This window comes from Podarcis pityusensis (genome assembly GCF_964106645.2).
Source record: "Podarcis pityusensis genome assembly, chromosome: Z".
NCBI classification, from domain to species: Eukaryota; Metazoa; Chordata; class Lepidosauria; order Squamata; family Lacertidae; genus Podarcis; species Podarcis pityusensis.
This window is the reverse complement of record NC_138044.1, coordinates 28,384,637-28,441,053: the sequence shown is the minus strand read 5'-3', so window position 1 is coordinate 28,441,053 and position 56,417 is coordinate 28,384,637. Positions and strand designations below refer to the sequence as shown.

Sequence of the window (56,417 nt, the reverse complement as noted above, 5' to 3'; positions counted from 1 at the left end):
ACACTGTGTCTTCCTGTCTATTGGGGAACATTTTCTCACCATATCTTTGATGTCTATGCTACTAATTGCTTCTGCAGCTTTACTTTGAGAGAAAATGTTGTATTTGTTGTATATAGCAACAATATGTTAAAGGTAAGTAAAAATGTGTAAGTTTTAGACGCCTCAGTAATAGCAGTTGCCAAGACATTATCTCGTTCTCCTCTAGAGAGCTCCATGTTTATTTCAGACATCATGCTATATAGGCACATCACGATGTTTAGCTGGTAATATATAATGATGTTGAAAGCCAAACATCGCCCAGCCTTCCTTGCAACACTCTTCTCTTCTTAACTATGTTTATGTAGGATGCTAATCTCAGTCTGACAATCTGCATACGTTTTCAGTTAGCGGAACCTCATATATGAAAGAATATGTTGCCTGTAGGATCTTCTTTTCTTGAAGGGTACAATACCCCTGAGGCACCTAACACTGTTTCCTGTCCTTTATTCCTGTTCTCATGTATTCATAGGTAAAGGTAAAGGACCCCTGACCATTAGGTCCAGTCGTGACCGACTCTGGGGTTGCGGCGCTCATCTCGCTTTACTGGCCGAGGGAGCTGGCGTACAGCTTCCGGGTCATGTGGCCAGCATGACTAAGCCGCTTCTGGCGAACCAGAGCAGCGCACGGAAACGCCGTTTACCTTCCCACTGGAGCGGTACCTATTTATCTACTTGCACTTTGATGTGCTTTCAAACTGCTAGGTTGGCAGGAGCTGGGATTGAGCAACAGGAGCTCACCTCATCGCAGGGATTCGAACTGCCGACCTTCTGATCAGCAAGTCCTAGGCTCTGTGGTTTAACCCACAGCGCCACCTGCATCATAGTGCTATGCTACTTCAGTCAGCCCAAAAATCCCAACTGCCCCTCTAGTGGTGGAACCCCATAATTGAATAAGTACTTATTTGTACAAAAAGGTACAATTGAATAACTGAGCTTAATTATGTTACTTCAAATTATTATTTCTGATGAATGAGGTTGCCCTTCAGCTGGTGGCTTTTAAGGGTTGTTGTTTTGTTACTGCAGGAGAGTTACCAACTGATCTCACTTTAACCTACTGCTGTCTCTTATGTCGAGGGTGTTTGTAATGCTGCAACAATCTGAGCAAACCTCACATAAATGCAGAGTGGAGTCCCTAAGGCGGTTAGATGGCACCTTGTACGATTCCTTTGGGCAACTCCTGCAGACAAGCTGGTGCCAAATGTATTGCTCTGCTTTCCTTTGCACCACATCAGTGAGGACAAGGGGGGGTGTGTGTCTTGCCCTCTTGGCATCCAAGGACCTCCACACACACTGCCCCGGCTTGTGCCCCAAATAAAGCCCCAGAATAGGGCCCCAGCAAGGTGGAGGGCTGCTTACCTGACTTTGGGAAGATGCTGCAAGGACTCTGGCAGCCCTACTGTCTCCTGTCAAAGCTTGGTAGCGCTTGCACAGTGTTAGTAAGAATGGACGGGCTCTAGGACCCTGCTGGAGCCCTGGCCTTCCTTCCCAGAAGCAGGTGCCTTGCTAAGCCGCAGTGCCAGATTTATTGTACAGTTTCTCTGTACAAATGCCTGAAAAAATAAGAAGATCCACTTGGGGGCACCAAATACTGGTATTGTGCCGGTCGCCATTTTGTCTGGTCCATGCCAATACTGTCTTTGGCACCCCACGTGGATCTTCTTAACATTGCACCTGGGAAGGAGAAAAGGGCTCTAGGACCCTGGAGCCACCTTTCCAGAGCCAGACTCCTTGCTTAGCTGCGTGCTGGATCCAGCAGGTTTTCTGCATAAGGAGTCAAACTAAGGTGGCGCAAAATTGAGAACATCCAATAGGGAGTGCCAAATATTGGACTTGAAAGATTGCTAAAGTCCATCTTTGGGTGGACTCTGCAAGGGCTCTGGGATGGCACCACCTTCCCAAAGCCAGGTAAACCTCATGTGATCCCAGCTTTGGGCAGGTGTGTGTGAAAGGGGAAAATAACATACAAAGAGGACTCTTCAGGGCCTTTGCAAGAGAAGAAAGCCCTTTCCTGCTCTCCTCCCAAAATCCCCCCATGTTGTAGCCCAGGCTTGTCTTTTGAATGGCTGCTGTCCATAGCTGGTGCTCGCTTAGAAACCCCTGCCAGTTATATAAACTTTGGTTATATGCTTCTAATTTAAAAATAAAAATAAACCAGGCCTGTTGCATAAATTTATTTTTCCCCTCTTCCCCCCCCATATGTTTGTGTGTGTGTGCACACACGTGCATGCATGCACGCACACATGTGTGTTTCTGTGTCTTCCTTGTGTCTATTGGGGAACATTCTCCCACTTTCCTTTTGATATCTATGCTACTAATTACTTTGGTGGTTTTAGAGACGATGTGCTGATGTATTAATTATCTGTACCATAAAATAACAGTTGTAACAATATATCTGAAGGTATCTGAAGAAGTGTGCATGCACACAAAAGCTTATACCCAGAACAAACTTAGTTGGTCTCTAAGGTGCTACTGGACAATTTTTTAATTTATTTCAACAGCACCAGACCAACACGGCTACCTACCTGAATCTAGAAATTGTAACAATATATTAAAGGTAAATAAAAATTTGTAAGTTGTAGACACCTAAATAGTAGAAGTCACCAGGAAATTGCCCCATTTGCCTCCCCATAGCTCCATCCTTATTTCAGACATCATGTTATATCAGTATATCTTAATATTTAGAAGGTGATATATCACAAAGACATTGCCCAGCCCTCCTTGTGGCCCTTTTCAGTTCTGAACTATTTTCTGTAGGATGCTCAGTCTGTGGCTCTTCATGCCTTTGCAAGTAGCAGAAATTTAATATAACACATTGCATAGAAGGCCTGCTTTTTTGTATGGTATGTTCACCCTGAGGTACTTAACACTGCTTCCAGTCCGTTATTCCTGTTCTCATTTCTACTTAGAGCTATGCTATTTCGGTAATCCGACTGCACCTCTGGTGGTGGAGCTCCAGAATTGCATGTGTACTTTGCACAAAAATGTGCAATTCAAGCACTGTGCTTAATTGTTGTACGTACTTTTAATGATTATTTCTGATAAATTATGCTGCCCTTCAGCTGGTGGGCTTTAAGGGCTGCTGTTTCATACCCTCCAACATTTCTCCGATGAAAATAGGGTCGTACCAATCCATAAATGATAATTTTACTATTTACACACACACACCCCCACACATCATACTGGGTTGCCCCAGCACTCAGGGCAGCTTCTGACATATATAAAAACATAATAAAACATTTTTAAAAAAACCTTTCCTATACAGGATTGCCTTCAGACGGTTCAGGGATCAAATTACTCCATACCCTCCAACATTTCTTCAAAGAAAATAGGAACACCCTAAGGAAAAGTGGGACATTACGGGATGGCTTTGGGTTGTGTCTTGTACTCCTCCTTCGGGCAGGAGCCCAGGAACTCCACGCACACTGCCCAGGCTTCTGCAGCAAGATGGTGGACTGCTTACCCAATTTTGAGAAGGTTGCATAAGGGTTCTGACAATGTTCCAGAGCCCTCCTGCCAATGCCAAGTAAGAGGCAGCACCGCTTCAGGTGCCTTGTTTAGGCATGCCACATATTGGCTTCTATGATTATTAAAATCTGTCCATTTTATCTGGCTCTGAGAGTGAACGATCTGTGATGCTTGCTACAAGAGTTCTGGCACTTCCTTCCGAAAGCTGGGAAAACCTGATTTGAACCCAGCTTTGGTTGCTTTATTTAATTTCCCACACACCTGCCCTGGAACACTGGCCTCAACTTCCAACCCCCCACCTCTTTCTGAGTGTGTATATTTTTCTGTGTATCCCTCCTGTATATTAGGGAACAGTCTCTCACCTTCTGATAGCTGTATTGCCAATTACTTCTACAGCTTTAATTTTCCAGAAAATGTGCTGATTTAGAAATGATCTGTTCTATAAAATAAGAGTAGTAACAATATGTTAAAGGTAAGTTAAAAAATTGTGCTTAAACCCCTCAGTAGTAGTCGTTGCCAGGACATTATCCTATTTGCGTCTAGATAGCTCAATTTTTTCAGACATCATGTTATATTGGTAAATCACGATGTTTAGCTGGTAACATATCACGATGCTGAAAACTAAACATCGGACTAGACTGATGCCGCAAAATTAAGAAGATCCACCTGGGGGCGCCAAGTAGCGACCTTGAACTGGGCGCCATTTTCTGGAGTCCATTTTCTCGGGTCCACCTGTAATCTGCCATAACATGGTGCCTTTGGGATATTTGGTGCCACCAAGTGGATCTTCTGAATGTTGCGCCACCTCAGCATAGGCGGCGCCAGGGCTCTGGGTAGGCAGTGCTATGGGAGGTGTCAGAGTCCTGGCACCGCCTTCTAAGAGCCCTAGTATCACCCTCCCAAAGCTGGAAGCCTAGCAAATGCTTCCATGGCTTTGGGGAGGAGAGACGGGCTCTAGGACCCAGCCAGAGCCCGGGAGTTGCATTCCCGGAGCCAAGGATCTGGGATCCTGCAATTTTCTTGCAAATGGCTCTAATCTGATGTGAAGTGGTTCAAAATTATGGAGATTCATAATTGAGACGCTCTGTTTAGGCATGCCACATATTGGCTTCTATGATTATTAAAATCTGTCCATTTTATCTGGCTCTGAGAGTGAACAATCTGTGATGCTTGCTACAAGAGTTCTGGCACTGCCTTCCAAAAGCTGGGAAAACCTGATTTGAACCCAGCTTTGGCTGCTTTATTTAATTTCCCTCACACCTGCCCTGGGACACTGGCCTCAACTTCCAACCCCCCACCTCTTTCTGAGTGTGTATATTTTTCTGTGTATCCCTCCTGTATATTAGGGAACAGTCTCTCACCTTCTGATAGCTGTATTGCCAATTACTTCTACAGCTTTAATTTTCCAGAAAATGTGCTGATTTAGAAATGATCTGTTCTATAAAATAAGAGTAGTAACAATATGTTAAAGGTAAGTTAAAAAATTGTGCTTAAACCCCTCAGTAGTAGTTGTTGCCAGGACATTATCCTATTTGCGTCTAGATAGCTCAATTTTTTCAGACATCATGTTATATTGGTAAATCACGATGTTTAGCTGGTAACATATCACGATGCTGAAAACCAAACATCGGACTAGACTGACGCCGCAAAATTAAGAAGATCCACCTGGGGGCGCCAAGTAGCGACCTTGAACTGGGCGCCATTTTCTGGAGTCCATTTTCTCGGGTCCACCTGTAATCTGCCATAACATGGTGCCTTTGGGATATTTGGTGCCACCAAGTGGATCTTCTGAATGTTGCGCCACCTCAGCATAGGCGGCGCCAGGGCTCTGGGTAGGCAGTGCTATGGGAGGTGTCAGAGTCCTGGCACCGCCTTCTAAGAGCCCTAGTATCACCCTCCCAAAGCTGGAAGCCTAGCAAGTGCTTCCATGGCTTTGGGGAGGAGAGACGGGCTCTAGGACCCAGCCAGAGCCCGGGAGTTGCATTCCCGGAGCCAGGCACCTTGTTCTGCTGCAATGCGGATCCGGCACAGAGATCTGAGTTGAGGTGGTGGAAGATTGTGAAGATTCATAATCGAGAAGTTCTATTGAGGCATGCCACATAATTGGCTTGAAATATTATTAAAGCCTGTTCATTTTATCCATCTTTGAGAGGGTGGCACAAGCAATATGGGATGTTAGCAGAGCCCTGGCGTTGCTTTCCCAAAGCTGGGAAAGCCTCATTTGATTGCAGCTTTGATTTCTTCATTTTCTTCCTCACATGTCTGCCCTGGGGCCATGGTCTCACATCCCAAAAGTCCCCCAAGTTGCTGCCCAGCCCTGCCTTTTGAACACCTTCTGCCCTCAGGCAAGTCTTGTTTGGAAGCAGCTGCCAGTTTAATAAAGAAGAATAAACTACTACTACTACTACTACTACTACTACTACTATTATTATTATTCAAATATATGTTCCTCTGTGGTTTTGTCAGCATAGGACACTGGGGGGGGGGGGAAATCTGAGGCCCCACTCAACTGAATGTGTCTGAGTTTCCCATATATGGAAAAAAAATGTTTGGAGGGCTGCTTACCCAACTTTGGGAAGATGGCTAAGGTGGTGCAATATTAAGAAGATGACCTCGGGAGCACCAAATATCAGAACCTCACTGGACACAATTTTGCATTACCAGGGCTCTGCATTACCAGACATTGCCCAGAACTTGTTGCAACCACCTTTGCCTTTGTTTGCGTAGTATGCTCTTTCAGTCTGTCAATCTGCATGCCTTTTCAGTTAACAGAAACTCATATATGATAGAATACATTGGCTGTAGGATCTGCTTTTCTTGATACTCCTGTGGTACTTAATGCTGTTTCTAGTTTGTTATTTCTGTTATGATTCTTACATACTGTTATGCTATTTCAGTAAACCAGATATCCCAACTGGAATTCCAGAATTGAATAAGTGGAATTCCAGAATTGAATAAGTATATAATAGTACACAAAGGTACAACTGAACCACTTTTCTTAATTGTGGTACCTGTAATCATTATTTCTGAGAAATGTTGTTGCCCTTCAGCTTGTGGCATTTAAGGGTTGCTCTTTTGTTAACTCAGGAGAGTCAAACCCTTATCTCACTTTAATCTCAGCGTTGGGGGATATCTTCCAGAGAAGAAACTGCTCAGGAGTAAACTCTACACAAATCCTGAGTGGAGTCCCTAAGGTGGTTGGATAGTGCCTTGTATTCCACTTTCTCAGACAGGGTCTTGTCTTCTGTGCAGCCCAGAACCTTCTCACACATTGCCCAGCCTTCTGCTGCAAAGAGATCACTTCAGTACTGCTATTGCAGCCAAACAAACATTAAAGGGGGGACACTTTATTGTGCACATCATTTTGCTGCAATTATATGTTCATCTGTGGGTAGGATGTTGGGGGGGGAGAATCTGAGGACCCCCACAGCTCTATATGTAGAAGGATCCCATACATGTAAAAAAAATCCATAAATACACAAAACCTCAGAACCTGCACCGGCAAGGTGAGGGGCTGCTTGCCCCACTGTGGAAAGGTGGTGCCAGAGCCCTCCTGCCTCTTGTCAAAGCCCATAAGTCATGGGTAGGCAAACTGAGGCCCGGGGGCCGGATCCAGCCCAATCACATTATAAATCCGGCCTGTGGATGGTCTGGAAATCAGAGTGTTTTTACATGAGTAGAATGTGTTCTTTTATTTAAAATGCATATCTGGGTTATTTGTGGGGCCTGCCTGGTGTTTTTACATGAGTAGAATGTGTGCTTTTATTTAAAATGCATCTCTGGGTTATTTGTGGGGCATAGGAATTCGTTCATTTCTTTTCTTCCAAAATATAGTCCGGCCCCCCACAAGGTCTGAGGGACAATGAACCAGCTCCCTGCTGAAAAAGTTTGCTGACCCCTGTCATAAGTGCTTGTTCTGCTTTGGGAAGGACAGAAGGGTTCTAGGTCTCTGGCTCAGCCTTGGCACTGCCGTCCCAGAAACAGGTGCCTTGCTCAGCCACAGTACCAGATTTACAGTGCATTTAGTTTAGTGCCTTACTAGCAATTTCTCTGCAGCTCATCTGAGGTGGGGCAAAATTAAGAAGATCCTCTTCAGGGCAACAAACATTGTTTTTACACAAGCTGACATTTTACAAAGTCCATTTTCTGTTCCATTTATGATCTGTCATAAAACAGCACCCTGTGCAAGGCCAGTATTTGGCACCCCCCAGTGGAATTTCTTAATGTTGCACCTCCTCAGTGAAGTCATGGATAAAATGAACAGGCTTTAATAATATTTCAAGCCAATTATGTGGCATGCCTCAATAGAACTTCTCGATTATGAATCTTCACAATCTTCCACCACCTCAACTCAGATCTCTGTGCCGGACCCCGCATTGCAGCAGAACAAGGTGCCTGGCTCCGGGAATGCAACTCCCGGGCTCTGGCTGGGTCCTAGAGCCCGTCTCTCCTCCCCAAAGCCATGGAAGCACTTGCTAGGCTTCCAGCTTTGGGAGGGTGATACTAGGGCTCTTAGAAGGCGGTGCCAGGACTCTGACACCTCCCATAGCACTGCCTACCCAGAGCCCTGGCGCCGCCTATGCTGAGGTGGCGCAACATTCAGAAGATCCACTTGGTGGCACCAAATATCCCAAAGGCACCATGTTATGGCAGATTACAGGTGGACCCGAGAAAATGGACTCCAGAAAATGGCGCCCAGTTCAAGGTCGCTACTTGGCGCCCCCAGGTGGATCTTCTTAATTTTGCGGCATCAGTCTAGTCCGATGTTTGGTTTTCAACATTGTGATATGTTACCAGCTAAACATCGTGATTTACCAATATAACATGATGTCTGAAAAAATTGAGCTATCTAGACGCAAATAGGATAATGTCCTGGCAACAACTACTACTGAGGGGTTTAAGCACAATTTTTAAACTTACCTTTAACATATTGTTACTACTCTTATTTTATAGAACAGATCATTTCTAAATCAGCACATTTTCTGGAAAATTAAAGCTGTAGAAGTAATTGGCAATACAGCTATCAGAAGGTGAGAGACTGTTCCCTAATATACAGGAGGGATACACAGAAAAATATACACACTCAGAAAGAGGTGGGGGGTTGGAAGTTGAGGCCAGTGTTCCAGGGCAGGTGTGTGGGAAATTAAATAAAGCAGCCAAAGCTGGGTTCAAATCAGGTTTTCCCAGCTTTTGGAAGGCAGTGCCAGAACTCTTGTAGCAAGCATCACAGATCGTTCACTCTCAGAGCCAGATAAAATGGACAGATTTTAATAATCATAGAAGCCAATATGTGGCATGCCTAAACAGAGCGTCTCAATTATGAATCTCCATAATTTTGAACCACTTCACATCAGATTAGAGCCATTTGCAAGAAAATTGCAGGATCCCAGATCCTTGGCTCCGGGAATGCAACTCCCGGGCTCTGGCTGGGTCCTAGAGCCCGTCTCTCCTCCCCAAAGCCATGGAAGCACTTGCTAGGCTTCCAGCTTTGGGAGGGTGATACTAGGGCTCTTAGAAGGCGGTGCCAGGACTCTGACACCTCCCATAGCACTGCCTACCCAGAGCCCTGGCGCCGCCTATGCTGAGGTGGCGCAACATTCAGAAGATCCACTTGGTGGCACCAAATATCCCAAAGGCACCATGTTATGACAGATTACAGGTGGACCCGAGAAAATGGACTCCAGAAAATGGCGCCCAGTTCAAGGTCGCTACTTGGCGCCCCCAGGTGGATCTTCTTAATTTTGCGGCATCAGTCTAGTCCGATGTTTAGTTTTCAGCATCGTGATATGTTACCAGCTAAACATCGTGATTTACCAATATAACATGATGTCTGAAAAAATTGAGCTATCTAGACGCAAATAGGATAATGTCCTGGCAACAACTACTACTGAGGGGTTTAAGCACAATTTTTAAACTTACCTTTAACATATTGTTACTACTCTTATTTTATAGAACAGATCATTTCTAAATCAGCACATTTTCTGGAAAATTAAAGCTGTAGAAGTAATTGGCAATACAGCTATCAGAAGGTGAGAGACTGTTCCCTAATATACAGGAGGGATACACAGAAAAATATACACACTCAGAAAGAGGTGGGGGGTTGGAATTTGAGGCCAGTGTTCCAGGGCAGGTGTGAGGGAAATTAAATAAAGCAGCCAAAGCTGGGTTCAAATCAGGTTTTCCCAGCTTTTGGAAGGCAGTGCCAGAACTCTTGTAGCAAGCATCACAGATCGTTCACTCTCAGAGCCAGATAAAATGGACAGATTTTAATAATCATAGAAGCCAATATGTGGCATGCCTAAACAGAGCGTCTCAATTATGAATCTCCATAATTTTGAACCACTTCACATCAGATTAGAGCCATTTGCAGGAAAACTGCAGGATCCCAGATCCTTGGCTCCGGGAATGCAACTCCCGGGTTCTGGCTGGGTCCTAGAGCCCGTCTCTCCTCCCCAAAGCCATGGAAGCACTTGCTAGGCTTCCAGCTTTGGGAGGGTGATACTAGGGCTCTTAGAAGGCGGCGCCAGGACTCTGACACCTCCCATAGCACTGCCTACCCAGAGTCCTGGCGCCGCCTATGCTGAGGTGGCGCTACATTCAGAAGATCCACCTGGTGGCACCAAATATCCCAAAGGCACCATGTTATGGCAGATTACAGATGGACCCGAGAAAATGGACTCCAGAAAATGGCGCCCAGTTCAAGGTCGCTACTTGGCGCCCCCAGGTGGATCTTCTTAATTTTGTGCCACCTGAGCTTGGTGCGATGCACGGTTTATCGTAATATGTCACTCGCTAAACATCGTGAAATACCAATATAAGATCAACTGCACGGAAATGAACAGGGTAATGTCCTGGCAACTGCTACTACTGAGGGATCTAAAACTTACAAATTTTTACATACCTTTAATATATTGTTACAAATATTATTTTACCGTACATATAGTTTTTAAATGAGCACATTTCTCCTAAAATTAAAACTGTAGAAGTAATTTGAAGCATAGATGTCATAAGTAAGGTGAGAGAATGTTCCATAATAGATATGAGGTGGACAAAGAAACACATATACAAACACAAGAAGAAGAGAAGGGAAGAAAGAGGCTTAAAGAGCAGAGGAAGGTTTCATTATTATTATTTTTTAACTCAGAAGTAAATTAACACATTTTATTCTTTCAGAGGACTAGCCTTAGCTCTGACAATATCCCAGAGCTGTGGGATATTTATCCCAAAGAAGGATAAAATGGACAGATTTTAATAATCTTTAAAGCCAAAATGTGACACGCCTAAATGGAACTTCTCAATTATGAATCTTCACAAGTTGCACCACTTCAGCTCAGACCCCGCATTGCAGCAAAACAAGGTGCCTGGCTCTGGGAAGGCAGCTCCAGGGGTCTGGCTGGGTCCTAGTGCCCTTCTCTCCTTCCCGCAGCTGGGGAAGCATTTACTAAGCTTCCAGGTTTGGAAGGGCGGCATGAGGGCTCTTCGGATGTCATCTTTGCAGAGGTGCTGCAACATTAAGAAGATCCACTTGGGGGCGCTAAGGATTGGCCTCGCCAAGACGCTATAATATGGCAGATTACAGACAAAATAGTGGCTGGTTCTAGTCCAATATTTGGCCCCCCCAAGTGGATCTTCTTAGTATGGCAGATTACAGACAAAATAGTGGCTGGTTCTAGTCCAATATTTGGCACCCCCAAGTGGATCTTCTTAGTATGGCAGATTACAGAAAAAATGGTGGCTGGTTCTAGTCCAATATTTGGCACCCCCAAGTGGATCTTCTTAGTATGGCAGATTACAGAAAAAATGGTGGCTGGTTCTAGTCCAATATTTGGCACCCCCAAGTGGATCTTCTTAGTATGGCAGATTACAGAAAAAATGGTGGCTGGTTCTAGTCCAATATTTGGCACCCCCAAGTGGATCTTCTTAGTATGGCACCACCTCATCTGAGCACGATGTTTCATTGTGATATGTTACCAGCTAAGCATTGTGATATACCAAGATAACATGATGTTTGAAAAAAGGGAGCTATCTAGAAGGGATCAGGGTAATGTCCTGGCCACTTCTACTACTGAGGGATCTAAGACTAACAAATTTTTACTTACCTTTAACATATGGTTACAAATGTAATTTTACCATACAGATAATTTTTAAGTTAGCACATTTTCCCTAAAATTAAAACTGTTAGAAGATACAGGATGGATAAGGAAACACATAGACATACACACAAAGAGGAGAAGGGAGGAAAGAGGCTTAAAAAGCAGGGGAAGGTTTCAATTTATTTTTTCCTCAGAAGTAAATAATCCCAGTCTATTCTTCCACCAGACTAGCGGCAGCTTCCAAGCGAGCTCCAGCAGAGGCCAATACTATTCAAAAGGCAGGGCTGTGCAGCAACTTGGGGTGCATTTGAGGTGGCAGGGGAAAGCGCATTCTGTTCTTGCAGGCTCCAGGGGTCAGGCAGGGTCCTAGAGCCCGTCGCTCCTTCAAAAAGCCAGGGAAGTATGGCATTGCATTATTATTTGTAATAGCAGGTGTTTTGCTCAGCTGCAGTGCGGATTTAGGGTGTGGAGTGGAAGAGGTGCAACATTAAGAATTTCCACTAGGGGTGCCAAATACTGGCCTCCAAAGGCACCATTTTATGACAGATCATAAATGGAGCAGAAAATGGCGGCTGGCATTAGACCAATGTTTGGCGCTCTGAAGTGGATCTTCTTAATTTTGCAGCACCACAGAGAAATTGCTAGTATCACTCTACATCCACTGTAAATCTGGTACTGTGGCTGAGCAAGGCACCTGCTTCTGGAAAGGAAGTTCCATGTTTCTGGCTGGGTCCTAGAGCCTTTCCATTCTATCCCAAAGCTGCACAAGCACTTACGGGATTTGGCAGGAGACAGAAAGGCTGCCAGAGTCCTTGTGCCACCTTCCCAAAGTGAGGTGAGGTGAGCACCCCTCCCAATTGGTGGGTCCCGTTCTGGGATTTTTTTGGCTGTACACATTTTTTCCTCCTACACATGCACCTGTAGGGAGCCTCAGATATTGCTCCGCAGCTTCCCAGAAGCCTAGTAGGTGCACTTCTGGCTTTGGGATGGAGAGAAGGCCTCTAGGACACTGCCTTCCCAGAGCCTGGGTACTACCCTCCCAATTCAGGAAGCCTAGTAAGTGCTTCCCTTGCTTTGGGGAGGAGAGAAGAGCTCTAGGACCCTGCCCTGGAGCTACCTTCTCAGAGCCAGGCAAATTGCTTAGCTGCAGTGTGGAATCCAGCAGCATGCCCAGCTGAAGTGGTGCAAAATTGAGAAGCTCCTTAATTGAAAACAACCATTTGGTGGCCCCAGATTTTGGCTTTACACAGGGCACCATTTTATGAAAGGACACCAAATATGTCAGTTTTCTCTGATTTTGGAAGGACTTTGCTGAGCCCTGGCACTGCCTACACAAGTGCTTGCCCAGCTTTGGGAATGATGGAAACTCTCTAGCACCCTGCGGGAGCCTTGTTTTCCTGTACAGTGTGCTAAGCCAATGTGGTGCAAAATTGAGAAGATCCATTTGGGGTTGCCAAATATAGGCATCCCTCATCTTTGGGAGGGCTGTGTGAGCTTTGGCAGTGCCTTCCTATAGTCAGGTAAACATTATGTGATCACAGTTTTGCACAGGGGTGTGTGTCTGTGTGAGTCAAATTAAATAAATGAAGAATAGGTTTACTTCAAGTGTGTGGGGGGGGGGTTGTCTTGTTGTCTGTGCAGTCCAGGACTTCCATGTACATTGCCCAGGATTGTGTGCTGCTGGAGAGATCATTTCAATGCTTTCCATTGCAGCCAAACCAACACTGAGGGTGGGTGGGGGGTCCTTCTTGTGCCTATCCCTTTGCCTCAGTATTACCACCCACCTGCTAGCTAGTGCTACAAGAACATAAACAGGTGATTGGGGGAAGGATATGAACAGTGGCTCCACTATTCATTTTGCTGCAGGTAGATGTTCACCTGTGGTTTTGTCAGGGCAGGACGCTGGGGGGATGGAGAAATCAGAGGCCCCACTCAACTGAATGCACAGGAGGATCCCGTACATGGGGGGAAAATGTGTAAAGCCACAAAACACCAGAATGGGCTCAGCAAGGTGGAGATCTGTTTAATTGACTTTGGGAGGGTGGCATTAAGTCTGGGAGCATCCCAGACCCCTCCTGTCTCTTGCTTTGGCAATGACAAAAGGGCTCTAGGACCCTGCTGGAACCCTGGAGCTTCCTTCCCAGAAACAGGTGCTTTGCTCAGCCACAGTAACCGAATTTAGAGTGGTGCCAGCAGTTTCTCTGTACAGGGTGCTTCTCTCGATAGTTCCACTTCCATCCATATTTCAGACATCATGTTATATTGGTACATCACGATGTTTAGCTGGTAATTTATTACAATATTGAAAACTAAACATTGGGTTGAGTTGAGATGCTGCAAAATTAAGAAGATCCACTTGGGGGCACCAACAGGCCTCACGCCAGGCACTATTTTACAAAGTCCATTTTGTCTAGTGCATCTCTTATCTTTGTTAAAATACCGTCTTGCCAATATTTGGCGCCCCCAGGTGGATCTTCTGAATGTTGCATTACATCAGCGAAGGCGGGTCCCAAATACACCCTCCCAAGTTGCCGCCCAGCCCTGCTGCCCTCAGCCAGGGCTCCCTTGCTAGTCCCGTGGCAGAATAAACTGGGATTACTTGCTTCTGAGTTAAAAATAAATAAATAAAATCTTCCCCTGTAATTTAAGCCTCTTTCAACCCTTCTCCTCCTATTTCTGTGTGTGGAGTATCTATGATACTAATTACTTTCACAGTATTAACGTTAGAGAAAACATGCTGATGTAAAAATTATCTGTACTATAAAATACCGGTTGTATCAATATGTTAAAGGCAAGTAAAAATACGTAAGATTTAGACCCCGTCAGTAGTAGCAGTTTTCAGAACATCACCCCCGTTCACCTCCAGATATTTCCATCCTTATTTGAGACAACATGTTATATTAGTATATTGCGATGTTTAGCAGGTAACATATCACAATGTTGGAAAACCAAACATCGTGCAGAGCTGAGGGGCTGCCATTTTATGTAGTCCCATTTTATCTGGTTCATCTCTTATCTGTTAAAATGGCGTGCTGTGCGAGTCCAATGTTTCGCGCCCCCAAGTGGATCTTCTTAATGTTGCCAGGGCTCTGGCCGTATCTGGGAGCCCTTGCTGCATTTCCAAAGCCGGAAGCCTAGTGCTACCTTAGGGAGGAAAGAAGAGCTGTAGGACCTTGCCAGAACCCTGGAGCTGCCTTCCCAAAAGCAGGCGCCTTGCTTAGCTGCACTGCAGCATCCTGCAGTTTTCATGCGTAGGTGTTGATCTGGGCAGGTGTAAAATTGCAAAGATTCATAATGCAGAAGATCCATTTTTTGAAGAGGGCAACATATTTGCTTCAAAATATTACTAAGCTCCATCCATTTTATCAGTTTTTGAGAGGATGGTGCCAGGGCTCTGGGGTACAAGAGCTCTGGCACTGCCTCCCCAAAGCTGGGAAAAATCTCATCGGATCCTAGCTTTGGTTCCTGTATTTACTTCCACACGTACCTCCTGCGCTGGGGTCCTGGAGCCCTTGCCTCACCTCCGCTGTATGCGGAAAAAACCTGTGTGGAGGGCTCCTTGCCAATCTTGGGAAAGTAGAGAAGGGGCTCTGGCAGAGCCCCAGAGCCCTCCATTCCCCTTCCCAAAGCCCAGTAAGCAATCCCACAGCTTTGGGAAGGATAGAAGGGCTCTAGGACCCTGCCAGAGCCCTGGAGCTGCTTTCACAGAAGCAGGTGCCATGCTCAGCCGCAGTGCGGAATTAGAGTGCTGCCACCAGTTTCTCTATGCAGTGTGCTCAGCTGCAAAATTAATAAGTTCCACTTGGGGGCGCCAAGTATTGGTCCACACCAGGCGCAATTTTATGAAGTCCATTTTGTGTGGTCTATTTGTGATCTAACATAAAACGGCGAGCTGTGTGAGGCCAATCTCTGTGAAGGTTGTGCCACCCTTCCGAAGCCAGAAGCCTAGTATGTACTTTGGGAAGGAGAGAAGGGCTCTAGTACCCGGCCAGAGCCCTGGAACTGTCTTCCCAGAATCAGACACCTTTATTTGCTGCAATGCAGGACCCAGCATTTTCCTGCACATAGGCGGTGTCAGGGCTCTCCTTCCCACCCCACCCCACCCCCACCTTCACAAAGCCAGGTAGACCTCATCTGACCACAGCTTTGCTCAGGGGTGGGGGGGTGGGAAGGAGGGGAATAAATAAATGGAGAGTGGGTTTCCTCTTTCTCCTTCTCTGAATTTACTTCTCCACTCACCTGCTGTAATGAGGCACTGTTTCCCCCTTGCCTCTGAAATGCCCCCCAAATTATTGCCCAGCTGTGCCTGTTAAACAGCTGCTGCCCTCAGCCAGGACTTGCTTGGAAGCTGCCGCTGCTGATCCCATGGAAGAATAAACTGGGATTGTTTACTTCTGAGGTTTTTTTTTTAAAAAAAACCTCCCCTGTTCTTTAAGCCTATTTCCTCCCTTCACCTCCTGTTTTTGTGTCTCTCTGTGAGTTTCTCTCTGTGTGTGTTTCTGTGTCACCATTGTGTCTATTAGGGAACAATCTGCCACCTTACTATTGAGGTCTATGATACTAATTAGTTCTACTGCTTTAACTTTAGAGAAAATGCGCTGTACTATAAAATAACAGTTGTAACAATATATTAAAGGGAAGTAGAAATTTGTAACTTTAAGACAACCTCAGAAGCAGCAGTTGCCAGGACATTATGCTCTTCACCTCCACGTGGTTCCATCCTAATTTCAAACACCATGTTTTATCGGGATATTGCAATGTTTAGCCACGGTGGATTTAGGGTGGTGCCAACAGTTTCTTTGCACAATCTGCGGTGCTGAGGTGGCTATCTGTCTCTCTGTTTTTGTGTCTCCTTAAATGTGCTTCTCCAGATAGTTCCATCCATATTTCAGACATCATGCAATATGGGTACATCGCGATGTTTAGCTGCTAATGTATCACAATGTTGAGTATCACAATGTTGAAAACCAAACATCGGGTTGAGCTTAGATTCTGCAAAATTAAGAAGATCCACTTGGGGACGCCAATGGGCTTCACGCTGGGCGCCATTTTATGAAGTTTATCTTATCTGGTTCATCTCTTATCTGTGTTAAAATGGCATCCTGTGAGACCAATATTTGGCTCCCCCAAGTGGATCTTAATATTGCAGCACTTCAGCTCTGAGTCTGAAATCCAGCCCTGTGGCTGAGGAAGGCACCTGCTTCAGCAAATGTAGCGCCAGGGCTTTGCCAAGAGCCCTTCCTTCCTTTGCAAAGGTAGGGGAGCACTTGCTAGGATTCCAGCTTTGGAGCCCTGGAGCTGCCTTCCCAGAGCCTGGCACCTTGCTTAGCAGTTTCCCTGCACAGGGCGCTTAGCCAAGGTGGTGCAAAATTGAGAAGATCCATAACTGAGAAATACTATTTTGGGGTACCAAATATTGGACTCACACAGGGCACCATTTCATGAATGTTTACCAAGTATGTCCCTTTTTTCTGGTTTGTGGAGGACGGCACCCAGGCCCTGGGATGCTGTCAGAGCACTGCTGGCACCACTTTCTCAGAACCTGGTACCACCCTTCCTAAACCAGAAGCCTAGTAAGAGCTTCCCTGGCACCTTGCTTAGTTGCAGTCTGAGATCTGACAGTTTTCCTACACAGGGAGAGGTGAGATGGTGCAATATTGAAAAGATCCATAACTGAGAAGATCCAGTTGGGGGAATGACACATATTGGCCTCAAAAGATTACTGAAGTCTGGCTTTGGGGGAAGGGCAGTGCAAGGGCTTTGGATACCAGAGCCCTGGCACCACCATGAAAAAATAAACTTTGGTTATTTACTTAATAATAATAATAATAATAATAATAATTTATTTGTACCCCACCCATCTGGCTGGGTTTCCCCAGCCACTCTGGGTGGCTTCCAATACAGATTAAAAAATACATTAAAATGTCACACATTAAAAACTTCCCTAAACAGGTATCTTCAGATGTCTTCTAAATGTCAGGTAGTTGTTTATCTCTTTGACATCTGATGGGAGGATGTTCCACAGGGCATGTGCCACTACCGAGAAGGCCCTCTGCCTGGTTCCCTGTAGCTTTGCTTCTCGCAGTGAGGGAACCCCCAGAAGGCCCTCGGCGCTGGACCTCAGCGTCCAAGCTGAACGATGGGGGTGGAGATGCTCTTTCAGGTATACTGGGCTGAGGCCATTTAGGGCTTTAAAGGTCAACACCAACATTTTAAATTGTGCTCGGAAACGTACTGGGAGCCAATGTAGGTCTTTCAAGACCGGTGTTATGTGGTCTCGGTGGCTGCCCCCAGTCACCAGTCTAGCTGCCGCATTCTGGATTAGTTGTAGTTTCCAGGTCACCTTCAAAGGTAGCCCCATGGACTTCCGGGTTGGCGCCTCTGGCAATGGCGGACTTCCTCCGATCGGGAGGAATCTGCTCCGTGGAAAACAGGGTCTGAACCGCCACGGCGAGGTGGAGACCCATCAAAAACCACAGGCGGGAGAAGCCTGTGGACGTGGGATTCGGCTGGCACCTTTGCGCCCCCCCTACTCGCGGTGAAACCCTGTTTTGGGGATCCGGAGCGACGTGGGGTGAGTGGCGCGGTGCTTTGAATCAACTGCTTCTTTCACGGAGTGAAGCCGCATTGCTGTTGCCGGAGAGCGCTGACTTTTTCCTGTGGACAATTGGATTTTAAACAACTGCCCGTGAGTAGAACGGAAAATTGGACTATGAAATTTTTAAATTAGGCACCGAAAGCGGGAAGGTCTAAACAGGAAGTCCGCCTTCCGCTTTTGTAGATAGATTGAAGCAAAGACACGGCAAGCTAGAGTTTAGAAAGTCGTTTGTAAAGGACTAAATTTTCATCATTTAAAATTACTGAACCCCCCTTGGAAGCAGGAGAAGAGGGGAAAACCTTTTTTAGACTGTTTAAACCTGCAGAAGAGAGAGTAAAGAAAGGTAATTTTCCACCGTCTTGAACCTGGGAGCGGGGTGTCAAGACAGACATTTTGGAGAAGTTCATTGACTATGGACAAACGTTTTTGACAGATAGTTAAAAGAAGAGAAACATATTGATTCCATTGTTCCCTTTCGCATTTAAAAGGAACAAAATATTGACAAAATATCCGAAAAAGGAAAACTTTGTTGCTAGATCTGCTTTTTTAAAAAAAGAAAGAAAGATGGATACAAATAGAAATTGTTTCCCCTAGGGGGAGCATGTGAAACTGTTATTAAAGTCAAACTGGGGAGCTTTGCAGCTGTAAAGGATAAAGATCGTGGGATCAGACTTCGACCTTGAACAAGAATGTGCTCAGAGGCTCTGGTGCTTGCTTTTTGCAAGACAAGTGCTTTATTGGAACAGTTACATGAGAAGATGGATTTGATGACTGTTGCCATTGGAAATTTTGGACAGGCAGTGGGTACCTATATAGAACCCACTCAGGAATTAATCCAGGAATGTGCTGTGACAGATGAGATGAGGGAGGAGGTTGTTGCTGGACCTCAGGTGGCAGAGGTGGAGGGAGCTGTGGCCCAGCAGGAACATGAGTTGTTGGATTTGACGAATGAACCTGGAAAAAGTCAGATTTGGAGAGATGGAGTTCTGTTTGGCTTGGAGATGGGGGCTGGATGGACCCCCCTATGCAGGGATGTTTTGACCTTTCAAGTCTGGCTTTAGGCCGGGGGGAGCTCGGAGTTGTGGGGGCCCCTAAATTTGGAGGGACCTTGAAACTTGCCTTTAAATACCACATGGATTTTAGTGTTGACTATGGAAAAGGGGCTGACTTGTCGAGAAGGGACAAAAATATTGTCAAGCTGGAGTCTCCCCGAGTGAACGGAGCAGAAGACAAAGTAAAGTACAGGTATAAACATGAAGAAGACCTGCGGAAGGGACATGGAAAAGACTTAAGAGCCTCGGATATAAGGTCACCAGGTTGATGGACTAGATGGATGGGATAGAAAGGACTGACAAAACCCGAGACCAGGAAGAAGAGACAATGGATGAAGATTGGAAGAAAGTTTAAAAAAATTATTTAGAAAAGTATCGTAAAATTAATGAGTATTAGAAAAATGTTGGAATGAAATTATTTGGCTTTAGCAGAAATGTTAAAAAGAATTATGTAAGAATATGTTATGGTTAAAAGAATTCGGTATAAATAAGATTTAAGCTTTAAGTTTTAGGTTTTTTATGGTAAGATAAGGTTAAAATAGATTAAGGTAATTTAATGACAGAATATTGTGAAAGATGGAAAGGATTTGCTGAGATAATTAACAACTAGAATACAAAAAAGGGAGGTGTGAGGAGGTCGATGAAATAAGTTAATGAAAGTTAAGGATTTGGGAATATTGGATTTGTTTTTTAAAATTTTTGTCTATTTTTGCTTTTTGACTGTGATGTATTGTGTGTTTTGTTTTTTCTTTTTGATTTTGGTTTTTATTGATTTGTATTGTTTAATTGTTACTTTTATCTACTTTTTTCTTTCTTTTTCTCTTTTTCTTGTTTTTTCCTTCTTTTTCTTTTGTAACTTTAAAATTCTCAATAAATATCATTAAAAAAAACAAAAACAAAGGTAGCCCCATGTAGAGTGCATTGCAGTAGTCCAAACGGGAGATAACTGGAAAATGCACCACTCTGGCGAGACAGTCTGCGGGCAGGGAGGGTCTCAGCCTGTGTACCAGATGGAGCTGGTAAACAGCTGCCCTGGATACAGAATTGACCTGCACCTTCATGGACAGCTGTGAGTCCAAAATGACTCCCAGGCTGCAAACCTGGTCCTTCAGGCGGCACAGTTACCCTATTCAGAACCAGGGAGTCCTCCACAGCCGCCCACCTCCTGTCCCCCAAGAACAGTACTTCTGTCTTGTCAGGATTCAACCTCAATCCATTAGCCGCCATCCATCCTCCAACCGCCTCCAGGCACTTGCACAGGACCTTCACCGCCTTCACTGGTTCTGATTTGAAAGAGAGGTAGAGCTGGGTATCATCTGCATATTGATGGACACCCAGTCCAAACCCCCTGATGATCTCTCCCAGCACCTTCATGTAGATGTTAAAAAGCATGGGGGAGAGAACGGAACCCTGAAGCACCCCACAAGTGAGGGCCCAGGGGTCTGAACACTCATCCCCCACCACCACTTTCTCGACACAGCCCAAGAGGAAGGAGTGGAAGCACTGTATAACAGAGCTCTCAGCTCCTCTAGATGGTCCAGGAGGCTGTTATGGTCGATGGTGTCAAAGGCCGCTGAGAGATCCAGCAGAACTAGGAAACAGCTCTCGCCTTTGTCCCTTGCCCTCCTGAGATCATCAACCAATACGACCAAGGCCGTTTCAGTCCCATGATAAGGCCTGAATCCCGACTGGAAGGAATCCAAATATCTGCACCCTCCAAGCGTGCCTGGAGTTGTTCAGCAACCACCCGCTCAATCACCTTGCCCAAGAATGGAAGATTTGAGACTGGGCGATAGTTGGCCATATTGGCTGGGTCTAAAGATTTTTTTAAAGAAGCGGTTTAATGACCGCCTCTTTCAGTGGGTCTGGGAATGCTCCCTCATAGAGAGAAGCATTCACCACCCTGCACAGCCCATTGCCCAGCCCTTCCCGGCTTGCTTTTATTAGCCAGGATGGGCAAGGATCAAGGAGACAGGTGGTTGGCTTCACACATCCAAGCAGCCTGTCCACATACTCGGGGGTAATGGATTGAAATTGATTCCATGCAACTTGACCAGACAGGGTGCTAGCACTCTCCCACCCCAGCCCTGCTCCCACGGTGGTGTCTACCTCTTCCCAAATCTGAGCAACTCTATCTGCAAAAAACTTTGCAAAATCGTTGCAGAAGATCTTGGGGTCTTTACTAGGCCCCGATGGTAAAGGTGGTTCCGTTAAATTGAGAACCACCTGAAAGAGTCTCCTGCTACTATTTTCTACAGATGCAATAGAGGCAGTGAAGAAAATCTTCTTCACCGTCGCTATCACCATTTGGTAGGCTCGACGTTGAGCTCTAGTCTGTGTATGGTTTGATTCAGAAGGAGTTTCTGCCACCGAAGCTCTAGCCATCTCAGCAATTGTTTCCTCGCCCTCAGCTCCGAAGAAAACCATGGGGCTGTCTGGGCTCCATGCAATTGGGGAGGGCGCTTCAGAGCCAGACAGTTGATAGCCCTGGTTAACTCCACATTCCAGCGGACCACCATGGAATCAGCTGAAAGGCTATCAACATGGGATAAAGCATCCCCTACCACTCTCTGGAAGCCAATTGGATCCATTAAGTGGCAGGGCGGACCCTCCAAGTTGGTCCCACCTCCCTGCAGAGGGAAAGGGTCAAAGAGAAGTCCAGTTGCACCAGGAAGTGATCTGACCATGGCATTTCTTTTGTTTCACTTTTTCTTAGTTTCAGATCACCCCCGTCACTAGAGGTGAACACCAGGTCTAAGGCATGTCCATGACTATGAGTTGGGCCAAACTTATTCAGGGTCTGCCCCATGGAGGCCATGCTTTCCACGGTCCCGAGCAGCCCCTTGTAAGGTCATGTCGGCTTGGATGTTAAAATCCCCTAGGACAACTAAACTAGGTGTTTCCAGGAGAACATCGACCACGACCTGAAGTAATCCTGTACTGCCCCTATTGCCCAACTTCCAGAACATGCACTCAGAAAACTGGGTCTTCCCAGTAGGATGCCTGATGCAAGCTAGTGACTTCCTAAAAATCACTGCAAACCTGCCCCTCCCTGCCCACATGACCTGGGTTGCTGTGCTTAAGAGAAACCTGGTGGACAAGCAGCAGCTAAGACAGGGCCATCTGCTTCATCCAACCTTGCCTGTTCTTAAGCATCTTTCCTCCCCCTCCCCCCCTCCAATGTTGATTGGGGAACATTCTCTCACTTTACCTTTGTTTTGTAATTACTTCTTCAGTTTTAATTCTGGAGAAAATGTGCTGGTGTAAAAATTATCTGAACTATAAAATAACAGTTATAACAATATGTTAAAGGTAAGTAAAAATGTGTAAGTTTTAGACCGCTATATAGCTCCATTCTTATTTTGGACATCATGTTATATTGGTATATCAAGATGTTTAGCTGGTGACATACTATGGTGTTGAAAACCAGACATTGCCCAGCCCTACTCTGAAGTTGGCACAGACTTTCCAGCCTTGGAGGGGAATATCCAATGTTTTCATGGCTCCTGGGATGCCCTTCCTGGGAGCATATGATTGTTCTCTAAGTGGTGCATAAGTATGCATCTGAGTTGGGATAAGCACTAAATTTTTACATGTTGCTCTCTGTTCAACCCTTCATTATGATCAAGCAATTTTTCGTGAAGGCTGATGCTGCATATGTTTATCCAGAAGTATTTCCCGATGAGTTCAGCTAGGCTTGCTGCCAAACAGGTATTCAGCCTTAGAGTAAATATTAGTAAATCTTTAATAATATGTAAAAAGAAAAACAAATGCAAAACAAGTGTTTTAGTGAACTGATGCTGCTGGTTGGGCTAGCTATCTGGAAAGTTTGTTTGCTGAAGTGACACAAGGACAGTCTGAAGGGCAAAGTTGAAATGCAGTATTTGCAGACAAAATGATAAGAAAAAAGGTCTTGTAGGTGTTCAGCAAGATCATACCCCTGACTCTTGCTTGATGTGGCTCTTGAAGAACATTTAGCAAACAACCAAACTTTGCCAATAATGTTTCCCCATAAAAGCAGCTTATGGACAAATGTTGCACACCCTCAAAGAATGTGTGCTTTGACTGAAGTCTCAGTGGAAGCAAAGTAGTCTAACCCTTGACCCTGTATATGTGGGATTGGTTGTTGAACTCTAATCCTTGGCCCTAGTCAAATCTGTTTCTGAACAAAACCATGGCTTAGTGCAGACAAGCAAACATGCAGCTTCCCGGAGAATATCTCAGCTGCTCTGTTCCTCTTACAGTGTGGCTGCTATTGCAATGCTGTGAGCTATGCCATTGTTTGGCTTGGGTCTCATCCACACCATACATTTAATGTTACCGGAAAAAATAAAGAAGAAATACACAAAGAAATGAACCAACCAACGTCTTAATTTTCAAACCCTTTATTGTTTAATAGTAGTATAAGCATACGCCCTTAGATAAGGGCTGTACAACGTAGCATACAGTACAGCGATCCCTTGACTTTTGTTATTTTGACAGCTGCTTGCGAGGCAGCGCCCCCTAACAAAGACTACGCAGGTACTGCAGCTGTCAGACGCTGTAGCTGTCAAACCACGTACCTGCAATTTCCACCCTCCCTTCCCCACAGGTGGGCGGGGTTGGCGGCACCGAGCGGGGGCTCACCTGGGCGGGTGCCTCCCACCTCCTTGGGCCAGCCTTTGAACCATCCCCGGCCAGGGAGGACAATGGACAGCTGGCCGGGTTTAGCGCCTGTGCCCGAAAAAGCAGCTAAGACTTGCAGAGGAACCCTGCTGAGAGTCAGTGAAAGTGTGAAACTCACTTGCAACATTGTATCTAGCCTTGTTATTTTGTACCCAGTAGATCCGTAGTCTATTTTTTATAGTCTAAAGCTTTAAAGTTCAATATAAAATCACGTTTGTGATGGATTTTCACCATTCCAACGGTGCTTTGCTCAGGGAAAAGATGGCAACTAGAGGAGGAAGGTGAGGCCTGGGGTAGCCATACCCCCCCCCCCCAGGCATATGGTCACGTACCCCTGCCCATACTCGATAGGTGCTAAGTCTCACCTTCCTGACTCTGGAGTGCCAGACTCAAACCCATTCTGAGAACAATAACCAACTGGTTTCAGTACTGGGATACTGGGAGAGACAATGAGGGGTATTTGACTTGGCCGGGAAGACAGGGATTGCTGGTATCACCTGTCTCAACTAGCGCCAGGGATGCCAACTATCCCTGATGGACAAGGCATCAGTTTTCAGCCAAGATGCTACTCCTAGTTTGTGACATATGTGTGACGATTTCAATGTGGGGTTATGGAGGATCTGGAAAACTTTTAAAAGAGGGTTTCACCCTTTGTTCACGGCTTCTGTTTGTATCTCCTATGTTGATGTTTGGAGTCATTGTTGCAACAATAAAGATCAAGCCCCTTGGCTGCTGTTTCGCTTCTATATCCTGGCTATAATCTTCGTCTGACTCTCCAACCTGAACCTGCAGAACTTTTCAGCAGTGTTAAAGCACTCTTAAATGTAAAGCTAAAGGGACCCCTGACTGTTAGGTCCAGTCGCAGACGACTCTGGGGTTGTGGCGCTCATCTCTCTTTACTGGCCGAGGGAGCCGGGGTACAGCTTCCGGGTCATGTGGCCAGCATGACTAAGCCGCTTCTGGCAAACCACAGCAGAGCATGGAAACGCCATTTACCTTCCTGCCGGAGCGGTACCTATTTATCTACTTGCACTTTGATGTGCTTTCAAACTGCTAGAAGAGGAGGTTAAGGGGTGATATGATAGCCATGTTCAAATATATAAAAGGATGTCACATAGAGGAGGGAGAAAGGTTGTTTTCTGCTGCTCCAGAGAAGAGGACACGGAGCAATGGATCCAAACTACAAGAAAGAAGATTCCACCTAAACATTAGGAAGAACTTCCTGACAGTAAGAGCTGTTCGACAGTGGAATTTGCTGCCAAGGAGTGTGGTGGAGTCTCCTTCTTTGGAGGTCTTTAAGCAGAGGCTTGACAACCATATGTCAGGAGTGCTCTGATGGTGTTTCCTGCTTGGCAGGGGGTTGGACTCGATGGCCCTTGTGGTCTCTTCCAACTCTATGATTCTATGATTCTATGCTAGGTTGGCAGGAGCTGGGACTGAGCAACGGGAGCTCACCCCATGGAATTGTAGCTCTGTGGAGTTCTCAGGATTCTTTGGGGGAAGTCATGACTCATAGTGTTATAAATATGTTTTAAATACATGGTGTGGATATGACTGTAGCATGAAATAGGTACATTTTTTATCTCCCCACCCACCCCCTGCCATCCACAAAGCACAAAAAAGGCAACTGAACAAACCTTGGCGCTGTTCATAGTTTGTCTGGGATGAAATAAAACACAAGTCCAGGACCCTTATGAAATGCCAGCACCCTTATGAAAAAAGATTACAGCGTCTGGGATTTTTGGTTTAGAAAAAGGTTGAGTAAGGCTCCATCCACATTTACCAATGCTCTACATTTCTAGGCTTTCCAGGTCTGTGTCAGAGTGTTTTTTTTTTTCTTTTCCCCCAACACTTTCTCCATAAGAAAGTGCTGTTCTTTGCTGCTGAATTGAAGCAAACAATAATCCACAGAAAACTTGAATTGCCATTTGCTCCAAATCATTGGTAGATATTGGGTCTTCCTGGGAAAAATGGGAGAGGGGGAGAAAGTGCTCATACACAGACCAGGAAAGCGCAGGCCTATGCACTTATAACAGAATAATTTTAAAAAAACATAACGAGACATCAAACATTAAAAACTCCCATAGGCGGGGGCTGTGTACCCTTTTATCCCAGCCTCACCTTTGTTGGTGAGACTGTGATCAAGGGGCTTCGAAGAAGATGCTGGACTATGAGTTCTTCAGAACATGAAAGCTTAAAAAGATTGTGGCTTCCACATGACAGGATGCTTCCACGTAACAGTTTATTCTGGACTTGGTGCATGTATGTAAGCTTTGCACAGCAGCCACATAACTTTTGTCTTCATCAAAATGCTATCCCATATTCTTTCTTCATTAGACCTGGTCTGAAGGATCACCAGGGACTGCCCTGCTCTGTGCTTCTATCTTGTGAATATGCAGGTGAGCAAGGCTTGCTGATGGAGATCAGCTAAGAAACAACCCTGCAACCAAACAACCATTTCTCTTCCTTGCAGTGGGACCTGATGAGACAAATCAGAAAGGGCTGGGTGAGGGAAACATACAGCTGTTGGCAATGGGGTTCTATGATCCTTATAAATGAGGAAGAGGGTGGGGAAGGACTGTGGCCTAAAGTTCCAAAGCCTAGGAAAGAGAAGGTGCTGCAGAGGAGATCAAGGGGCTGATAGACCACAGAGCAAGATGAGGTGTTCAGACAATGCCAGAAAACGGACCCTAAGAGGAGCTGCTGGGGTGGTAAGTACATACAAACAACTGAAGCAATGAATCTGGATTAAATGAGGGGAGGAAGAAATATGGGATGCTATTTTTAATGAATATAAAGTCATGTGATTGTTGCAAACAAACAAGCAAACTTGCGTGTGTGAGTTGCACCGAGGCCACAACAAACTATGTGGAAACACCCAAGGCCTATCTAAACAGTACTTGCAGAAGTTCTAATGTATACAGAACACACACTTTACATGTGGTTAATGTATCAGATCATCTCACAAAAAGATCTTGCACTAAGTTTCCGCTATCTGTTTGAAGCAGAGGTAACCCATCTCTGAGTGTGCAGTTGACTAGCGCTGTATGAAATTCAGAGATACCAGAAAGATACAAAATGATGACTGAGTGCTGGTGCTGTGCTATCATACAGCACAGCTGGGTAATTTTCCTGCCTCATCCGGAAACTGTTTTCTTGGTGGTTTGGCTTGCTTTCATTTCAGGTTATGCTATTTAATCTTAAGAGCAGCAGCAACTTTTTATGTTTTGAAAATGGGAGTCAGACAAGAACCTTTCTGGTCCCTGGTTATATTGCAATACAGTACAGTATGAGGCACGTTTAGCAGGCCTGTTCCAAAGCCGCCAAGTTCTACACGTTTCATTGCATAATCCATAGGAGCCAACTCCTAGGGGCCTGAGGTCCCTTTGCCCCCCATAAAAACATTTGAGGGGGCCAGGCATGGATGTAGAGGCGCTTTGTTGGACGGGGGCGGGGCGGGCAGAACCGAGTTATCTACAGCATGATTGGTCAGTTAATTAAAGACTTTATTTATTTACTGGATGGAGGGGCAGTTGCACCCCCTTGGCTGCCCCCCCCCAATAAAGTGGATGGGTATTGCCATTCAAATAGTGCATGTGTGAGGCATCATGTGATTGATTATGCAGGGTGGGGCTTACCTGCGCGGCGCAGACCCCACCCCTATCCCCCAGTATTTTATTCAAGTTTGCACCCCCCTGCCAGAAATTCTTTTAAGATCTACTGACAGGGCAGTAATGCCACTTGTGTGTAGCATACGTAGGGACGGGCGAAATTTGTCCATTTCGGTTCATCTGAGTTTCCAGTATTAAATCATTTCTACATCTTCTTGAAGTGCTTCTAAATGGAATGTGTGTGTGTGTGTGTGTGTGTGTACAAACAAAATTAATTTGTGCGCGTGTGTTTGTGCGCGTGTGTGCGCATTCCCACGTTACGCGCGTTTCAGTCTCGGCCAACACGTTTCGCTGCCGGGAAGAGGAAGACTTTGAGGTTGTTGTTGTTGTTGTTTTACTTAAGCCTGACTCTTTTTATCTTTACCGCGTTAGGCCCCGCCCCTCCATCTAGGTGGCCGACCGAGAGGCCCTATCGGCGCTTGTGGCAGCAGCAGCCGCCTCAGCAGCAGAAGGAACCGGAGCAGAGCGAACTACGACCGCCGCGCAAGAGGCGGACGCCCGGCTCCTATCACAGCCGCCGCCGCCGCAGCAGCCGCCGCCAACAACATGGTGAAGATCTCTTTCCAGCCGCCCTTCGCCGGCAAAGACCAGTCCAAGAAGGAGGCGGCCGAGGTGCTGGTGGCCGACAAGGTGAGCGCGGGTCGAAGCTGCGACGTCGGCCCGTAACCGGCCGCCCTTTAATCTCCCTTCCCCCACCGGCGCCATTTTGTGGTGGCGGCGGCAGCGGAACGGGAATTAGAAGGGAAGTAAAAACACACGACGGAGAGTGCGAGGGGGGGCGCGCATCGGGAGCGCTCCCTCCACCAGCACTAGCACCCCAATAACGCACCTTCGGGGAGCAAAATAATGGCGCCGCTGCCTTGGCGAAGGCCTCTTTAACCCCAAAGGCAGCCCCATTCCTAAGACTCCCTTGGCCACTTCAGAGACCGGGTCCTGTCATCTCTAGCCGGACAGCTCTTTCGCCTTTTCAGACACACACCCATCTGCCCCCCCCCCCATTTAAACCCATTTCGCAATCGGCAGGTGCCTTGGATCCATAGCTGTCAACTTTTCCCTTTTCTTGCGAGGAATCCTATTCAGAATAAGGTGATTTCCCTTTAAGAAAAAGGGAAACGTTGACAGCTATGCTTGGATCAGGCCGCGGACCCCCCTAGCTTTTCTAGCCCGCACCTGCATTAGGCGCGTATAACGTGTGTGATAATAATAATAGTAATAATAATAATAATAATAATAATAATAATAATAATACACGACAGCCCCTGCCTGCAGACTCATACTCCCAAAAAAGACGACACCAAAAAAGAGAGAGGAACTGATAGTGACAGTGGTGATTTTAAGGGTAAGGGGAGAATTAATGCTGCTGCTGCTTGTGATTTGGATTGCAAAGCTGCCTTGAGTGTATGTGAAATTTAAGTAATAGTTGCTGGGTTTTTTAATAACAACAATAGCATTAAAACATATTTTCTCCTGCGTTTGACTGGGTGTAGTGTGCTGGTTTGTGACTCCCTTAGTCCAACACTTGCAACCCAGCAGTGGTTTAGTTGTGGAGTAGCCTGCTGCAAGCATCCCAGACACTGCACCTTATAAAAGGATGCTGGTGTTCCATAACACAATGGTATGGCAGATGCTTTGCATGAAGAGGCTGCCAGATTTTAATCCCTTGCCTCTCCAGCTACATAAAGGATCTCTGCTAGCATGTGCAAGACATTTGTCTGAGATCCCGGGACACAGTAGTTTAAGCTGACATTGATTCTAAGTTCACCGGTTAAAAGTGCAGAAGTAGGTCACACCCACACATGTAAGGGGGGGGGACGTTGCACCTGTGTAAATGTACCTGTTCATTATGGGGGTTTCTGCTTTGCCTTTTAAACAACTTATCAGTGTGCCTAACCAAAATATATACATCAGAGTACATATATGGGTAGTGTTGAATGAGCCCTAGGCAAGTGAGGGTAGGATTTGAGCATAAGTCTTCCACTTCTTTCAGGTTCTGGAGCCCTCTCAAATGCATTAGGGGACCACTTCTATTCTTCTTTTAAACAGGCTTCTTTTAAAGCCTGTTTCATAGTTGCCCTAAGTGTTGTATTGGTCGCTTTTGCTTATTTACATTAGGATAGCTAGTGTCTGTCTTTTTCTGGCCAAATGCTCTTTTTTGTGTTTTCCTGCACAAAAGTTGTGACTCATTCTCAATTTAAAGAAGTGGTTGATTGACAGTGCATATGTTTGTGCATGATTGCATTTGGAAATGGTTGCAAACATGTACTGGGGAGCAGCAGGCAGTTGAAGAACACCACATTGTGACACAAATACTTGCTTCACTTCTGATAGCTGTGTGCCATCTCTTACTTTGTAGCTTGTAAAGCAACCTTAATTGCCTCGGTACCAACAGATCTCTGCTTTATCCTCATGTTGGAAATAGCTACACTTCCATTGCAGGATAGATCCAGGTAGTGGAAAGCTGGTTGATTGTAGATCCCATGTGATCACTGAATATTTTAAATCCTTAATTTTCAGTAAAATCCACAATGCATTAGAAACTAAATGCAAGCTCTTAATAACATAATCTTAAATTTGGCCTTCTATCCCTGCCCATTTTTACCTGGGAGAAAGCTCACTAAATGCAGTGTGGCTTGTTTCTGATGAAAGATGTACATTTGATTGGTTTGCAGATATGTCTTGACTCTGATGGAGAGTTCATGCCTAAATTTGAGGCATGTGAAGGCCTAGTTCCAAAACTTTGAGTTTTCATTTATACAAAAGTGTCTCAACATTACAGGTGATCCATATTTTATGGTTCTAAGCATATTTACATGGAAGCAAAATCTACAGAAGGCCCCAATATTTCCCTTAGCAAAACATAATAAAGATAACCATCACATGCATCCTCCTCACCCAAGAGGAGTCTGACTAGACAACCTTGCCTAGTTTCCTGTCTAGCAGTCAAAAAAACAGGTATGAGTGGTGCATAAATAGAATCCTTTCAAACATCAAATGGAAATGTTGCTTTGTTTTCACAGATGTTTCCTCTCTTCTTACTTTCATTTTAGGTGAAATAATTGAACTGAAATGTGCCTGAACCCTTATTTCCTACAAATTTCCAACAAGTGGCAGACCTGCTTTTTCTAGTGTTACAGTTCACTTTTGAGATTGTGCAAGCAAAAGCATTATGAGAAATTTGTTTTGCAATTCAGCATTTGTATTGGCATAATGATTCAGAGGGTGGAGGCTACTGATGACTAGCAAAGTTTATGCAACATCCCCGGTTTGGTTCCTGATAACCAGCCAAAGAACCTCTTGGAGCAGAGAGTCTGGGAAAGATTTCTTTGTGAGCCTTTAGGAGATGCTGCTAGGCAGGCTTGTAATACACATGATAGGTACAGACCTGTCTTCAAATGTTGGGTTACTATGTAATCTCTGTAAAGCAGTGGTACAATGTAATGTGCCAAAAGGATGCAATGTGCCAAAAGGTACTCTCCGCCCCCACATTCAGTCCCTCAAAAATTTCCCAGTCAGGTTATAGACTATGCATAACTAATTTTCATGTCTTTCTCTAATGTTATAAATCACATATTCTACTCCCACCTCTAGACAGGACTGCAGCAGACATCCAATTGGCCTGGATCTGCCACTGATTTGTGTAGTTGGACCAATAGTCTGCTGAATAGACAATATTGGGCAAGTTATAAGGCAGCTTCATATGTTTAAACATGCAACTATTAGTACTATAATGAAATTTGGCAGGTAGTTACTTGAAAAGAATGAATTGCTGTTTGGGATTGTGAGATTAGCCAATTAATGTGCAGGCTCACTTGTTATTAAGTATCAAGAAGACATGCATGACAGTTCTTTGGGCAGAAAGGAAATACTGTTGTGGCTGTTACATTCTAATACTAATTTTGCTATTTACTGCAGAATCCTATTTTATTATCTGCAGTCTTGCAAAACTTATACTTGAACATACAGTTTTAACATTTTGAACTGTCTAACATTGCATAAGAGTCTAAGGTCGAGTTTATTGCTTTCTGATTTTTTTTCTGGTGGGCTAGGGGCGCAACTGTTTGTGTATTATCCTGTGTCTGGCACATTCAGAAGAATGTTTAGCTTTCCAGCTTCAGGGTTGTTCCCCACCCTGCAATTCAGTGAGTTCCTTGCAAAAAGGGAAGGGCTAAAAAGAGATGATTGTAAATATTTTGGTTTTGGTGTTACTAATATTGGGATTTTCTGTAATACATGAAGTTGAATTAAACCAGGCTTTGACTGGAATAAAATATATATTTGTGCATGAAATTAAATTGTCTTGATCTTTGCAATAGTACATGAGTAGTTGTCCCAAAAGCTGATGTGGAAATAACCAGTGTTACTAATAATTACTTGTGAACTGTGCAGGAACAGTACATTTTATGATTGTACAGGTAGCACATTGGTGCCTGCTCTTTTCTTTGTTTACACTGGATCAGTTAAAAGGCAGGTTACAACTTGACCACGGTGCCTGACTCCGGATTTTTGAAGATGCTTGGCTTCAACTAAATGACATAATTGAAGCTGGAAAAAGCATATTTAATTTTAACATGCTAGCATCAGATTTCAAGATGCTTGAGCAAACTAGTGAAGAAATCTTCCTGGCTTGTATATACACAGCTGAACACTTGATGAAGTTAACTACATGTAGAGCAGAACTGAAATTATATTAGACAATTATATGGATTCTGAAACTTTAGAACCCAAGCTACTTGCTTACTAAAAGTGCAAATATGTTTTGGCTGTTAGTATTGCCCCCCCCTTTTTTAAAAAGCCACATATCTAGCACTGTTAACTGGCAAAATTGCTTCAACAGCATATTAGGTTCTCAGAGAACTAGAATATTATTTGCATAGTAGAAGTTCAGAATCTGCTGATGCTTCTTTTTCGATAGTTTATAACTTGCTGTTCCTCTTCTAAATATGAGGGTGGAGAGGTAAGCAGGAGGAATGTCTCATCTTGCCAACCCTTTGAATACTTTTATAGTCCTACTGTACTGATTATTTGAGTGGACAAAGATCCTTGAAATCGGTTCAACATCTGAATTTCCTGTTTTAAAACTCAATATTTTTAAAAAATATTGCAAACGCCACACTGAAACCTCTCAGCTGATAATGCTCTTGAACAAACAAGGCTAAGGATGCATGTCATTGAGTCATACTGCTTTTGTTTTTAGAATTATGGAAATAATCTTCCTTTTGAAGTCACACACCTCATAAATATGATCTTGATGTTAGCAACTATGGATTGGAAGGTCATCAGAATTTTGTGGTTTTGTGTATATTTGCAGTTAACCACAACCCCTTTAAATGTTCTTTGCCATAAATATGAGCAAGGAGCAAATGGTGTTGAATAAGTAAATTGACTTTTTATAACTGTAAAGAGTTATAGAAGTTATAACTGCCAGATGTTACTGAGGAACAGCTCCAATCACCCCTGACCATTGGCCATGATGTCTGGAACTGATGGGAATTGGAGTTCAACATTTAGAATGCCACAGGTTCCCCATCCCTGCCTAACACTTAAGGAAGGATTGACTTGGAAGGGGAGGGAACAATGAGCTTAATTATGTTGAGGGAAGTTTAAAATGTGAAACCTTTATTTTTGCAGCCTAGTAGGCAAAATTCACTGTAGCATCGTTCTGTAATTTAACAGGAGGCACAACTCCATCTGTAGTTTTTTAAAGGCAATTCACTGCTTGTGTTTAAAGCAGATGTTATGGCATCCTTGTTTTAAACACAAACAAAGGGCTCAAAACACGTTCCATTCTCCTATGAATGAAATATAGGTGTACTATGGCATCCTTGGGTCAAACATTTCTCAAGGGTGTTGTCTGGTACTGTTGGCTTTCACCTTGAAGTGTGGTATCATCCTGCTGAGTCAAGGTGAGGTGTAATTAGTTAAAGAAAATATTGTCTCCAAGACAACAAAGAACTTAAGTTCTCTCTCTCTCTCTCTCTCTCTCTCTCTCTCTCTCTCCTGAAGGATCCAGAAGTTGCAACACATGGGCATGAAAGTTCATCTGGAAGATGTCTGCTGATTCTTTTGGGTCTTGCGCTTATATTAGCAGGAGTGGTGGTTGGTGGAGCCTGCCTCTATAAGTACTTCATGCCAAGGGTAATGGAAATACAACTCTTTCCCCCCTTTTTTTCTTTTGCAGATAAAATTGACAAAGCAAATATAAACATACAAAATAAGCATAATATTCCACACAGTGTAAGCATGATATGTAACTGAATTGGAATATGGGTCTAAACTTAGATCTGCACCTCAGAGCGGTGGCACTGAGGAAGCTAAGAACTTAAAAAGTGAATATGCCTAGATTCCTCTCATGTTTGTGACTGGGACAGCCAGAGTTATCTTGCTGAACTGAGGCCTCAGTCCTGGGAGCCACCATCTTGGCTTTCCCCCTTCTTGTCCTTGTACTGTGATTGGCCCCATGGGGCCCTGTGAGATCCTTGGGTCTTGCAGGATCTCGGATGCATCCTTCCCTGAAGCTTCCGTGTCTGCCTCAGTAGGACTGGCATTCTTGGCAGTTCTGCTGCTTGCCATGATTTGGGTGCCAGACTCTGCACTGAAGCATCCTGAGATGGTAAGCTGGCCTTGGACATCTTAGTGGTGTTGGGGACCAAGTCTTATCTTCCTGCCCCCCACCAAAATATTTTTTAAAAAATATGCAGGAAAGTTCAAAACTTTTATTTAACTGTGTGATTGTAGCAGATCTGCTATTTTCTTGAAGGACTTTGCAAACACAACTCAAACTGCTGTGAGCTTATATATTAACAGACTATATATAAGCCACATGTTCTGAACAAAGTTTAATAGACAAAACATTGAGTCAGGAGGAATTTGTGGAAATGTTTAATACAAGTATTTGTTACAAAGTGCCATCACACAATTCACACATAGAAAGTCACCTTTTCCGCTTGTCTGCACCAGTCTTGCACATATATTTTACAAGGGGTTAGGTACAATTGGAATGTCATTTATTACTGTTCTCTCGTGCATCCAATGAAATGGAGAAATGCCTTCCTCTAATAAACTGAAAAGACTTAAACAAATGTGAAACAGTATCCTGTACATTTGTTCCACATTAACTCAAAAAATTACAGCATCTTTGCTGGAAAACAACAAACTTGGAAGTAATTTGTATTTCTTTGCATATATCTCTTACGCACCTCTGATTTTTTGTTGTTTTCGAACTGTAATTAAATGACTTTATTGCAACTAACAGAACCACAAAAACACTTGCCCTCACTAGATTTTTTTTTTTTGCCCAATATTGATTTTATTTCAGGTGACACTACAGAAGTGGAAAGCCTGCTAAAATGCATTATGATTGTGGCAAACCAATGCTGGCTTATACACAGCTAAGTTATACTTGGAGTAGACCCATTGCAATTAACAGACCCAAGTTAATAATTTTAAATGGGTCTGCTCTAAATAGCAGTGGATAATCTGTCCCTAAAAGAAGTCTCATAATTGATTACTGTGATTTATTTTTAGCGTGCAATGATGCGTGGGCAGATGTGTTATGCGGGAGAGGATCAGCAAGAGCAGGCAGCCGAACCCTACTTCTTGCCCATTGCTGAAGAAGCTGACATTCGTGAGGATGATAATATTGCCATCATTCAGGTTCCTGTTCCAAAATTCTCTGACAGTGATCCTGCGGCTATTGTTCATGACTTTGAAAGGGTGAGTTGTGACAAGTCTAGAACTTTTCTTTTTGAAAATTACACCATCTGTTGAGTTTTCATAATTGGCAACACAAAAAAACAAACACCCTCATCCTTCTACATCAAATAACAGAAATGATGATAGTAACAGCTAGCCTTGTTGCTTGCTTTAATTTTGGTTCACCTGGTGCAAGTTAGTACAAGCACATAATTCACAGCTTCAGCTTACTGGCTACTAGTCTTGCCTAAAAAAAATCACGAATGTTTCTCCCTTTTTGAGTCCTAATTTTGTGTGTTAAATTGTCCATTATTAGTCCCCCGCCCCTTTTAAAATGCAGTCTCTTTACATTTCAGGTAGCAGCTCCTGAGGGTGTATACTTGTGTTAGGAAAAGTTGTGGTGGGCAGTTTGGGAGCTACCATTTCAAGGAAGAGGGAAACAAAAGACTGAAGTGGAGAGTGTGGGTCACATGTGGATGTATCACAGGCTAGCAGTTCCCACCCCTGCTGTAGCCTGTCCACTGGTAGCAGTTATTCATTATCGTGTATAGGTTTAAGAAAGTGCCTTAATTCAGAGTGAAAATAGGTTGAAACTTTGTGCTGAAAGACTGAACGCATAGTAATGGTGATCCTGGAAAGGGGCTGGTGCCTTACATTCCACAACAGTAGTGTTCTGGCTGTAACTGTGTTTTGAGATACATAGGTCTGCCATGCTTTGCAGTCTATAATTCTATGTATTTTTTAAGAGTATGAATGTAACTATGCAAAGCTGCTATTTATAAAACTTTCCAATAAGGTTGGTAATCAACATAGACTTAACACTTATTTTCAGATAATAAATCTCCTTTTTTATTCTTGGTTCTGTTGTCACTATGTCATCTTCTCTCTGCCACCTTAAACTTGTTACATGACTTGTAAGTGATTTATGTGCAAATTGCTTATCTTCAAAATGGATGTCAAGAATGTATTACTCTAAGACCTATGGTTAGAATGGCTGTTTTAAAAAGTTATTAGCATCTTTGCTTGCCAAAATAGATTCTCTTACTCCATTGGAAAGGACTCTTTCTCTGTGTTGGAAGGGAACCTTTTGATAAATCCCAGTACTTGAAACTTTATTGCTTCTCTTCAAATCGGTTACATAATTTCATTGATTTAATCTGTAAAGCACTTGGAATATTTTTATAAGAACTAATTTAAAAACAATGACTTAAGGAAGTTAAGTGAAGGAAAGTTTTCTGCCCCCTCTTCCCACCTATACTCACTCATTAAGACTCCTAAACTGCCTCTCTAGAGGGTTGGGGAACCCTCTTGAATAATGTGGAACTGATCACACGTTGCTGCTGGAAAAAGGAGGAGACGGGAAAATTTCCTACTCTTGAGATTCCTTCTGTTATCTTAGAGACCAAGACAACAGGCGTATTAATGTATGTATTCAAATTACTGAGATTTCCTGTTTCTTCTTGCAGCTCCTGACTGCCTACCTTGATCTGCAGCTGGGTAACTGCTATGTGATCCCTCTGAACACATCCATTGTTATGCCACCACGGAATCTGATGGACCTCTTTTCAAAATTAACGGTTTGCATTGTTATATTTCAGTGTAACATGGGGAAGAGTTTTCTTTTTCTATGAAGACAGTGAAATGTATTATTGTTTATCAATGGTATCTTTTCTTCAGCGATATCTTTCTTTAGCTGGCACGTAGCTTGCTTACAAAAAGTCTGTTGATGACCAGTGTTGGTTGACTGATGGCTTATTGAGAGCATCTGTATCACTGATGCCAAAAGTATAAACACTGTTTTCAGTATGATGCACGTAATGTTTTTATTTGCGTCACTCAGAATTTATAGGCAGAGATAGGACAAGCCTAACTATGTCTAGACCTTCTTACTTGCATTTAGATGCAGGCAGCTGATGAGACTGAATAGATCTCTACTTAACTTTGTTACAAACCCAGGCAGGGGCTGCTTCCTAAATCAAGCATACTTAAATAGTAAACTACATTAAACTGAGACTTCCTTACAAGTGGATTGGTGCGGGGAGCCTTTTTCAGTCTAAGGTTCACATTCACTTCTGGGCAGCCTGGAAGCCAAATGCCAACAGGGGGTGGAGTAATGGATTTAACTACTACCTTGGTACAGGAAGCTATATTCTAGCCATGCAAAAGTCAGAGGTTTATACACACACACACACACACACACACACACACACACACACACCATACTAGGAAGCAAGAGAAATTATCATTATTCATGGACAAATCCTTCTTCAGAAATTTCTATCAAGTGCATTTGGTAAGAACTCCTAGAAACATGACCCCAAGGAATAACCTTTTGTGATCAAGATCTGGGCACACTATCTGCAATAAATCTTGCTTTAATCATCTGAAGTTTTCACCTTTTCTCATAGATTCCACATGTATAGTTGCTCCCTTTATTTAAAGTTCCTTTGCAAATGTGAATCTTCTTCTTTGGGTATTGAAAAAAAAGAATTGCAAATATTCATATTGGTGATATTTGTGTTTTTCTACAGACTGGTTCCTATTTGCCTCAGACTTACCTTGTTCGTGAAGAAATGGTTGTGACAGAAAAGATTGATAATGTGTCGGATCTGGGCATTTTCATTTACCAGCTCTGTGTAGGGAAGGAAACTTTCAGGCTTCAGCACAGAGATAAGACCAATGGTGAGTATTTCAACTGAGAATGTAAACTTAGCTTCTTATCTTAAGCAGAAAAAAATAAAATCTAAAAATCTTCTGTAAGCTTCCAGAAAGAGCTTTACTTGACAAATCTATCTAGTTTTTTCTTTTTTAATTTTCCTTTAATAGAAAAGGCTTTTTCTTTCTAAGGTTACATATGGGAAAGTGGAGGTACATGGTGAGACTAAATCATTAAATTAAACTGGTGAAAAGTCAATGTTAACACCTCTAGCAGTAGTTCAAGCATGAATATTCTGATAAAGTCAGAAATTTAAGATTTTGTTCAGAATCTAAAAATGTTTTGAACAGTTAGCTGCATTGGTGTCTTGCTTGATGGTATTTTGGAAGTATTTGGTTCAGTATTTAGCTAGTGAAATGTGGGAAACTTCACACAGTGGCTCATTTCCAGGGTAGGAAAAGTGTTTGTACCCAACCTGCACATCACTATCCCTAACACTCCTTCCAGAATTGCATTTCCCTGGTTTTAAATCAATAGATGCATTCAGCTTGGCACATGCAGCCATAAACAGACTAACCAGGAAATAAATCTTCTGAAATCTTCATATACTGTTCAGCATTAATTGGTGTTGTGTTCTCTTATTTAGGCCTCCAGAAACGCTCAGCTGAAAAGTGTCATTCAATCCGGCACTTTGAAAACTTGTTTGTTGTGGAAACCAAGATCTGTCAGCAGTGAAAAGTACAGGGTAGAAAGTGACAATCACACATCTTCATTAAGAAGTCGAAGCTTTATATCTTTATTTTCAGAATTAAAACATGCAGTGATAATCAAAACCTTATGCTTTTTTGTGGGTTGCTTAAATTTAAAAACAAAAGAAGGAAATTCCAAATTTACCATGATTTTTTCTTTGTGTCCCTGGTGTGGCTAAATTTTCTAGCTTTCATTTGCACTTGCTAACACAAAAGTGAATACCCTATACCCACCTGATTATCGGTTTCACAGCATAGTCTTACACGTCTACTTGGAAGTCTTATTTTGTTAAGAGACTTACTCCAAATTAAGTGTGTAGGATTGCAGCCTCAAACTAATTTAAAAAAGGACTGCAAGTAGCAAATTCCTACATAGAAATGTAGTCCAGTTAACACCTGACTCTTTACAGAATGATGAAAGTAACACATTAATATCTGGTTTGCACATTTATGTGTAGCTCTGTAGGATTGCTCTACGGTAAGTCTGGTAAGAAACTACATCAAGACTTCTAAGGTTTATTTGAACTTCATAGAAAAAGCATGTAAACTAACCTTGGTAATCATAAACATTTTTTTCCATTTTGTGCAATTACTGTATTGAACTTGTATGTATATTTGGAACCTTCCCTGAGTTGACTTTAGTACTTCTTTATTTTGGTTCTTTGGTGATATTTAGTTATATGTTCAGGAGCAGTTACTCTTTAAAAGCTTTTATGTTAGTATTTTGCCACTGGACTGGTTTCAACATCTTTATTGCAAGCTTATGTAATTACAACCTGATTTGGCCCAATTGTCATTGTTTCTGTAGCTGTGAATTTCAACCCCCCCAAGCCTATATTTGAGAATAACTTCTTATAAGCACAGTAGCACTAAGACTGCAGTTGAAAGTATTATCTTTGCTGAAGACTGTGGTACACGATGGTAAAGGGATTGTTAGTGAGCTGCTGAGTGTTTTGTATAAGGGACTTTATATTTCTCACAAATCCTGCAGCCCTCCAATAAATGTTACTTTAAGACTATGGTGGTGGTCTCACTTTGTTGGCAATAAAAGTAATTGTGAGAGGGAATATTAATGCTGTCAAAATATTGGTAGCGTATCACTCCTGCGCTGAAACTGCTATAGTCAAGAACCATGTATTCTACAGTACTTCAGAATGTTATATTAGGTGCAGAATCTAGTTTCCTGAGAAACTTAGGCTTTCATGTTTGTGTTTTGCCATCATTGTTCTGAATTATAGGCAAAGATTTGTGTATCTCTAGAGCTAAAGGCGTGGAGGAATTGATCACAGGGTTTCCTTTTCTCACAGACTAACAAAGAATAAAGTATGTAACTTGTATATAGTTGGAGAATAAAGTATGCACCTGAGAGAGGCATAATTTAGCCTGCTGAATTCATTTATTCATGGGTGGGGTGAGAGGTGCTTGTGAATCCTGTTTCCTGAAAACCTTCCCATACACCAAATAAAGAAGCTGTCAGATAGGCTACTTTGTCCTTCATCCTTTAATACAAATGCAAGTCCATCTTAAAAATTGATCTAGTGCACTGGACTGTTGCTGTCTGAAGTCTTGTGGTACTTTTCTTTTAAATATGGAAAGTGGTCTCTTTAGTTACCTTTTGCCATGCAAGACAAGTTAATAACTTACAGACCTTAGGTGATTCTGATAGGAGCTTTAATTATATATCCCAGCCTGCCTCAGAGAATAAACACTTTCTAGTTCCAGAAACAGGTCCACTTTTTATTTTTGCAGGCTTTAGTGTTATTATTTTTTAGTTTGTTATAGACTATGGGGTTTGTTATAGACTATGGGGGGCTTCCTTCTACCTGGTGGGGATAAGTACCCTTTCAAAAGCTGTTCATGGTTGTCACTGCCTGCCTATAGAACATTGGATCATGGAGCCATTCTGCCTACAGGAACTACCTTTGTCTTTCCACAATTAAAGAAGTGCTGCACTTTTTAATTACTTGATCCCCTTACCTACAACCTTTTCTTTAGGTACTCCATGGTTGTGGGGGAGGAACAGGTATCTACTGCTACAAGTGGTGGCTTGTTGGTAAAAATTAGCTAACTATTTACTCCCCCTTTCCAAAAGCTGACATCTGCAAACAAAAACACATGCTGGAACTGGAATGTTAACATTTGCACCTGTTGTATGTCAAGACTGTTCCTTGCAAAACTCTCAAGGATGCAGCCTTGAGTTAGTGCTTATTATCCCTTACAAAATAGACATGTCACTTATCCCCACTAGATGGCGAAGTTGGCAAGCTAAAGGTATTTTTGTTTTAAGCCTTCTAGCCTTTTAATGTTCTTGATGAGAGCAGCATGCTTATGCTTCACACCAACTAATCTGGAAATAAGTTTATGATACTCCAGGGAAGCAATATATGATTCAGAATTATGCCTTTTGGAAGGGCAGTGAAGGCCTATCACCTTCATAATATTTGGTGTAGATCCGGACTTTTTACACCCATTTGTGTCCATTAATACTGGGAGGGCTTCAGTTTACATGTAAACTTTTCAGACTGCCATCTGGAAAGCTGCATGCCCAAGACAAGCCAGTCTCTTGTGCACATTGTGGTGCACTTGGGCATACAGTAACTGGAGCAAACAACTTGCAGAGAATATTCCAAAAGCAGTCTGGATTTCTCATGTTAGGTTCTTGCAGCAGGGAGGGGGAATAGCCTTTTATACCAAATCCAACTAACTCATCTTCTGCACAGCCTTATCCCACCGTGGGGTGCTCCAGCTGTTTTGGACTGCAACTTAAATCAACCAGCCACCATGGCAAACTGGTTTGTGATCCAAAATACCTGAAGGGCACCCAGGCAGGTCTGACCTGACTGGCAGAGGCTCTCCAGCATTTTGGGCAGCACCCCATTGTCAGTCTTATCTGGAGAGGCCAGGGATTAAACTTGGGACCCTCTGTGTGCAAAGCATGTGCTCTACCACTGAGCTATGGCTCGCTCTAACACCACTTCCTTCAAAACAATCTTTCTTGGTTCCGTAGTTTGCTCATGAAACCATCACACACACCCCTGGCCAGTTCAGCTAGCCTTGCTGCAAACCATTTTGCCTGTCTGTTGCAAGTAGCTCATCAGACCTGCTCAAATGTGAGTTTAAATTTACTTGTCCTTTTTATACTTGTGGGGGATAAATCAGGCCACATCCCCCTATTTAAGGTTTCAAGTTAGCAGCTCTTTACTTTTGTAGGTAACACGTTCAGCATTTATAAGAATTTCCTGAGTCACTGAGCTACTTCTACACTTCCTTTCTACCAACCACTGTACAAACACATTTTCCTCACCACTAAAAGTGATCTTTGCTGGGGAGGGGGGAGGACAAGAGTGCTTCATTGCAGGGGGTTGGGCTGGATGAACCTCAGCATCCTTTCCAAATCTACATTTCTATGAAAATATCTCAGGCACTCTTGTGTTTAAAGAGAGTTAAAGCAAGGAATAAGTATCTCCTTTTAGTAGTTTCAAGGTATTCACACTATCCCTATAATTCTGTGAGGGAGAGCAATGTCTGCGAAATGCTCTGTGATCTTGTGATGAAGGAAGGTATATCAATCTAATAAATAATAATAATGTTACTGTACCTATTTTGCAGACAGAAGGCTCAAGGTTATAATGAAATGCTTTTTTTAGTTTTTTAAATTCCTAACAATGGAGTTGCCTCCTACTTGTGGATTTGGGCAACTTTTTTTACTTTGCCATTCAGAATCTGAAATGTGAAATTTGGATTTCCAAGCTAAATTTTGAATGGGGTTTACTTCAAAAGAACCTATGTGTTTTTGGCATCTCTTTGAATTTGACAGGCACCAGTTCTCCTGTACTGTCCAATTTTAAATATTGTTGCATGCCATCTATCAACCAATTGTCTATTTCAGAGGTTCACAGTACTGAGAGAGAATTGCTGAATAAGTGATTTAGACTTCCTGCCATCACAAGTTACCTGCAGTTACACAACAAAAAAAACCCTTCATTGTGGTCTTTTGAAATGAGACCTTTTTTTTGGTGGTAAACAGTTAACTCTAAAAGGAAATATTCTGCAGAAAGCAACACACTCATTATGAAATGGTCTCAGAAGGTGCACTAATCTATGTTAGTCCTAAGAAAATCCAGTATTGCATAATACATTTGGAGATCAAAATAGATTGGTTAAAACCAAAATAAGAGAGCCCTGCCTAATCAGACTGAAAAGCTTGTCTGCTTCAGCATCTACAACTATTCGCAATGGCCAACCAGATGCTTCTGGGAAGCCTACAAATGCAACTACCAGTTGAGAAGGAGACTTCTGATCACATGTACTCTGGCTCACAAAGACTTGTTCCACACACAATTATTGCGAACAGGTTTGAGTAATCTGTTTGGACCAGTGTGCCATGTTTTATATAGAAGACATATAATATGTGCATGTAGTCACAAACTAATAAGAATCAAATAAATGTTCCATGAACAGGAATAGTAGGAGTGGTAAGTCACTGTCAAAGATGACTGAAACGGAGGCAAAGTGCCTTTCCACAGTCAACATCCTACAAACGTGAGATGATGTGTGCTCCAAACGTCACAATAGGGTGCTCCAAGCACAGCAGCAGACAGTACAATTCTTCCTCCTTTATCAGCTGGTTTAATGATGATGTTAGTATCATTAGACAAGTCATTAAAGCAGGCACGTTGGGACTTGGTTAAATTGTCCTGTGTCCTAGGGCCCCTCTTTTCGAGTTTGTCCAAATCACGGATCACCAATTGATGGAATGAAGTGATGGAAGGATTAGAACTGGGCGGGATAAAGGATTATTTAGGTCTAAAAAGCTGTGTTTGTTGATCTCTGAAACCAAACATGTCACGTGACTTAATATTATGCACAAATTTATGTAAATCTACCCTGGTGCAAAAAGTGTTACAGCGAGGCTTAGGAACAAAACAAGTCCCAGTTGCAGGACCTGCTTTTCCTCTGTATATCTTTATATAGGCCAGCTTTTACAGGTGTGTAAGCAGGGCCATCCAACTATCAATCACCCAATGTCATAATGAGTTCAGGTGACTGATTAGGTGGGCGGTCCTGCCTGCCTGCTGAAGTTGACCCACAGGTATGGCAGTAAGGGGGTCTGTTTCACCAGCACATATTCCACACCAAGAATGTGTTGGCACCCAGCAGGATTGAATTCCATGCTCATTAGCTGATGAGTGGAGGGTTCAGTTCTGCTCTCTGCAGGGGCAGAGGAAGTGGGGGTGCGGTGAGTGTGGGCCGCCCTGGATGTCATCACTTGGGGGTGACAAAATGCCGGGCGGCACGCACCACAGGGCCTACAGCGCGCCTAAGCCACACGTCTCTCCTGGGAGAGACGCAGTGGCTTGGGTGCGTGCAGGCTCTGTGCTGTCCAAACTGTCCACCCGCTGCCCACCCCCCAGCTGTAGGGCGGCTGAGTGGGAGGAGGCAGGCAGACTCCGGAGGCCCCATAGGTGCACCCTACCCTTATGGGCGGCTCACCTCCCCCCTGGGCACTGCCCCAGGCGCCCAAGCGGCTTCCTCTGCTGCTGTCTGTCTGCAGGGGTTTGCTTCACTACAGTGAAGCAGCACCAACAGCACCAGCTGATTGACAGGCAGGTGTGGTTTTGGGGAAATAGTACTGTGGGCCAAATTGAACTCTATGAAGGGCCAAGGGCAGAGGTTCCCCACCCCTGCTTTTAGGCATCTCATGATGAGCTAATACAGCCGCCTGTCAACTGCAACTGTAATTAGCACTGTAGTGAGCTCTTGACAACCCTGGGATAGCATATCAAGAAAGCTAGTGCTGACATGAGGACAACCCCTCTTCAGAAGGACATGATCCATCTTCTCCTACTTGTGCACAGGGAGATTATTGCTTGGCCTTCCCCTACATGCCCACTCAATTCCTCTGCAATATGTTCAGTCATTTCTGGTGACAAAGGAATTATTCCAAACCTTACATATCTAGGGGCCCATCATGCAGGCTGAGAGAAGGGAGAGCCCAATCCACTACTTGTGAGCAAACCTTGCTCATGGTAGGCACATGCAATGGGATCCCTAAAAGTTCTGAGCCTTTGGTTGTGCTGGTGGATTTAAAATACCTGCAACCGATGGCTAAAAATCATCATCTGTGTAGCGAGCAGACTGGCTGGTGCCTTTGCTGGGTTGACTGCCTTTCTTTGTAATGCACAGCATCTATCACTTATCTGAGCCATCACAGTGTGCTCCATCTTGCCTCTTTCCCTTTTTTCATCTTCAGGTGGCACGTTTCATCTGAGCTTCCTGTAGCAGTGTTCCTTTTCATTTTTCTTTCTTTCTTTCTTATTTCGCACTGTGGTTTCCGCTCACTGTTACTGGGGCGGCAGCAGGGAGCTAGGTGTTGGCAGAATGAAGCGAGAGCTATTTGTGACATCATTGTGGCAGATTGAAACAGGTGTTTTTTGTCCCAGACTTAGGTGTTGTAGTAAGCTGGGGTGGGGAATCATTGCTGAAAAATTAATATACCTTCCAGTAATGCTCACATTACAGTTTAAAAACCCCCAAACGGTTTAGCCTCAGACACCTGAAGGACCACGGAAAACCTCTCAGATATGAAGGCCAGCAGCCGTTCCTCCACTGTCAGAAATTTGAGGGGTGGCATCCCACGAGAGGACTTTTTTTGCAGCAGCCCCTAAGCAGTAGAATTCCCTCCTCGCAGAGGTCCATCTGGCAGCTTCATTGTATAGCTTTCAACATAAGCTGAAGCCCAGCTTTGACACCATATCTATCTATCTATCTATCTATCTATCTATCTATCTATCTATCTGAACCCACCCTATTCTTCTGAGTGTAGATTGTCTAAACTGGTTTTAACCTTGCATTTTCATATTGTAACCCACCCTGGAATCTTATGTTGAAGGGTAGGTAAGAAACAACAACAACATATCCACTTCTAGTCCTACTCAGTACACTCAATGAAATTGATAGACATAACTAAGGTTCATGAGTAAAACTTATGTTGGATATAATAATAATAATAATAATAATAATAATAATAATAATAATAATTGTGTTGGTGGTTATTATTATTATTATTATTATTATTATTATTATTAATATTATTATTATTTCAGAAAAGGGCAATCCAAATGTTCAATGGAATGGAGCAACTCCCCTATGAGGAAAGGACTCAGCATTTGGGACTTTTTAGAAAAAGCAGGTCAGAGGGGGCACAATACAAGTTTATAAAATTATGCATGGCATGGAGAAAGTAGATAGCATAAGGCTTTTTGCCCCCTCATAAAACACTGGAACCTGCAGACATCCAAAGAAGCTGAATGTTCGAAGATTCAGGACAGGTAAAATACTTCTTCAAGCAGTGCAAAGTTAAACTATGGAACTCAGTCCCTTAGAAGGCAGTGGTGGCTTTAAAAGAAGACATACCCTCTAACATTTCTTCAGTGAAAATAGGGACATGCTAAGGAAAAGCAGGACATTCTGGGATCAAAGCAGAAACCGGGGCAGCTTCTGTAAATCTAGGACTGTTCCTGGAAAATAGGGGCACTTGGAGAGTCTGGGAGGATTAGACAAAGGCTATCAACAGCTACTAGCCGTGCCGGATTTATGTATAAGTTAAACAAGCTATAGCTCTCTTGGGGGCCCCCAAAAAACTAAAAGGGAAAAAACCTGGATGTACATTTCCAAAATATAAGATAAGTTCAACAATTACTTTGATACAATACATATTTTGTTATGTGCAAATGGCTTTAGATACCTATTAGGTCCATAAATTACCATATAGCATATATTCAACACAAAAAACAGTGACAATTTGTTGTTGACAAAGGACAGCTGGACATATAAAGAGCCCCATTACCTTCAGTAGCTTAGGGCCTCATTAAACCTAAATCCGGCCTTGGCTACTAGTCATATTGGCCAAGTTCAGAGACAGTACGCTTCTAGATACCAGTTGCTGAAAACTGTGGAAGGGGTTATGCTCAGGTCCTGCATCTGTGCTTCTTGTGGGCTTCTGGTTGGCCACTGTGAGAACAGGATGCTGGACTAGATGGACCATTGGCCTGATCCAGCAGGCTCTATGTAACGGTGTTGTTCCTTAGTGAGCAATCGGGTAGCATATTGAGCTGCACACTTTCATTTTTTTTTGTTCATTCACTTAAGACATTTCTATTCCACCTTGGAAACCAAACCCTATGAGGAAAGGTTTCGAGTGCTGGGTATTTTTATAGGCTGGAAAAGAGACCATGAGATGACATAATGGTACTCATCAAATATTTGAAGTGTTGTCACATGGAAGATTGTTCTCTGTTGCTCTTGTGGGCAGCCAGGCATCCAGAGGTCACATACCAGTGGTGGGTGGTGTTAGATGGAAAAGTGGATGGAAAATCGATGTGACACTTACCTTTGTACTTTGCAAAAGTTGAAGGTTTCTACATGCACACCCACACACCAAGTATCTTTCCATCTTCCTTCCAGGCAAGCAAGAGTTCAAGGAGACATTCCAGGTAGACAAAATTGTTCAAGGAGGGCATGGCCTGTGGGAGGGGGTGTGGTCTGGGAATAGCCCTGAGAGCCAAATTGAGAACCCCGGAGGGCCATATTTGGCCCAAGGCCTAAGGTTTCAGATAGCTTCTCTCTCTCTCTCTCTCTCTCTCTCTCTCTCTCTCTCTCTCTGTATATTTCACTGAGACTTTACAGCACATTGCAGTACTACACAGATCAGATTTATTACAGTACAAAAAATAGATGCTTTTAAAAAATAAATTACTTCCATCAAACATATTAAATTAACAGTTCACAGTATTTTTCTGCTTATACAAAAAAACAACAAAAAACAACCTACCAACCCCTCAAGCAAATATGAAACTTCATTTGGGGAAAGTAGGAAGAGCATATCCCCCTCTCCCACTTGCACCAATGTTCCAGGACATACATGATTATTTTCAGGAACACCCCTCCCTCTAACACAGCCTTTGCCAAGAGGGTCTGGGGTCCTTCAGATGTTTCGGAATAGAATCCCCACCAGCCCCAGCCAGATTCTATAGGCATCTGCTTAGCCACAATGAGAAGTGTTTGTTGGACTCAGTGGGTTTTTGGCCTGATCGAGAAGGCCTCTTCTTATGTTCTTACATCTGATCCAGCACATGGGGATGCCACAAAGCCACCCTTGAGAGCTGAGGAATCATTGGCAACTTCGGATGTTGTTGGAACCCAGTTCCCATCAGCCTCAGCCAGCACAGCCAGTGGCCAGGGATGATGGGAGCCGTAGTCCAACAAAACTTGGAGGACTGCAAGCTCCATATCCCATTGTTGTAAACAGTGAAATGGGTCCACATCCTAAATCATGAATGCAGATGGCACTAATCTCTAATAAGCATGTTGGTAATCTTGTTGTGTATTATGAGGTACAAAAAGTACCGTAATCGCAAACAACAAACAACATGATACTGCTGTGTGTACGGATTTACATACATTTTTACCCTGAAATATGTCCCAGAGAACTTAATGGAACTTATAACAACAACAACAACAACAACAACAACAACAACAACAACAACAACATATTGACTGTTTAGGGCTTTAAAGGTCAGCACCAACACTTTGAATTGTGCTCGGAAACATACTGGGAGCCAATGTAGGTCTTTAAGGACCGGTGCTATATGGGCTCGGTGGCTGCTTCCAGTCACCAGTCTAGCTGCCGCATTCTGGATTAGTTGTGGTTTCTGAGTCACCTTCAAAGCTAGCCCCACATAGAGCACATTGCAGTAGTCCAAGTGGGAGAGAACCAGTGCATGTACCACTGTGGTGAGACAATGCACAAGCAGGTAGGGTCTTAGCTTACGTACCAGGTGGAGCTGGTAGATAGCCATCCTTGACACTGAATTAACCTGTGACTCCATGGATAGCTGTGAGTTTTAAAAGTACTTTGTAACATTCCTCAGCACTGCTTGCCAATGCAGCCAGCTAGTATTTCCTAGTGAATATCAGCAGTTCACTGCTATATGACGTGAGGGTGGCCACTACCTTAGATGGCTTTTAAAAAAAGATTAAACCAGTTCATGGAGGAGAAATCAGCCAGTGACTATTGGACATAATGGGGTTTAGGGTTGTATCTATCAAAGTTATGTAAGAATTAGCACTAGAACAATGCTATTTCCTCCTCCCCTCATGTGTACCCTATACCAAACCCAAATCTGCTCTGGAGGGATGGGAGGAAACCAAGAATAGATTAGGGGGCATGCAGGGGGAGAAGAGGTGGATAGGGCTCCATTGCACAAGAATAAATCACTGAGCCAATGAAACGAGCTGCTGAACACTATGTTGAATACAATCCCATATCTCCTTGCAAGACCCCAAGCACCAGCACTGTGTCACTTCTGGATAAGCAAAAATGTCTATTTAGTCAAATGCTAATGTTCCAGTAAGCAATTAAATACAAGTGTTGGTATAATTTTGAATATTATTTAAAATCAGTAGTATCAGTGGAAGTGCAGGCAAAACACAAAAGTTCCATTGGTCAAAGCATGAAAGCCAACTAGTCCACAGATTGCAAAGGAGACCAGACCATTGCCTTGCCACGCCAGTAGAGTTTTAAGCCCATAGAGTCAGGTTAACCCACTTCAAACAGTATGACTTGGATTTTCTGCCACACACCCAAGTGAGGTCTGCTGCTCTGGGCCATTTGTATTTTCATAGCGTGTGTTATGGAGCTGAATGCTGTCCTGCAAATCTTGCCTTGAAAGCCGTCTTCGGAACTCATCTGTGGTAAAATAATAAATGACAGGGTCTGCACAAGAGTTTAAGCTGGCAAGGCACAAGGCCACCGTGTGGAATATCAAAATCACTTTTCGGGCATAGCAGTCTTTTATCTTGTTGGCTTTCACAAAGTAATCCAACGGGAAGCTGATGTGGTAAGGTGCAAAGCAAATCAGAAAGACCACGGCACAAGTCAGGATCATCTTCAGAGCTTTCCGTTTCTCTCCAAGGTCTTGGGAAACTGAATTTTTTTCTTTTAGAGATAAGATGGTCTTCCACGAACAATAGACGATGATCAGCAGAGGAGTTACAAATCCAACTAGTTCACCAAAGGACATCATTACTATAGAGATGGTACCATCAACAGTCTTTACTGGAAGATCCACAAAGCATTTATTACTAATGTGTGTCTCATTAGAGGTGAGTCGCAGAAGGGGGAAAGGCAAGCAGCCAACACAGACTAGAATCCACCCAGCAATGCAAACGTACACATCGTAGATGCGTTTGCAGTCACTGAACCTAAAGGGATACATGAGGAATAAGAACCGCCTCACACTGATGCAAACCAAGAAGTAGATGCTTGCATACATGTTGACATATTTCAGGTAGAAGCAAAACATGCACAGCTCCTTCCCAAGGTGCCAGCTTTCTGACAGGTAGTAGAAAATCCTCAGTGGCAAAGACAAAACTTGTGCCAAGTCTGCAATCGCAAGGTTGATCATAAAAATCACAGCCCGCTTTGTTTCTTTCATGTACCCATAAAATACCCAGAGGGCTAAAATGTTCCCAATCAGCCCAGGAACCAAGATGATTGTGTACATGACTGCATAGAAACGCTTCGAAAAATCGTTCTCCCCATTGCAATCTGGGCCATCAGCCACCATGGTGCTTTTCAGGAGGGAGCAGAGATGCTGTTGGAAATGTAAGGTAACCACCTAAAGATTTACCCCCCTTGAAACCTTGTGAAAAGGAAATGAGGATATAAGGCAACTGGAGAAGCTGCAGATGTGGAATCCATGAATTGTCTGTTTTCTTGGCATTCTCTCCAATGTAAAAAATGTATTCCAGAAATCTTAAGAAGATTCTTTTGGAGGCTTGCTAGGATTTGTTTCTCCAAATCTTAGAGATTTATGTATAGGGCCTTCTTCAGCTACTTTTATCATATTTATGAGTTGGTCTTTTCATTGGCCATGGCATCCATTGGATTTTGATAGAAACAGATAGCAAACTCATGTCCATGTCCTTTCTCAGATGAATTTTACATCAAGGGAGAGGGTGGTTTCCCATCTGGATGCATCAAAGCTGTGCATGGTGACGAGTCAGACTGAAGCAAGTATCATCTGAAGTGTTGCAGCTACTGTAATGAAATGATCTTCTATTTGATTTTGAGTGACACCCTCAAAAGGCACCTCGTGGCCGGAGCTCTGCCGCAAATGATAACTCTACACCTACAGATGAAGAAAACACAAAAAATGAATTACTCTATTGTTTGTTTTTTATTTCACTTAACAGTATCTATATATGTAACAACACCTCTAAGCTGTTTCCAAGAAATATTAAAATTATAAATGAAAACAGCTAAAAACAAGTAATTAAAATCAATTTTATAAACAGAACCTGCAGTAAAGAGATTTAAATCAGCATCTACACGGCTGGGAAGCTGTCCTAAATAAAAATGTTCTAAGCAGGCACTGGAAGGAATGTAGTGAAGGCACCTGCCTGCCTGATGTCAATAGGCAGGGAGTTCCAAAGTGTACGTGCTTTTCTTACAAGTGTGAACACGTACCATGTGGCATCTGTAAAAGTGCCAGTTCTGCAGATTGAAGCAGTTGAGTGGGCACATATGGGGTGAGGTGATTCCCATCCCAAGCCAGTAAAGGCTTTATATACCAATAAAAGCACCTAGAACTTGGCCCAGAAACAAATCAGTAACCAGTGCAGATCTCCAAGCAGAAGTGTCTTACACAGTCAATGCTGAAGTGGTTATCCACTTCCAAGACTACAATGGGGTGAAGAACCTGTGGCCTGTGACCAAGAAGTCACCCTCTCGGTCTCTCTATTCAGCCCATGGTACTCTTCCCACATTCCTTCTCCCCATGCATGCTACACTTTCACCAGCCTCTGCACTCTCCTCAAGTCCCTTTGCCTGGCTGAAATGTGTTATTGTGTTATTGAACTATGACATTGCCTTTTGCTTTCATGGATGGAGAGATTTGGAGAGGCAGGGAATTGTTACCTGTTAGTGATTCAAACTGGCATATAGAAACTTCTAACTGTTGCGTGGCTGGAATGTAGCCAGCTTGACAAACGTAAGAGTCCTATCCAATTGTCCACCCATTTTTGCATTTGGCACCACCCACCAATGGCATGTGGTTCCCTTCATCCAATACAAAGAAGCACCACCAATCAAATGTGCCAACAACCACACGTTAAGTTAGTGACATGTTGCTGAGCTTGGCCAAAGTCTTGTTGGCTTTCATGGGTCTTTCACAGCTCACTTTGTTCCTCAGGACAGATTCAGAAGAACAGGATTTCCTCCCCCCCCCCCGCCCCCCACAACGTTTATTGACTTTTTGTAAACTCCAGGAACATTTCAAATTAGTATAAGTGAAGGTACGGGATTTGGAGTGATGAAATGAAATACAGCTTACATAAACAGAACTGTGTCTTCCAGACACGGTAATGAAAATTCAGGGAAGCTTTGCCCTCCATTTGATCAATCCTGCAGAGCGTAAATACAATCTGGCTGTATTTCTTATTCTGCTTTATTGCACAAGTCAGAATGCATGATATATTGCTGCCTTAACAGCATGGAATGTTTTATAGTTCAGTGCTATTAGTAACAAAATGTATACACTTAACATGGATTTGATAGTGATGGATAAATTACATTACTTAATGTTAAACCATGTTTTAAAAACAGCCTCTTGTCTCCTGCAACACACAGACTACTAAGCAGAAATGAAGTCCAAGATGCCTTGTAGGGTCCTTCACGCCTTGAATACTCCTCATTGTTAAAACAAAAATGAAATCTCCCAGCAAGCTGAAAAGCTATGACATCTGAGGGAAAAGGACTGGCTGTTGTGATGATTTTCTATTTATTTAAAATGCATCTCTGGGTTATTTGTGGGGCCTGCCTGGTGTTTTTACATGGGCAGAATGTGTGCTTTTATTTAAAATGCATCTCTGGGTTATTTGTGGGGCATAGGAATTCATTCTTTTTTCTTCTTCAAAATATAGTCTGGCCTCCCACAAGGTCTGAAGGGCAGTGGACCAGCCCCCTGCTGAAAAGGTTTGCTGACCCCTGCCCTAGTCCAATAATCTAACCACTTCAGCACACTGTGAAGCAACCAATCAAAGTAGTAGTACAGTGGTACCTCAGGTTATATACGCTTCAGGTTACAGACTCCGCTAACCCAGAAATATTACCTCGGGTTAAGAACTTTGCTTCAGGATGAGAACAGAAATCGTGCTCCGGCGGCGCGGCAGCACCACAAGGCCCCATTAGCTAAAGTGGTGCTTCAGGTTAAGAACAGTTTCAGGTTAAGAACGGACCTCTGGAACTTAACCTGAGGTACCACTGTAGTAGTAGTAGTAGTAGTAGTAGTAGTAGTAATTACTTATACCTCGCCCATCTGGCCAGGTCTCCCCAGCTACTCTGGGCAGCTCCCAACAGAATATTAAAAACACGATAAAACATCAAACATTAAAAACTTCCCTAAACAGGGCTGCCTTCAGATATTTCCTAAAAGTCAGGTACAGTGGTACTTCAGGTTAAGAACTTACCGTAATTCGTTCTGGAGGACCGTTCTTAACCTGAAACTGCGCCGCTGCTGCGCTATTTCTGTTCTCATCCTGAAGCAAAGTTCTTAACCCGAGTTACTATTTCTGGGTTAGTGGAGTCTGTAACCTGAAGCGTCTGTAACCTGAAGTGTATGTAACCCGAGGTACCACTGTAGTTGTTTATTTCCTTGACATCTGATGGGTTAAGCTCACAAGTGTGAACCATCCCTATGTCTTATGAAGTCTGAGTAACCATCTTCTTACCACTATACTTAACTGGCAGCCTGGAAATTTCAAGCAGTGTTGCCTGAAGTTAAAAATAAATGTGGGCATTTTAGTCTGTGAGACAATGGAAAAACCAGCAATGTGTTATAAAAAGTATGTAAGGGGGATTTTTATTTATGGGTTTCTTTCAAGTTCTACTTCCTGCACCCATTTGCTAAGAGTCTTCTACATAACCTCCCCCTCCTCCACTCTTTGCTTTCTACTTAAGCAGTAGTAGTCAAACCTCCACATATTTGCCACCAGGTATATATAATACCTGACTGTAATGCACATTTTTGTGTGTATGCCATCTTGCCAAATGGGTATTGACATTTGCCAGTTAGAGTTTAACAGAAGCAGGGAGATGAGAGCAGTTTGGCCCTTAAAGAAAAAAAAGAAAAAGAAAGAAAATAAGACAAACTCATAATTTATAGCTGCTTGTTCCATGAGTCACTAAAGGACGGTGGCTTAATAATTCATGGTTATTTCTCTCTTAACATACAGAGGTGAACCCAAGGTGAAGCCTCCTATGCAGGAACGAAGAGGCTTGAAGAGATAAATGGGTTGCCTTTAACAAGTGCACAATAAGCGAGATAGTTTCTTCCAATATGGTGATTCTATGATATCCAGCTTTTAACCAGATTGTTCCTTTATTTTACACAGCACTCTGAAGCCTGTTCCTCATGACGTTTCTGCAGGTTAGAGCATTACCGAGGATGTGCCTGTCTTCATATTACAACTTAAACCTATTTCAAGCTTGCTTACTTGCCATGACTTTACCCCCTAAGGATTGTAGGAACTTGTATTACTGTGAAGGAACTGGGACTAGCTAGAAAAATCGAAGACAATATATTCAGCATTCACACAAATTATAACTCCTAGAATTCTGGGAATTATAATTTTGTGTAAGTGCTGAATATACTTCATCTTCCCCCTGGATCTCAGATGGCCTATCAGGCACACCAAAATCACATGCAAAAATATGTGCAGATGATCTCAAAGCCTGATGCTTATAGAACTTGTGTTTTCTGAATGATTCCTCATATTATCCCACACAATGCCTGGCAGCTTTTGTGAATCCCAACCCCCACCCCCCCAAGAACTGTGATGGGGTATTTAATTTTTTATTTCTATTTTAAAGACCTAGCACAAGAGAGTGCTTTAAACATTTACGGCCCCTGTGAGGCAGCTATAAAGAAAAGATGTCCAATGCTAAGTCAGACCATATCCCAGCTCTACCTGGAGATGCTGAGATTGAACCTGAGACCTTCTGCATGTAAAGCAGATGCTCTACTGTTCAGCTACTCTTAGGAGACATAGGAACCAGGAAACTGCCTTATAGAAAGTCTAACTCAGTATTGCCAGCACTGACTGACTGCTGTTCCCCAGGGCTTCAGGGTCCTTTTCAAATACTACCCGGAGCTTTCAGGGATTGAGCCTGGGACCTTCCGCATGGAAAGCAACTGCTTTATCAGTGAGCTTCATTGAGCTTTGGCCCTTCTCAGTGGCAGTGCTCCACACAGCAGAGGGCACATGGAAAAGTCTCTCTTTGCAACTGCTGAAATGAACACTGTTACCTTCCGGCTGGTAGTACACAGCCACAGTGACTACTGACACTGATGCAGAACTGAGGCTTGAGTGTGGTCTGGTATAGTGCTTAGATCAGCGATGCCCAGTTTAGGAACATAGGAAGCTGTTTAAGTCTCCATTGATCCATCTAGCTCAGTGCTGTTGACATTGGCTGGAAGTGGCTCCCCAAGGTTTCAGACAGGAGACACTCCCAGCCATACTTGGGAGATGCCGGGGATTGAATTTGGGGCATCACATATGAAAAAAAGAAGCAGCTCAAAGGCCCTTCTTCACATATCCCTACTCAGTCCTGAAGTTCACTGAAGCATTTTAGGTAAGTTACTACCTCTGTGCCTAACGCACCACACAGGGCCACTATGGTAATAAAAATCAGGTGGGTGGGTGAACTGCTTTGAGTTCCCTGGAGGAAAGATAGGCTATAAATGTAACTGATGAGCACATGAGGCGATATAAGGACCTTTTACACATCATGACTGCCACATGGATGCTTTCATGCAGCCACTGTCAGCCTCATGTCCTGCAGATTATTTTCTTTATTTTACAACATTATGCTTAATTGTAATAGAACTTCAAACTGGTTTACAGAGCTGGGGTTGATCGAAACAATAGTCCAAAACATCTACAGAGTACCACTTTAATGGACACGTGGGTCTCAATTGTGATCTCTGTGTGGAGCCTATGGTCTAAAGTTGTTGCCGAAATGTTGTGTGCCCCTCTTTTCTTTTTATGCATGGTTTCACTTCATTCAGAGCTGCTGTAGGAACAAAGGTAGCAATAATATTGCATCTAAAGCAGGCTGAGATCAAGGGTGGAAGCAGAAAATTCTAGCCAGGACAATAAAATAAAATGATTATCATAATTCTACATTCTTCCAAATGGGTAGGTTCTTTTCTAAGGGCAAATTGCTTTACCAAGTATCAGAAATCACTAAATTGGTATTGAAAAATCATAATATTGATGGAATTAAAACAGTGTGGGTTTGATAATACAACTTTTCTAATCTTCACGTCAAGATGAATCTGCTTTTGATCTCTCAGTACTTCTCTGTTTATGTCATTTTGAAAATTCCTCTTGGTTTGCGAATATGTAAAATTCCTTTTTAAAAGGGACAACATTTAACACTCAGTTTTCGCTTTCTAAAGACTGTACATCTGCAGACATTGGAGCATGCTGTATATATAATCCATTCCTCTACCCATTCATTCCATTTGCAAATATTTTAAATATTTTAAATAAAAACCAATAAACATTTTCTTTCATCTCCAGCGCAAAAGTTCTATAACAACTAACTTACAGTTAAGATCAAATTCATTGTCAACTTCATATGAGAAAAGATCAGCAGCTAGTTAACTAAA

General features: G+C 43.3%; 2 protein-coding genes across 2 annotated transcripts; one reads left to right on the top strand and one right to left on the bottom strand.

The window, feature by feature from the left end:
- The first annotated feature begins 27,918 nt into the window (after nt 1–27,918).
- ITM2A (integral membrane protein 2A) lies at nt 27,919–39,698 on the top strand. Its single transcript, XM_080991328.1, has 6 exons — nt 27,919–28,212; nt 33,586–33,717; nt 35,107–35,295; nt 36,741–36,851; nt 37,806–37,956; nt 38,577–39,698. The coding sequence occupies exons 1-6, from the start codon at nt 28,129–28,131 to the stop codon at nt 38,663–38,665; spliced, it is 756 nt and encodes a 251-aa protein (XP_080847454.1). The 5' UTR covers nt 27,919–28,128; the 3' UTR covers nt 38,666–39,698.
- A 7,673-nt stretch (nt 39,699–47,371) lies between these two features.
- GPR174 (G protein-coupled receptor 174) lies at nt 47,372–50,877 on the bottom strand. Its single transcript, XM_080991316.1, has one exon. The coding sequence runs from the start codon at nt 50,307–50,309 to the stop codon at nt 49,290–49,292; it is 1,020 nt and encodes a 339-aa protein (XP_080847442.1). The 5' UTR covers nt 50,310–50,877; the 3' UTR covers nt 47,372–49,289.
- Between the last annotated feature and the right edge of the window lie 5,540 nt (nt 50,878–56,417).

Excerpts from the sequence above, each read along its gene's own strand:
- ITM2A (XM_080991328.1), top strand. The coding sequence starts at position 28,129 with ATGGTGAAGATCTCTTTCCAGCCGCCCTTCGCCGGCAAAGACCAGTCC. Across the intron at positions 35,296-36,740 it reads TTGTTCATGACTTTGAAAGG|CTCCTGACTGCCTACCTTGA; the intron begins GTGAGTTGTGAC and ends TTCTTCTTGCAG. Across the intron at positions 36,852-37,805 it reads ACCTCTTTTCAAAATTAACG|ACTGGTTCCTATTTGCCTCA; the intron begins GTTTGCATTGTT and ends GTTTTTCTACAG.
- GPR174 (XM_080991316.1), bottom strand. The coding sequence starts at position 50,309 with ATGGTGGCTGATGGCCCAGATTGCAATGGGGAGAACGATTTTTCGAAG.